This window comes from Hylobates moloch, unplaced genomic scaffold (genome assembly GCF_009828535.3).
Source record: "Hylobates moloch isolate HMO894 unplaced genomic scaffold, HMol_V3 SCAFFOLD_2, whole genome shotgun sequence".
Taxonomy (NCBI): domain Eukaryota; kingdom Metazoa; phylum Chordata; class Mammalia; order Primates; family Hylobatidae; genus Hylobates; species Hylobates moloch.
This window is the reverse complement of record NW_026652277.1, coordinates 2639095-2711183: the sequence shown is the minus strand read 5'-3', so window position 1 is coordinate 2711183 and position 72089 is coordinate 2639095. Positions and strand designations below refer to the sequence as shown.

At 40.7% G+C, this 72089-nt stretch overlaps 1 protein-coding gene across 1 annotated transcript; it reads right to left on the bottom strand.

Moving 5' to 3' along the window:
• Positions 1-48381: 48381 nt before the first annotated feature.
• LOC116474554 (large ribosomal subunit protein uL22-like) lies at positions 48382-48999 on the bottom strand. Its single transcript, XM_032754365.2, has one exon. The coding sequence runs from the start codon at positions 48968-48970 to the stop codon at positions 48416-48418; it is 555 nt and encodes a 184-aa protein (XP_032610256.1). The 5' UTR covers positions 48971-48999; the 3' UTR covers positions 48382-48415.
• Between the last annotated feature and the right edge of the window lie 23090 nt (positions 49000-72089).

Here is a 72089-nt window from a genome sequence, read left to right as displayed (position 1 = left end):
AAAGAAGATAGGAAGATAAAGAGAAATTAGCCATGGTAAAATCAGTATCCTATAGGTATATACTTAGAGGGGAAGATATGTAGGAACAGAAAGACCCTGCTGGACACATCAGGGCCTTCTGTCTCTTCTACCAGTTCTCTTTAACTTTCAAAAGTAGCATCTCAAAGGCAAAACCCAGGCTTTCTAAAACAAAGCCCTCTTCTACACAGCATATACACATAAAACAATCTTTTGCTCCTTTAGTGGTCACTGGTTAGAGGAGATCATCCTGGGAATATTTTGCAGAGAATCTCTTAACCCGTCATTGATTAATTGCTCCGATGTGTGTATAAATCTGAAGAATGATATGAGCAGAAGTACCGAAGTTTTCTTGACTTTTTGATTTCCTCTCTTCCAGGCTATCAGATTGGTCTCTTCTTTGCTTACCTAAGTTTGTCCTTTAGAGGTAATTCTAGGGCCTAATTTTTCTTAGTTCTTGATTTAAGGAATTGGGGAGAAGAGATTGTCATAACTGGCTATGTAACAATTTTCTCAGAGACCTGTTTCTCCCCTGTGCAGTTCTGGATTTGGAGTAGAGATGGTAATAAGAATCCCATTTCAGAGTAGATCTAAGCTGTGTTCTTTAAAACATTTTTTAGTAGCAATAAAGCAACTATTTTTCTCTTCATGTCTATTTCTTAAATTTTTCAGAGTCTAAAATGGGTATGTGATTGCCAATCACAGAGACACTTAGCAGGAAACACATTAGAAATAATGCGTCCTTATACCAATAAATATGGATTAGATTAAATCTGAGTATAAAGTAAAGAGAAGTACACGGATTATTGTTCACGAGTTAATAATAGCTATCAGTTATTGGCCAACTGCTGTGTCTTAAAAACCTTAGATTCATCATATTTTGTCCAAATCTGCAAAATAGGGCTGACTACTGTTCTTATTTTATAGATGAAGATACCTCTTAGAGACATTAACTTCTCCAAAGTCCAGAGACTTGCAGAAATAGAATTCAAACCCAGACCAACTCAACTCCATGCCTGAGCTGGTATTTCCTGAGCTATTTCCTACGACATTGTGCTACTTCTTTATCTCGGTTTTTTTTCTCCTTTCCCCTCCCCTTACCTCTCCTCCTCCCTCCTCTCTCCTTTCCCTCCCCCCTCCCTCCCCCCTCCTTTCCTTCCTTCCTCCCTTCCTTTCTTCCTTCTTTCCTTCTCTCTCTTTCTTATTAAAGAAATCTCAGAAGCAAAATTTCATATATGGCTTATTCAGAACAACAGAAGGGCTATGTTTCTCTTCTCCACAGTAGTAAATGCAGTTATTAAGATAATAAAATTACTCATCTTTGTCACCATCGTCCAGATTAAAGAGCTGTCTGAACACTGTAACAGCACTTTTGTGATTAGGTTGATTGGTATTTATGATCCTTAATGAGACATAATACAGTCATTTGTGCAAGCTATGAGCATATCCTCAACCCAAGTTGTCACGTAGCCAAGTGGAAATTACACAGGGTGCAGACCGCATCACAGCGGTGCTATGTCCTGCAGGAGCAGGATTTCAATAGCTGCCAGGTAGCTAATGTATTCATTCGGAACTGCGTTTGTTTCAACTGGAGATGTTTAAATCTATCGAAATATACTTTTCAAATTGTTTTTTCAATTATATTTTATTTCAAGAGAACATAGATTTACATGATTATGTAAGAAATAATACAAAGATCCCATGTGTCCTTTACTGAGATTCTTTCAATGCCAACATTGAACAAAACCATAATATAATATCATCATAATATATCCACATTAAAACAATCCACCAATCTTGTTCAGATTTCTCCAGTTTTACTTGCACTTGTCCTCATTCATGTCTGTGTGTGTGTGTGTGTGTGTGTGTGTGTAATTTATCACAGGTGTAAGTTTGTGTACCCACCACCACGGTCAAGGTACAGGACATCCCTTCACCCTGGGAACCCTTTGAGTTGCTATTTTCTCCCCCACCCCAGAACCTCCTCCTGTCTTTAACCCTGTTTGATGCTAACATGTTTTCCGTTTCTATAATCATATTAATTGAAGAATGTTATATAAGTGGAATCAGACTGTATGTAACCTTTTGGAATTAGCCTTTTATTTCACTCAGCCTAATTATCTGAAGATTTACCTCAATTGTTGGATGTATTAAGATTTAGCACCTTTTTACTGCTGTAAAGTATTTCACAATATGCATGTAGCATATTTTATTTACCTGTTGAAGGATATTTGAGTTGTTTCTAGTTTTTGTTGTCAGGAATAAAGACGACATAAACATTTGTGTGGGTTTTCTTGGGAATATGTATTTAATTTTTAGGGATAAATGCCCGACAATGCAATTGCTGGGTTATATATTAATTACATGCTTATTTTTATGAGAAACTACTAAATTATTTTTTGGAGTGGCTGTACCATTTTACATTCCTACCACAATGTATGTGTGACCCGTTTCTTTCCACTCTTGCCAGTATTTTGTGCTGTCACTACTCCTAAAGCCATTCTGAAAAGTATGTAGTGTAGTGACATCTCATTTTGATTTTAGTATGCATTTTTTTTCTGATGGCTGATGAAGTTAAACATCTTTTCCTGTGATCGCTTGTCATCCATATGTCTTCAGTGAAATATGTGTTTAAATACTTTTGCTTATTTTCTTATTGGATTGTTTCTTACTTTTGAGTTTTGAGAGTTCATAGTACATTCTAGATACTTTTCCTTGACCTTTTTTATGTAGTTTGAAAATATTTTCTCCCAGGCTGTAGTTTGTCTTATCATCCCCTTAACAGGGTCTTTTGCAGAACAAAACTTTTAATTTTGATGAAATCTAAGTTACAAAATGCACCCTTTTGTGGATTATAATTTTGATGTTAAATCTAAGAACTCTTTGCCTCATCCTAGACTCCAAAGATTTTTTTCCCGTTTCTTTTACAAATTTTATACTTAATGTTTAACTCTGTGATCCACTGAATTGATTCTTGTATTAGATGTGAGACTTAGGTTGACACTTTTATTTTGCCTGTGAATGTTCAGTTGTTCCAGCACCATTTGTCAAAAAGGCTAGGCTTTGGCATCTTTGTGCAAAATATACCAATAAATGTGGTATATTTACGTAGATCTATTTGTGAATTCTCTCTTCGATTCCATTTATTTATATGTCTATCCCTTCACCAGTACCATACTTCCTGGATTATTGTCACTCTATAGTAATCCTTTATGTGGGGTGGAGGGTCCCCTCATTATTTTCTTCAAGGTTGTCTTAGCTATTCTAGTGCTTGTGACTATCCGTATAAATTTGAGAATATGTTTGTCCATGTCTACGAAAATATCTTGCTGAAGTTTTGATAAAATTTACATCAAACTCATATATGAATCTGGGGAAATTGGCACCATTACTATGCTGGGTCTTCCCGTAGAGGAACACAGCAGGTCTCTCCACTTGTTTATGTCTTCCTTGGTTCCTCTCTTGTATTTTGTAATGTTCAGCATACAGATTTTGGACATGTTCCATTTATACCTAAGGATTTCATTGTCTTTGGAGCAATTTTAAACAACGTTTTCAGTTTTAATTTTTACATGCTTATTGTGAATACATAGACATGAGATTGATTTTTATGTGCTGATCTTGTATTCTGTGACGTTGGTAAATTACTGGGTGGATTCTAGGAGGGTTTTTTAAATAGTTTTTCCTCTTTGAAGATTCCTTGGGATGCTCTGCATAAGCAGTCATGCCACTTGCAAACAGGAACACTTTATTTCTTCCTTTTTATAGGTACACATTTTATTTTTTTCTTCTTACTCTACTGTGGTAGCCAAACTTCCTGTATGATGTTGAATCACAAAGGGTGAACATGGACATCCTTGCCTTGCGCCTGGTATTAGGGGAAGGAGTTCGGTCTTGCAGTAACCATCGTGTTAGCTGTAGGTATTCTTAAATTGCTGTTTATGGAATTTCAGTAGTTCCCGTCGATTCCTAACTTCCTGGGAGTTATTTGTTGTCATGAATGGATGTTAGATTTTGCCATTTGTGTGTGTGCGTATTAACGGCTATGATCATGTGGTCTTTCTTCTTTTTGACCTGCTGACAAGGTGAATTACCTTAATGGACTTGAAATGCTGAGTGAGCCATGCATTCCTGGAATGCACCCTACTTGGTCATGGTGTGTAATTCTTGATGTACGTTTCTGGGGTTGATTTGTTAGTATTCTGTGGAGGAGTTTTGTGTCTCAGCTCATGAGTGATATTGGTCTGTAGGGGGATTTTTTTTTTTGGTACCATCTTTGCCTATTTTTATTATCAAGGAAGTGCTGATGTCATAAAATGAGCTGTGAAGAGGGCCCTTCTCTCAGATCTCAGCAATTTGAATACAAAAAAAAAAACAGAGTGCTGTCCTCTGTTTTTTCTGGAAGAGATTTTCTAAGAGTAGTGTAAACTCTTATTTAAATATTTGGTAAAAAATTGCAGTGATGCCATCTGGATCTGAGATTTACTAGGAGTGTTGTAATTACAAATAAAAGCTCGTTAATGGTTATAGGACTATTCAGGTGCTCTCTTTCAGGTTGAGTTTGGGGAGTCTGATGTTTTCAAGGAATTAACTTATTTCTCCTAAGTTGCCAAATTTGTAAGTGTAAAACTTTTTGTTACATCCCCTTCTTATCTTTTTAAGGGCCGGCTGCAGCGTCTGTGGGATATTTTATTTTTACTAATATTAGTGATTTGTATTTTCTCTCTTTTGGTCTTTGTCTTTCTACAGTTTTATCAGTTTTATTTTTTTTTTAAGAATAACCATCTGGTTTTAATGATTTTTCTCGATTATTTCGCTATTTTCAATTTCAGTGGTTTCCGCTCTTATTTTTATTATCTTCTTTCTGCTTGTTTTGAATTTTTTTCTTTCTTATATGTTTATGCTGTTGTTTCCAAACTTTTAAATTTGAATTAGGCTACAGAAAACCTTCCTTTTATATCTAAGTAAAAACACACCCAGTGTGTTCCCAGGGGGATAAGTAGAAGCTACTTTTCACACTAGAAATTTAACCATTTATCAATCAGGTATTTGTTGAGTAACAACTAATCGGCACAGTTCCTGATTCATTATGTGTTTTGGTCAATTGGGCCCAAAGCTATAGAATAAATAGGTCCTGTAGTGGCACTAATAATAATATTTTAATTAGTCATTTGAACATATAATTCTAATATGTAAAATTTAGTATTATGGGCTTATGGTTATTTTTCAACAAGTTAATTAAATTTAATATTTCATATTCAAACTCAAAGGACATTGGAAAATGTGTTAATTTTATCACTTGTTGGTTATTTCCTCCAGTACAGAACTAAACTGAGTTGAAAAACAGCATGAAGATGTGACTCAGCTATCTCAGTACTTTCTTTGACTTTTTATATGTCCCCAGATTATTTTGATGGAATTGATATGCAAATACAATGCACATATTCATTTTAAAGAGCCATATAATTGTTTGTTAATAGCAGTAACGTTTTTTCTTTTTTCCCTGTCTCATAGATTCTTACAATTAAAACAATCATAGCTACAAATAGCATATCCCAAAGAATATGGGGTTACTTCTTCAGTGAGGCATTTTTAATGATTTATCTAATAGCTTGACTTTAACAAACACTCAGTGTTTGTTGAAACATGTGATATTTAAAAGGTTTTGAGTATGTGGATTATTTTGCAGTGACACTGGGGAATGGGTGGATTTGATCAATTACAGGTTAATTCTCCCAACACAAAAATTACTTGTATAAAAAACTCACACGAAGATATGAATATTAGGTCTGCCTTATGAAAATATTTTTCTATTTAACAGATTGTATTCAATCTTTTATTAATTTACTTACTTATTTATTCCTTTATTTAATATATAGCCCTTATATACTAAAACTTATTCCTTTATTTAGTATTTTTTCAAGGAAAATGTAATTTACAAACAGAGAACTATCACAGCTTTTATAAAATTCTCAGTCTATTGAGGCAGGCAATAAAAGCAAACAGTCATTAAGTACTACTACGTACCAGGCACTGTTCTAATTTCCCAATGCATATTAACTCAGTTTTGATCTTATAATAACCATATAAAGTTGGTGCTGCTATTATTCCCTTTTTAAAGGTAAGAAAAACGGAGTGACAGAGTGCATTTATTAAGCATTTAATAGCTGTAGCTGTTAAGCTAAAGATTACACATTCTTTAATATTGGGTATTTTAAAAAATCACATTGTGATGGAATAGAAGAGCTTTCTTTCTTTTAAAATATCAGTATTATCATCATTGCCAATGCTTGACTAGCTTGTCTGTTTGTTTTGGTAAATTCACAGGGAACTTAATGAGCAGACTTTGCCAAACCTGCAGTTTGGCCTCAGAAGCAAATTACATCAACTGCTGCTTCGGAGCCAGAGCCCCTCAGGGTTCCACTCACAACCTGAATGGCATGCTTGATGGACTGCGCAGTCCTCCCCATTTGTCCTGCACAAAAATGCAAAAATGTACGTGTGTGTATGCAAATACAACTTGCACCAGTTTTAAAGCATTGCTAAATTTAATGGTAATCAGACAAAAGCTCAGGTATATGCTTTTAAAAAAATTTTTAAAAAGTTAAAAAAAATGAGGAAAAGAGAAAAATGACAGAAACACAATACATATTTATGATATCATTGTTGACAGAGATCCCATAAGATTAGTGCAAGACATACATAAGCAGGGGAAGGGTTTGCCTCTCATTAAGAACTAATTCTACCTTAATTGCTTGTTCAGTTATGTCGTTTTCAGAAAAAGACACATACAGTTGACTTTGGAGAATGATGATGACTCCGTGAAGGCAGAAATGAAAATCTTGATTTTATGGTGGGGCTGAGAAGAAGAGGAAGTTTTATGTAACCCGTAAGACAGGTTTTTATGCATAAGCAAACAGAGCATCATAAGAGTAATAATAAAAGTACAAAATTGCTTAAGGGACCTCATGAGATCATTGGGAAGTGATGAAATGTAATTCAGTTCCATACAACGATCATGTACTGATTATCTTTTAAGTGTAAGGCCCTACTTACTAGACCATGGGGGACATATAAGAACAGGAGATAGAATCAATCCATCAAATAGGCCCATCCTTTCCTTGGGGAAAGTCGAGCAATTATCAAGTAAGTGTTTCCCATCTGAAAATGGTCAGATGCCTGCTCCATCGTTGTTGATTCTCTGGTTCACAGATCCAGGGGGACTGCTATGGTCTGAATATTTGTGTCTCCCCAAATTCATACATTGAAACCCCACCCCCAATGTGATGGTTTTAGGAAGTGGGGACTTCAAAGGTGATTAGGTCATGAGCATGGAGCTTCCATTAGTGAGATTAGTGCCCTCAGTAAAGAGACCCTGGAGAGCTCCCTCACTCCTTCTGCCATGTGAGGACACAGTGAGTAGATGTCGTCTGTGAACCAGGAAGCAGGTCCTCACCAGACACCGAATCTGCCAGGACCTTGATCTTGAACTTCCAGCCTCCAGAACAGTGAGAAATAAATTTCTGTAGGTCATAAGCCTCCCAGCTTATGGTATTCTCTAATAGCAGCCAGAGTAGACTCAGATAAGGCCTGTCCTCTGCCTACAACTATCCCGTTGAGTTGGGAATTAGAGGCCCCTGCGCCGTGATGTTCTTGTGGAGTGTGGACCCTTCCCCATGGCACTCTCATGCCATTCCCCTTCCTGTATTGTATCAGTGCACAACACAGGCAACTGTGATGGTAGGGGCTGTGTGATGCATCTTTGATCTCACGTCACAGTTCTTCCTCTGGACTTGCCATGCCCTTTGGTCGTAGTGGGTGCTTTTCACCTGCCATGCACGTGGTTAGTGTTTGTGAACATTGAGTTCTAATGTTGTAGATGAGAAAGGTTGGGATTGTCAATAAAGAGGAGAGCAAATCATGCAGCCACAAATAAAATCATGCAACACCTCAAGAATCAGTGTTAGAAACCATGATATATATTTGTGCATATATGTATTTATACATATGTACATTTTTTCCAGGAAGCTTGTGAGTCCAGATACACATCAAATCCATATCTATGGTTTACAAGTGACAGAAGGCCAAGGTACTGGCAGTCCCAAAAAGAACTCCTACATTTTACCAGAAATTTGAGAATCTTAAAAAAAATTGAAACCAAATGAGTACATTGCATATTAGAATACAAATTTTCAAAAATTCTAAAGCTGGTATCATGAGACTTTAAATAGATGTAGGGTCTATGGTGGCTTTTAGGGTCTCCTTGGACACCAGCTACCAGGGATATTTCTTGGGGGGTCATGCTGCCTGGCTAAGTGGACCTTAATGAACAATCAACAATGAATGAATGAGCCACAGTGAATGAGCCACAATTGCCGCTCAGTGTCCCGGGATTCCACAGAAACCAAGGCCCTGAGGTTAAGTTGGAGCAAACAAGCAACGCGGCACTGTGATTAAGTAACACAGCAAGTTCCTCTTGACCCCTTAATTTCAGTTAATTACATACAAATCTTATCAGCTAAACAGTAGTTTTATGCCGGGCGTGGTGGCTCACCCCTGTAATCCCAGCACTTTGTGGGGGCCGAGGCAGGCAGATCACGAGGTCAGAAGATCGAGACCATCCTGGCTAACATGGTGAAACCCCGTCTCCACTAAAAAATACAAAAAAATTAGCCGGGTGTGGTGACTGGCACCTGTAGTCCCAGCTACTTGGGAGGCCGAGGCAGGAGAATTGCCTGAACCTCGGAGGCGGAGCTTACAGTGAGCAGAGATTGTGCCACTGCACTCCAGCCTGGGCGACAGAGTCAGACTCCATCTCAAAAAAAAAAAAAAAAGTAGTTTTAGAGGATGCTAAAATTTATTTAACGTATTTAGGTGCATTTTAAAAATTAAAATATAACTCACATACATAAAAGCACAAAAATCGTAAGTAGACAGCTTGCTAAATTCTCAGCAGGTAAGTTCACTTGTGAAGCCGAGTCCCAGATATAAAAGCAGGGTGTTACACGGAAACTTTGCTTCACCGGTCACCAGGCACTCAAGGAGATCTCTCTCCTGACTCCTACGATCATCAGCTCCTTGATCTTGTCTGTGACTTTTGCATACGTGGTATTGTAAAATGTGCACACTGGGTTTCTGAGAGTCATTGATACAGCCATGAGAGATGTACTTATGAAAAGGGTGTTGCCTCCTAAATAAGTAAAATAAATAACTTTATAGAAGGCAATATTTATTCATACAACTTTCTGCCTTCAGCATATTTTTAAACCATGGATGAAAAAAAAAAAAACAGAAAAGAAAAACCCCTCTCCCTCCCATCCGTGATTCCAGCAAGTTTTGCTGAGAAGGGTTTTTCCTTGTCAGGAATGACCTCCGGCTCACCTCCAAATTACTCCAAGTCTGTACTTGAGGAGGAGCTTAAAAGGGAAAGGGGAACGACATTTCCATTCTGCTTTAAAACGTAGAATAACTTCTGTTGGCGTGCTAGTTTGCTGAGGATAATGGCCTCCAGCTCCATCCATGCCCCTGTAGAAGACATGATCTTGTTCCTTTTTATGGCTGCATAGTATTCCACGGTGTGTATGTACTATATTTTCTTTATCCAGCTTATCATTCATGGGCACTTACGAGTAGGAGCTGAACAATGAGAACACATAGATACAGGGAGGGAAACCACACACACTGGGGCTGTAAGGGGGTTGGGGGTGGGGGAAGGGAGCGCATCAAGATAAATAGCTAACACATACTGGGCTTACTGCCTAGGTGATGGGTTGATAGGTGCAGCAAACCACCATGGCACACGTTTACCTATATAACAAACCTGCACATCGTGCACTTGTAGCCCAGAACTTAAAATAAAAACATAAATGAAGTAGAGGAACTTGCTGTGGAAGTTTTTATTGTCATGTGCTCTCCCCTTCAATAAAGGTAAGGATTAAATTGGTTTTGATATTTCACTCTGACCAAGTCATGGTCTTCTCTCACTGTTAGTGCTTATAGATTACTTCTGACATTCACATTTACTCAGCTTCTTATTAGCAGTTCCTATGTGGTGAATTTGTTTATAACTAAGTGAAATAGGCGAATTTCCTGAAAAATAAATACCCCATTATAAACTTTAACCCATTATTATAAATAGCCAATGCAAGTTGGGCTTAATACCTAGGTGGTGGGTTGATAGGTGCAGCAAACCATCATGGCACATGTTTACCTATATAACAAACCTGCACATCCTGCACATGTGCCCCGCAACTTAAAATAAGTCACATGTAATAATTGCTGATCTCTTGCACTACCTTATATTATATTTTCCTTCTTTATTTATTTTTATTTTTACTTTTGAGATGGAGTCTTGCTCTGTGGCGCAGGCTGGAGTGCAGTGGCACGATTTCGGCTCACTGTAACCTCCGCCTCCTGATTTCGGCTCACTGTAACCTCCGCCTCCCCAGCTCAAGCAATCCTCCTTCTTCAGCCTCCTGAGTAGCTGGGATGACAGGCGCTGGCCACCACGCTCAGCTAATTTTTCTTATTTGCAGTAAAGATGGGGTTACACCATGTTGGCCAGGCTGGTCTTGAACTCCTGACCTCAGGTGATCTGCCCACCTCAGCTTCCCAAAGTGCTGGGAGCGTGAGCCACCATGCCTGGCCTCTTATATTATCTTGTTCAACTTGATAAGCAAGATTATTTTAGTACCTAACTGAACATGGCTGCAATGAAGATGAAGCCATGGAGGCCATGGTGTCTGAAATACTAGTGCTGGTCCCATCTAGACCTGCTCATCTAGATATACGGAATTTACACGGAGTTATGTGGATAGTTGCCAACTCCGTTTTCTGTTTTCCCTTTTTGGTGAGCTTCGTGTATTAATATTTGGGACCTCTACCGAGTTTGTTGGCCTGCTGGGCTGGCTCTGCTTAATAAAATCCCTTTATACCTTGAAAGGATTAATCTTCATATAGAGAGTATCTGTTACAGTGCTTAAGAGAGAAATACATTTTAGGTTGGTTCAAAATGTTTGAGAAAGTCTTAGAATATGTATTTTACAGAGGTGAGTCATGAAGCCATTCACGTTGTGAAGCTTCATTCTTTTTTTATTGTGTATATTTCTCAACATAAATCTTCAGTCAGGACACACTGATGACCTGTGCATATTAATTTCCAACTATGGTAAGTGATTACAGTATCGCAGAATTTGAGGATATCTGTAAATCTTTTCTGAACTATTGGATCAAAACTTCCTGAGATTCATTATATTTTCCCTTGATAACACAGTCTGAGCAGGGAACATTCACTCACCAAGTACATATGTCTGTATGTGTGTCTGTTTGCTTCTCAGGGTTATGAAAAAGAAGGCAGAGATTGCATGCTAGAACAAAATACTGTGTTATATTCTGAAATCTTTCTGTGAAATGTTTAAAAATAAGTTAACATGTTTATATCTTTATTGTGTATTGTATGAAAATGTATTATACTATATATCTAAATACCCCGTTGAACTCAGAATTTTCATTGTCAGAATGCCATCAGTATTAATGTGGAATGCTTTACTGAACAGGATAGTTGGTCCAGGGTATTGTTAATTAAGCGTCATTTATTTCTCATTGCTCCAATACAGGTGTTTCTTTGGTGACTAATTTTGAAATTCCCTTGAGCCTATGTGGGTCCTCATCCCAAAATACTTCTGTTTTAATAACAGGTATTTCCATGTTTTGACTAAATATTATAGCAAACGAAGCAAATATTCTATGATTCCTTCCTGAAGTTATCTTATTTGAACTCTTATAATTTGAGTCTTTCATGTGGGAGTGAAATGGTTTCTTCTCTCTCTCTCTCTCCCTCTCTTTTTTTGTCCAGGCTACTAGAAGCAGGGAAATGGAGTGCGGAATAGTTAGAATTTATATCAGGTTGGTGATTTCGTTAAAATAAAAACTTCCATAGAGTTCGTCTTCAAAACTCTTTCAGTGGGTTTTTGTCTCCACTGGCCTCATTGTGTTATGACCTGGTGATCTGGCAAGAGCTTTGCTTTTCTTGACCACATTGAATTGGGATCATCCAGGTAATGTGGACCTGTTTTCGTGCCAGAGTCTGACTCTCAGCGGAGACTGGGGATGCGATAGAAAGAACCAATAGCAGACAACTGCATTTCCAGGGCAGAGGTGATTATCTCTGCATCAGATTGTTTATTTATGTATTTTGTTATTTATGTATTTTACTGATTATCTCTTAAGTGTAAGGCCCTACTTACTAGACCACGAGGGACACATAAGGACGGAAGATAGAATCAATCCTTCAAATAGGCCCATCCTTTCCTTGGGAAAAGTAGAGCAATTATCAAGTAAGTGTTTCCCATCTGAAAATGGTCAGCTGGGTTTCTCCATCATTACTGATTCTCTGGTCCACAAATCCAGGGGGACTGCTATGGTCTGAATATTTGTGTCCCCCTGAAACTTATATGTTGAAACCCAACCTCCAGTGTGATGGTGTTAGGAGGTGAGGACTTTGAAGGTGATTAGGTCACAAGCATGGAGCTCCCGTGAATGGGATTAATTAATGCCCTTATTCGAGAGACCTCGGAGAGCCCCCTCACCCCTTCCGCCATGTGAGGACACAATGAGTAGATGAGAGTGGGGAAGAGTCCGGGTTCCACAAGAGCATCAGTGCAGGGCCCTCTCATTCCCAGCCCATCAGGATAGCTGCAGGAAGAGGACTGTGACCACCTTAATCTGCTCTGGCTGCTATATACCATAAGCTGGAGGGCTATCAACTGCGGAAATTTTTTTGTCACTGTTTTGGAGGCTGGAAGTTCAACATCAAGGCCCTGGCAGATTCGATGTCTGGTGAGGACCTGCTTCCTGGTTCACAGATGGCATCTGGTTCACGCTTACTCTAAGCCAGGACTAGACCTAAGCTCTCTGGGTGTTAGTGCACTCATCCTTCATGGCAGCCCTGTGCAGCTGGTGCCTTTATTACCACGACTTGAAGATGAACTGGGGCACAGAGTGGTTAAGTAACTGTCCAAGGTCGCAGAGCTACTAATGGGTGAGAAAGATGAGAGCCTGGCCTGTCTGGCTTCAGAGTCCATGAGTTTAAACACCGCGCTGTGTTCCCTGACCTATCTTTACTGACGCGGAAATCGATCGTCTTAATTAGGTCAACAGACTTCACAATGGACAGATCTATGACCCTGATCTCTACCAAGAAAAAAAAAAAAAGAAAAATTAAATAAATCATAACTCAGAGTTATGGGAAAAAATGCTGCCTACGTGGCAGAGCATATTTACAAGGCAAGGAAAGGCATTATCAATGGAAACCTTTTTTTCTGATTTGTAACTGGAAAAGGTTTTCAAAGAAGTTCTCAACCTTTCAAAATACTTTCAATGCCTTTCAGCAGAGGCTAAGAGTATGAAAAATGAAAGTGATGAAATTATGTTGATTGCATTAATGCCGTCTCCAACAGCAGACAAGAGCTATCACTGGAAGTGGTGGGAAGGCATGAGTAGACCAGAATTCATTATTTGATAGGCTTCAGCTATTCCCAGTATTCTTTTTCTTTTAAAAAGATGCCATCTTTTCTCTTTCTTTGCGATGGAATTGATAGGAAAATATATTGAAATAGTGACATGTATCATTTCATTCTTTTTCTGTTAAAAGATTCAGCTAAAGTTACAGCTACCAAAAAGTTATAATTCTCACCCCGGTTCTGAGTTCAGAGGAACTTGGCTCAGATGTCACTGATTTGCTGCTAAGTGTGTGTGTGTGTAGGCTATTTCAGGTAACTAAATTAACTTCTTTTTGTTGTTGTTGTTGTATTGTTTTATTTGAGAAGGAGTTTTTGCTCTGTCGCCCAGGCTGGAATACAATGGCACCATCTCATCTCACTGCAACATCTGCCTGCACGGTTCAAGCGATTCTCCAGCCTCAGCCGCCTGAGTAGCTGGGATTACAGGCACCTGCCACCATGCCCAGCTAAGTTTTGTATTTTTAGTAGAGACGAGGTTTCACCATGTTGGCCAGGCTGGTCTTGAACTCTTGATTTCAGGTGATGCAGCACCTTGGCCTCCCAAAGTGCTGGGATTACAGGCATGAACCACCACACCTGACCTAAATTAACATCTGAAGTTGTGAAACGTTTGACCCTATGGAATTATGCTTACTTGATTTTCAGTCTAGGGATTGGCTTCGGGCTGAAAGTCATTTTCCAGTTGGTTTCGTAGAGGCTGAGAAGGGGACACAGGAAAACCGAACACTTTCCCATCATCAGGAATGTTTTTCTGTCACCAGGACTATTTCTGGTTACTACCACTCTTCATATTTTTAAGCACTGCTGTATGTTTACATGAAGACTTTTGAATTTTTTTTTATAACTTATAGCTCCAATGCATCCCCATAGCTTCAGTAATTTATGCCAGGATACCAAATCAGATGTGTGATTTATGTTCTTCTGTTTAAATAATTTGTTTTCTAATGTTAAGGGACATTCCAAGTGTTTCAGACTTCCAAATCTGTGACATTTCTGTCTCCCATGCACTGGAAGTTCTTCTGTATATGAGGAAGGGTGGGAGGAATGCACACACACCAGAATCATGGCCAAAGACCTTGAGGGCACATTAGAAGTCAGCAATGTGCAAGCTGGTGTACTTATCACATCTTGCACTGCCCTGGCTTACTTTGCACACCTGACTTTAAAAAGTATATTGTACATACTCCACTCACCTCATGGGGCTATTGTGTAAGGCAAAGGAAATGGTGTCTGTGAAGCTGCCATGTAACTGAAAGCCAAAATAATGGGCGTGTGCAGGCATTCATGTATAGTACAAGTGATTCTTTTGATGATCCCAGAAGGATGCAGAGAAACCTACAAGAATGATAAAATACGATGACTACTGAACAGGAGGATGACAGGAGCAGTGGTGGCTGCCAGGAGTGAGGATGAGGGATGAGGCTGGAAGAGCATCTTCCTTAGCCTCACACCTGCCTGAAGACATCAGTGGCCCGGGGGTGTGGTTGGCCTCCTTCAGTCCCATCATCCTTCCTTGCCTTGTAAAGCCTGGGCTTTGTTCTTGTGTCTCTCACTTGTAACTCAGGGAGGGCAAACCTTTTCCCTGGTTTTTGTGAACCAAGAAGGGTGACACCATGTCCCCCCCAGTAACTGGACAAGCAGCCCTGGGAAATGAAGGATCCTAAGATGAAAACCCTGGAAGGGACAGAGGACTTTCTCCCTGGATTTTGCATTGTCAATGTGTGACTCCCAGCGCTTCCTCAGCCATGTTGATACCAGCTTGATGGTGGAACCAAGAAATACAGGAAGAGAAGGAAGTGAGAGGCTGGCTGGCCGCATTTAGAGGCACCTTGACTCTTGGAGAAAAACGCTCATTGTCTGAGCTGATTTGAGCTGGGATGATCATTAACTTGTAGCAAAAAGAATATGTTCTGATGTAATAGTAGTCATCATGCTTTTGGTTGGATGGTTCAAACAGTCCATGAAATAAAATCTATAAACTAGTTAACCATTCATTCTGAAGAAGTACAACTATGGCTAGACATAAATTTCTCCTGTGGCTCCTAAGGAGAGCTCTGTGAGTGATGTCACAGAAATGCCGTGATGATGTCCAGGCAGGAGAGGCTGTGGGGCACAGAGGGCCCTTCTCACACCAAGCATCCTGTACACCACCGCGTCCACCACACCAAAGCCAAAGCCACCAGCCGCAGCTGCCAGGGCTCCACACAGCACTCTCCAGGCTGGACAGCAGGTGTGGGCCCTCATATCCTTTAATCCTTGTTACCAAAATACCAGAGGTTGGGTCTAGGTCCCGCAGCTCACAGTGGCACAGAAAGCCAACCACTGAGGCTACTACTGCCAGGGAAGAAGGCTTTATTGGGTGCTGCAGCCAAGGAGATAAGAGATCAGTCTCAAATCCATCTCCCCAGTGGACTAACATTAGGGTTTTTTCTAGCAGGGAAGAAATGTAACCATGTGTGGGAAAACGGGGATCAGGGAGGGGTGAGGAAGAGGAGTCGATCAACAGGCAGCAGGTGGGTGGTTAGGCAGTCATGGCGGGCGAGGGCTCTGGCCTCTCATTGCCAGATGTGGTGACCTGGTGAGTTTGAGCTCCTTGACACCATCTGGGAGGCCTGATGCCTGGTGTCCTGAGAGAGATTCAGGTAAGACAAATCTCCATTTCTCAAGTTTTGAGACTAGGAAGTCCATTTTTATGTTCATTGAAAAGAAAGCATACACCTCAGTTGTATGAGACAATTGGGCATGTTTTATGCTCAGCCAAGCAAGTGAGTGTCCATGCCCATTCCTGGGTGCCGAGGGCCTGAACTGGCCATGTGCATGAAGGAGAGGCTTGGATCTTATGAAATAAGAACAGAAGGTGACTCTCACCCACACAGAGGCAAGTGCAGAAAACACCTCAACCCGGTGGGTGCAGGATTCTCCCCAGAGAGTTCTTCGGCTCTTCCCCAGTGTGTAGACAGGAGCCCACGGCACACAGTGTGGGAAATGGAGCATGCTGTGTAACACCACATGCGATTCTGCCCCTGAGCCTACACGGGGTTATTTATCCACAGAGCCAACAAGAGAGACGGCCAGCAAAAGTCATCATGGCCCTGACCATTGGTGGTAGAGGTGGGAGTGGCGACATTTTCTCCCCGGTGATTTTTGATATGATTTGGATGGTTGTAATGAATGCACAGCACTTTTGTAAAACTAACAGCCTCCTTTCAAAAATGGATCAACTTATAAAGATAAAATTGTTTAGTTTTGTGGTTTTTATTTAGAGCTGTTCTTTCTGATAATAAATTTGGCAAAATAATCAGTAGGCTGTTCGGGATATTCATAGTTTGAAATAATGAAACTATATAATTTGGGAAAATGGGCACTCTTGTCTTTGTGTTCTGTATTGCAGGGAGAGGTGCATGGATCTAATTAAGTCCAAAGCAGCATCACATGAGAACAAGCTGGGATTTATTAATGATCAGGACACCATGTGAAATTCATCTCCCTGACCTTAAATACTGAGATGACTGGAAAGAAATCCAATTTATTTGCTAAATCAAGAGACTGATTGTCTTACAGCCATATCTCATCTATGTATCCTAAGCCTCACATTTATGATAATTTATTTTGAAAAATTAGCACATAAATATAATGTCAAGTTTTTTATGGAGAGCCTACTCATCTTGAAATATTCTCACTTGTGTCATGAACACAGGTGTGCTGTAAATTTAAATGACATCTTAGAAATTTTTTAATTATGATGAGATGTAACAAACCTTCACAGAAGGGGCTGTTCCTCTGTTCTGCTTGGCCCATGGATATTGGTAAAACTGCAAGCTTCAAGTTCCACCGTTTTCTGTTTCACTATGTCTACATTTGCCTGTATTTTGTTGGAAAACAATGACTTTGGGGACAGGCAGATCTGGTTTAAACCCAAATTCTTTACTTTCTGCCCCTGTAACCTTGGCCAACACATGTCATCTCTCTGAGCCTCCCTGTAAAATGTTGATAATGGCACCATTTTAAGATTGATGATAATGTATATGTTTTGTCTGCCACAGTGTATGTGATCAATGAATAGTGGCTATTATTCGATGATGGGATATTGGATTACAAATCACCGGACAAGAATGGAGTAAATAGCTCATTTTTAGACAACGAAGAAAATGTCATTTAGGGCACAGACACTCATCTTCTCTGAAGCAGGAGGTGATATCTCTGCCAACATTCCCAACGAAAGGGGAGCATGTGGGGACAAGTGAGATGGTGTTGGGAGAGGCACAGTCCCGTGCAACAGCAAATTGTCTTTCCACAGGGGTGAAAGATCGTCTAACAATACTTTAAAATAATTATCTATTGATAAGACCTGTGGGTTTTACAGTTTCAGAACCAATGGAACTTTGACTTGTATCTTGCAATTTTTGTAGCGGATTTCATGTTTGTTTATGTTTTGGTCAATTCTGTCATTCTTTTTATCTCTTTGAGAAAGTGGATTTTGCCCTCCAGCATATGATGAGGCAGGCTGGGCAGGAAGCTGGGGGGCATAGACCCCCTCGCTGGGGCTCTGTGATGCCCAGCAGTGTCATGGAAGAACCTCTGCCTGTCCAACCTCTTTTTGACGCACTTACTCTTATTTTCCTTCAACTTATCCATCACCAAATGGGATTCCTTTCAGCATGGTAAACCATGGACTCCATCTGTTGCTGTTCTATGAAGATACAGAACAGACCCAGGCCGTCACTTCCTCCATGTTTCTGTCTAGAGGCTGAAGGGCTGGAGCAATATCCCCAGCATTGCAATGTCCACTGCCAGCTCTTCCCAGCTGACCTGGAGTTATTTGCACAATCTGACTCCCACCTCTGGAGCCACCTCCTCTAAGATCTCTCTCTGTTGTCCTGATCCCAGCCCTCCTTTTCATCCCTGTCTTGTGCACAGCATCCCCGTGTCACTCCATCTTGGCTCTTCTATAGCACTTGTGCTGTGCTGTCCTCTGTTTACACCACCACTGGATCCTGGGCTCCTGGGGGGTAAAGAAGACGTGTGTCTCATTCGTCTTTGCATTTCCAGTGTCTAGAAGGTTGCCTGGCACATCAAAGGCAGCATGCGTATCATCTAGAGCAACATGGTCATCGTGTAGTAACTAAATGAATGCAGGGCTGGAATCCTGTTCACACTTCACTGCATTGGCTTCCAGTGGCCAAGATTATCCAGCCATGAGGACCCAACAGTTGTTGAAAGGAGACAGCTGGCTTCTGCTCACGCAGAGAACATAGAGTTTACTGTCAAACCTGAGAGGCTTTGAGACAGAAACCATACACAGGTGCCGCAGGTGCATCCAGGGACTATTCCAGGTAGACCGAGGTGTGTGGTCACCCTAATCACAGGGCATGAGAAAGACAGTGGAGGCAAATGACACCAGTGAATTGATCCAAGTCAAAGCAGTCATTTCCAATAAGGGAGGGGCTGGGGAAGAGCTGGGACAGCTCAGCAGAGGTCTGTTGGTTGAAAAATCCAGATCCCAACTCAGGATAACTTGAGCAAATGGGGGAGGAATCAGGGATGGAAAACGTGGTAGGAGATCAGCTATGACAGTGAGTAGAAAGCTTGTGGATGGTGCAGCAGTAGGGATGGTCTCCTCCAGGAGTCAATGAACTTCAAGTCAATGGACTTCAGGATGCAGAACAATGAACAATGAAGTGGACTTCAAAGGAACCACTACTAATTGTCCTTCTCCTTGTTTCTCTGCCCCCAAGAATCCTAGTGACAGGGAGAAGGCTTCCACTTGGCCTTGCTTGGGTCCATGAGCCTGCCTTCCCTAGGCTAGGTGAGGGTTGCCTGCCTGTTGAGTTTTCAATCAGACTTCACATAAGAGAAAGCAGTAATTCTCCCAAGCAGAAACCAGGGTATTTTCAACTCTCACTGTTACCTCTTTGGACTTCTTCTCTATCTAGAAATACACTAGCTCTAATTGTGAGCAATAGCAATGATGAGACACTCGCTTAACCCATTTTTGCTTGTTTGCTACTTCTTAATTATCATCATGATATCAATAATAACTACAAAACTACAAAAATATAAACAATCATGACATTAAACCCCAATATAAAACTTTTGGATATGACCTTCTTTAACGAAAGGACAAGGGCTTTCCTCATAAAAGCTTTCTGTTACCAAATTGAGGACATGATTGAAGAGTTCAGATGAACTATATTTATTTATTTTTGTTCCATAGATGATTGTGCTTTTTTTTTTGGTGTGGCATCAGCTGACTATATTTCAGAACAAATATGTTGATTAAGTTAAAATGCACAAATGGGAAATGAAAATTATGTAAATTCCCTTTGTTTTTCTCGTGCTTTTTTTGTTAAGGAAAACATGAGCAATGCATGAGTTGGCACTGTAGTCTAGTCACACTTTATCATGTAAATGCATATTTACCAAATTTTGAAAAGGTGGATTATGCAAACTATTGTAGGGACATAGGAAAAAATGTAGATTATTTACCAGCCAGAAAATTACGCATTTAAAAACATGTTGAAATGCTTACTCTTCACATGAAAAACCCTAAGTGCTCCTCCTCCCTGGAATGGTTGATCACACAAGCATGTGCTTTATTTAGACAAAATATGCAGGGGAAATTCTTAAGTGATGAGAATAAAAATGTGTGCAAGAGCCGTCAGTTTCCAATGTTAAATGTAATCGTTTTCAATTTCCTGCATGGCTTTCTTTAAAATAATCACCCCTATTCTTGGAGATATTTCTAGGATTCCTTCTCTAGAATAAGGAAGAATTGGTACTAATTTAGGGGAAAATATATATACGAATAAGCTTTCCCTGAACTCGTTCGTGTCAGGGTTTCCACTCTTGGAGCATTAGTTTTCCTTTACATTTTGTCCCCTGTCTCCTGATGCCTAAGTGCCCAGCAGGGAGAGCTGAGCAGGCAGGGTCAGGCTGCTGTGAGATGCGGTCTTCACATCATCCTCCCAGAACACTGGTGCTCACTGGCAGAATGGGTTGTGCTGCCTGGAGAATTCCCTGGCATGAGCTGGCCGGTGTGCTGGGAGCAGAGACCTGAGAGCTTGGAAGGAGAGCACCGCTCGCTGGCCTGTGGGATCCTTTGGAAAATGAGAGGACCTGTGATAGCTGGAGAGCCCCCACTTCCTGGCTTAGGGAGACACTGCCTGCCCGGGCACTCCAAGAACTGCCAAGGCTTTCCCAAGGCCTGTTCTTATCTTTGGGGGCAGTCACAGACAACTTCAGTTCCTGTTCCCTGCAGGAGGTGAGGCTGGGCGTGGGCACTGTCCTGGCCGAGCTGCCCTCAGGACTGCGGGTGCCGTGACAGCGCAGCCATGTGGCCCGAGGGGCGGCCGGGGGCCGGGGGTTGCTGTCTCACGGGTCTGAAGGCTCCAGTTAACAACAGCCCTCTTTTCTCTACCCTCATTTAAGAAACACTTGAGAAGCAGACAAGAGTCGGGAAGATACAGAGCAAAATATCATCTTTATACGGATAAAGCTGTGGGAAAATGATGTGGCTTGTTGGCCAAGTGGGTGTCTTCATACTTCACCTCCAAATTAAAAAGACTTACTTGTGGCCGGTCGCTGTGGCTCACGCCTGTCATCCCAGCACTTTGGGAGGCCGAGGCGGGCAGATCACGAGGTCAAGAGATTGAGAGCAGCCTGGCCAACATAGTGAAACCCCGTCTCTACTAAAAATACAAAAAATTAGCCGGGCGTGGTGACAGGTGCCTGTAGTCCCAGCTACTCAGAGAGGCTGAGGCAGGAGAATGGCGTGAACCCAGGAGGCGGAGCTTGCAGTGAGCCGAGATTGCGCCACTGCACTCCAGCCTGGGCGACAGAGCGAGACCCTGTCTTAAAAAAAAAAAAAAACACATGCACACATATGTTTATTGCGGCACTATTCACAATAGCAAAGACTTGGAACCAACCCAAATGTCCAACAACGATAGACTGGATTAAGAAAATGTGGCACATATACACCATGGAATACTATGCAGCCATAAAAAATGATGAGTTCGTGTCCTTTGTAGGGACATGGATGAAACTGGAAAACATCATTCTCAGTAAACTATCGCAAGGACAAAAAACCAAACACCGCATGTTCTCACTCATAGGTGGGAATTGAACAATGAGAACTCATGGACACAGGAAGGGGAACATCACACTCCGGGGACTGTTGTGGGGTGGGGGGAGGGGGGAGGGACAGCATTAGGAGATACACCTAATGCTAAATGACGAGTTAATGGGTGCAGGAAATCAACATGGCACATGGATACATATGTAACAAACCTGCACATTGTGCACATGTACCCTAAAACCCTAAAGTATAATAAAAAAAAAAAGAAAGAAAAAAAAAGACAGAAAGAAAAAAAGGATTTACTTGCGAAATCACAGTACATTGGCTGCAGTGACCAACTGCCCAGCAGGGTCTGCCTCTAAGAATCACTGCACAGAGAGGCACCGCTACACGCTTGCTTCCGGCAGGCAGCGGCTCCCAGAGTTAGAGAAAACCAGAGCTGATTCTCCCAACCTCTTCCAGATCTAGACCTGCCAGTCAGTGACCCAGGGAGGACGAAGGGCAGGAGACCCAGAAGAGCTCTTCTTAAGGAGGGTCTTCCCCTGGAAAAAGGGAAGAAAGAAAGCACGCTCCCTGCCCGATCCCAAGGCCAGACCTTCGGTGGTAGAAAATTGCCTGATCATAGTCACGTGTCTGTGTGGGGAGATTAAGCTCTGCTCATCGGCCTGTGCTCACAGCCAAGGTCTGTGCAGATACAAGCGCGATGCAAGGCGGAGCCTCTGATTTCAGGAGATTGCAGCCCAGCTGCAGTGATAAAACGCATGGGACAGCTTAGGGAACAATTCACAACGTATTATTAACCACTCAAATGAAAGAGATGGATGGCAGGAGGTTTATAAACTCAGAGAAAGGAAGCAGGGCAGACCGCAGCTGCAGAGCTGGGCTTCCCGAGCAGGCCCTCCAGGTAGAGCTGAACAGACGGGCAGTGCCGGGAGAGGAGGAAGTGAAGGGATTCTTGTGTGTGTGTGTGTGTGTGTGTGTGTGTGCAGGAATGAGCACAATATGCAGAAATGTGTGAAGCGTGTGTGTGTGTCCACACGTGCATGTGTGCACAAGTGAGCAGGAATGGACACGGTGTGCAGAGATGTGAGAAGGCCTGGCCGGGCCTCTCTGGAGGATTGCAGTGTTGGAGAAAGTGTCTGGCAAGGATATGGGCTGCCTGCCCCTCGGTGGGGATTCATTGCAGACACACCGCTGTGATGACTGGCTGACCACGTTCTTTCTGTAGCTTTGCCTCTGGGTTGGGGCATATCCCATAACCGTGATTACACATCTGCCAAGTAGGCACTTCTAGTTTTGATGACAGTTTTGCTGAAGGATCAGCCCTGACTGCATCAAAATGCCATGATGCTTGTGGTTTTGAAAAGAGAAGAAGCGAGCCGGGCCGTGTCTGGCTCCTGTGAGGAGTGGCTGGCTAGGCCTGGAGTCTGGGTGACTGGTAGTATCATTGTCCTGATGGACAGTCTGGTAGGACAAAGGGGGAGGTAGTTTGGCAAGGAATGGATAAGATTCCGCTGGGATAGAGGTACTGTTGGAAAATGCCAGCTGTCTAGGCGGTGTCAGGAGTTATCTGATGAAGGCTGGGATTGGGCGGGATTTTCTCACGTGTACTCCATATCTGAAGTTTATAGCTCTTTCTTAAACCTTAAACTTTTTACAGCCTTGTGTTGAGAGCTGTCATGTGTATACAGAGTTAGATATAGATAGATGGACCCACACAGACTCATCTGTATCCATGTCATTCTCTGTGACTCAGTGATCCACCCGTGAAATATTAATATGTTTCAGGAGAAATAAACACTAATACACAGGGAAGAATCAAAGAAAAAGAAAGTAGATTTTTAACTCAACCAAAATATTAGGTGATTTTATAACAAATCATGCATAGTAGCTTGATGACATGTAATGATGCCATTAAATTAATTTATACCCCAACTGTACAGTAAGTACCTGTTATTGCCAGGTTATTCCATGTTAAAATAACATGGAAATGCCTGTGCCATTATATTCTGTGAAAAATGAGACAAAGTGATATATGAAGCATGCTCATAAGTGTGACTATGCAAAAATTTCCCCCGAAATGTATGCTTTGGGTTAAGACTTGGAAGGAGTACTTTAAAGTTATGTTTATTTACTTCTCTTCCATAGTTTTTACATTTTTCAAATTCCTTTCATGAGGAAAACCTATTAAATGCGCTTCTGCTCTGGACGCAGGGCTACCAGCAATCCAGGGAAATTTTCAATTATTCTAAATCAACTCGTCTATCTATCCCAGGCCTTTTACTCAAGGATTGAAGTGAGATGAGGGTTTCAGGTGAATTTTCCACTTGCTTTATTCTTATTCCCGCTGATGTGAAGGGCTGTGTGTGTTCAACCTATTTGTCTTAAGCACAGGCTGACCTCAGCAAGCTTTGTCGCACCCAACATCACTCGGACTCAGACAGCCGGGCTGGGCTCCAGGGTCCCGTACTGGGCAGTTCTCCTCAGCGTTCGATGTGAAATTTGTCCTGTAGATGATGGTGAAGCTATGGCTTTAGAGGCTGAAATTGTTCTCTGAGCCAGGTCCAATGCTTAGGACTGAAAAAAGAATGATTGCATTTGGATGTAGTGCATTTTTCTACAGTGTGTAACAACTTTTTGCCTAGCTTCACTCTGAGCCTCTTGTTCCTGTAGTTACTGCATCCAATCCACATTCTGAACCCCACCCAGGCCATATGCCACCCCCTGCAAATGGCTGTGCAGAGCTGAGTTGGGCCAAGTTAAACTTGGACATTCAGCACATGTTTGGAAGCGGAGCAGGAAGTGAGGGACAGGGTGTATGCAAAAGGAAGGGTCTGCCACTTTTCCTGTGACAGTTTAGGCTCCTTGAAGGTTGAAGGCATATCAAAATGAGTGTTCCTTGTGTGTGAATAATCTACGGTGTCAAGGAATATAAAAATAATGAAATTGTAGAGGACAGCGCCCTGATGATCGTAAGCGTAGGGTCGGCATTTGTTCTCCTATCTCATCCCAAGTAAGAAGGCCCCGTTCCCTCAAGTGACAAGCTTCTGTCATTGAGGGGTTCCCAGGCTCCCAGCATCACCCTGAGACCAACACATGCGGCGGCCCACAAGCTAATCTCAATCCTTACTTTCCACACTTTGAATTTTCAGTGGTGAAGGACAGACAAGAAACAATTACGCAGGCAAACAAGCAATGGAGAGCAGAAGTCTGTGTGCTAGAACGTGACTGTGGGCTCTGTAGACGGGTGGTTCAGAAATGGCCTCTGCTAGAAAGTGATGTTTAAGGGGAGACGTGAATGAGAACCAGTCAGTTACACAGAGATGAGAGCTTTCCAGCCAGATGGAATCATTACTGGAAAAGCTGCAAGGCAAGAATAAATAGGAGATGTTTAAGAACTGTGCCTGATGCATAAAGAAGAATCACGGATGCTGAGGTTGACTAAGGTTAGAACCAGGTGGCACTATGTGGACCAGCGTAGTCAGTGGGGCCTTTTACAGAGGGCGGTGCTGTGCCGTGGGAAGGTTGGACGCAGGATAGTAGCCCGATGTAATTTTCATTTAAAGCATCCTCCCTCCCTGTGGAGCGTGGATTGTCAGGACAGGAGAGAAGCAGGGGGTTCAACCCGGAGTCTTGTTAGGGGTATGGTGAGAAGTCACCAGATACTGATGTTTTTAAGCAGAGAAAAGAAGAAGCCCTGGCTCACTGGGTGGGGTGTGAATCAGAGAGGGAATACAGCCTGGGCAGGATGGAGAAACCCCATCTCTATAAAAATACAAAAATTAGCACAGACCTGTGGTCCCAGCTACTAGGGAGGCTGAGGTAGGGGGATCGCTTGAGCCCAGGAGGTCGAGGCTGCAGTGAATTTTGATTGTGCCACCGCACTCCAGCCTGGGCAACAGAGCAGCACCCTATCTCTAAAATTATACATAGAGAGAATTGATGGTGACTCCAAGGTTTGGATCTGAGCACTGGGACAGATGGAGTTAGTGTTTTACTGAGTTGAGAGGTTGGGAGAAGTCGTGGGTGCGGGGAGGCAGGACAGAAACTCCTTTGGTGAAGTTAGCTTGAGCTTCTCCCGAGGCCTCTCCCTGTGGCTTGTAGACAGAGTCTTCTTCCTGTGTCCTTACAGGGTCTTTCCTGAACACCCCTGGCGTCTCCTCTGTGTCTGCATTTTCTCTTCTTATAAAGACACCAGCCAGGTAAGATTTGTCCCCAGCTCTCAACCAACGACTCCATTTTACATGAATTCCCGCTGTGAAGGGCCTGTCACCAAACACAGTTCTATTTTGACACAGCAGGGCTCAGACTTCAACATAGGAATTTGCGGGGTATGCAGTTCAAACCATAACAATAGCAAATGTTATTGAGTGGTCAAATCCAAGGCTGCTGTAACTTAAATTTTGTCCCCCCCAAATAGATGTGGAAGTCCTCACCGCCAGCACCTGCAAATGAAGACGTTTGGAAATAGGGGCCTGCAGGTATAACATAGTTAAGATGAGCTCATGTTGGACTAACGTGGTTCCTAAATCTATTGACTGATGTCTTTATAAGACATAGGAGAGGGAGATTTGGAAACGGAGACTTACAGGAAAAGACCATGGGAAGATGGAGGCAGAGACTGGGGAGACGCACCCATGAGCTAAGGACCACCTGGGGCTATGAGAGGCTGGAAGAGGCAAGGAAGTCTTCTCCTCCCATGGAGGCTTCAGAGGAAGCATGGCCTTGCCCATGCCTTGATTTCATAGTCCAGTCCCCAGACTGTGAGAGGATAAATGTCTACAGTTTCAAGCCGCCCAGTCTGTGTTAATTTGTTACAGCAGCCACAGGAATTAATGCAGATGCTAACACCAAATGTCCACTGGATTTGCAACATGGCTGCAATGGGCAGCCTGATAACAGCATTTTCTCTGGACTTGGGGTGAACTCTGAGGAGAACGAGAGAAGTGAGTCAGTGAGCATGGACAACTCTTTCAAGAAATTGTTCCATAAAAGGAGACAGAGAAATCAGGTGTGAGATGGAAAGGGGTGCAGGATCAAAGTCTCTTTAGAGATGACTGATATAATCTGTCTGCATAGTGATGGGAAAGTCCAGTAGAAAGGAAAGAACGGGTTCTGTAGTGGACGGGGACCAGCCAGAGCTACAGAGCTGAGGAGGCTGAGAGGCGATGATGAGATTCTACACACACAGGGGAGTGTGGCGGCTGTGGGAGGAGGATGGGCCTTGCACTCTTCTGGGACACCAGGATCTCCAGGGGCCAGAATAGCAGGGACAGGGTCCCTGATTAGCCCCTACAGGGTCACTGCAGAATATAGACATTCAACTACTTCAGTTTTCTTGGTGAAATAATAGATGGGTGAGATGGAAAGATTGGAGGTGGCTAGAGATTAGGCGATTTGATTTTCTTTAGCAATGTTCTAAGCAGAGGCAGAAAACGTACTAGAAGAGCCTCCCAGGCTCAGAGAAACCCCCTTTTCCTGGGTCTCTACAGGTGCGGCATCTGAGTGGGGGACACCAGGCCACACGAGGTCTGGGATTTGATTTTATTTGATTATTTTAGTGCAGCTGTTTGTTTCGCACTGGGAGAAGGCTGTGTTGGAAGCTGCCCATGCTTTAGAGCAGGGCTCCCCAACCTCCGGACTGCACATCGGCACCAGTCAGCAGTCTGCAGGGAACCAGGCCACACAGCAGAAGGTGCCTAGCAGGCCAGCAAGCGAGTGAGTGAAGCTCCATCTTCGTTTACAGGAACTCCCCATCGCTTGCATTACCACTGAGCTCCAACTCCTGTCAGATCAGCAGCAGCATTAGATTCTCACAGGAGCACAAACCCTACTGTGAACGGTGCATGTGAGGGATCCACGTCACAGGCTCCTTATGAAAATCTAACTAATGCCTGATGATCTGAGGTGAACAGTTCCATCCTGAAACCACCCCCCTACCCAAAACCAACTCCATGGAAAAATTGTCTTCCATGACACTGGTCCCCGGTACCAAAACGGTTGGGGACCACCACTTTAGAGCGAATTATTCAATCCTATCCCTGTTGGACCCCTATTTGGGTCACCTCAGAAGCAGACTTTGCATCTTCCAAGTATAAAGCAGTTATTAGGTTGAACAGCATGAAACTGCTTCTATTCTGTTTTTGAGAAAAATGGCAATGCGTATGACTCAACCTTGTACTTAGAACTGAGATTTCATCTCAGTGAGATAGAGGCAGGAAACACAATCGCAGTGCCCTCCCTTTATGTTTTGTAGTTCAGAATTGCATGAAGGTTGTTATCTGTGAGAACTCTAACAGGGAAGACAAATGGGTACAAATGTAAATACACTGATGTGAAACAGACCCTTCCTGGCCAACTGATGCACTGGCATCTCGTGTTTGTTGCCCATCAGGCGTCTACCAGGGCCCTCAGAGCTAGACTGAGTATCTCAGGCAGGCAGCTTGCCCACCGTCCTTCCTGCCCTGCTAGTACATCCTAGGACCCTCAGAGCTGGACTCTGATTCTCAGGCAAGTAGCTTGCCCACCATCCTGCCTGCCCTGCGAGTATATCCTAGGACTCTCAGAGCTGGACTCTCAGGGAGGCAGCTTGTTCACCATCCTTCCTGCCCTGCCAGTACAACCTAGGGCCCTCAGAGCTGGACTGAATATCTCAGGCAGGCAGCTTCCCCATTGTGCCTCCTGCCCTGACGGTACATCCTAGGACCCTCAGAGCTGGTCTCTCATGCAGGCAGCTTGCCCACCATCCTCTCTGCCCTGGAAGTACATCCTAGGACCCTCGGAGCTGGACTGAGCATCCCAGGCAAGCAGCTTGTTCCCCGTCTTTCCCACCCTGTAAGTACATCCTAGGTCCCTCAGAGCTGGATTCTCAGGCAGGCAGCTTGCCCATTGTCCTACTGCCCTGCGAGTGTGTCCTAGGACTCTTTGAGCTGGACTGAGCATCTCAGGCAGGCAGCTTGTCCCCCATCCTCCCTGCCCTGCGAGTACATTCTAGGACCACTTGCCTTCTGAATTATATCTTGACCAGCTAAAATAAAATTTAAGCTCAAATTAAAAGGCACTTCCAGAAATCTTTTTACCACTTTCTCTAGCAGACCAATACCTAGCATACAGACCTGAGGAACAGACCATCTTTTAACATCTTACCCTCTACGTGACAAAATTGTTTTCAAAATTATCACATTAAATATAAAACAATATTAATGGACCAGAAAATATCAAAAGCAATTTTTTTTAAAATTCAGCTTCATATTTCTACATATAAAATCTTACTAATAAAAAGTTATGAAGAATATTACACCACAAATATTTCAAAAATACAATAGCTTTTAAAAACTTGGATGTTAATGTTTTGTTAACTGTCTGATATAATACTATAAAATGTAAATGATTGGTAGCCAAAAAATTATTGCTAAAGGCAAAATTTACAAAATTAAATCATATCACTTATTTAAGATTATATAGTTCTGGTTTTTAGTTTTAAATAATAATAATTTAAAAATGATTAATTTCAATTTTAGATATATGTTTCTTGTTTAGCATAATATTCCATATCTGAACTAAAATTCGCATTTGTCAAACAAAATAGTACCTCAAAATTTACGCAGTTTCACTGTTTTAAATTCAAAACACAGTACTGCGAGTGTTCTGGTAGAATGAGGGATCTGAGCTCACTCACTTTCTTGTCTTCCTCTTTGCAGTCATTGTGCTATTGCTGTTCATTTGGAATCAACTCTTTCAACTCAGGAGTGTGTAGGGCCCGAGGGCTGGAGATGGAAGCTATGCTTAAAGGGATCTGGAACCACTCAAAGCCACCTGGAACTCAGTCCTGAATCCACGATGTGTAGCGGGCCCATGTGTCGGGGCTGGGCTCATGGTCGTGGCGTCTGCAGTGCTAAGCAGAGGGTAAGGAATGGAAATATGCCAATCTGAAGCTTATATGTAGTAGCCATTTCAAACATCAACCAAGAAAAGGTCTGATCTCCCCGCCCCGTAGAGGAGTAACTCATTACCAGCAGTGACAGCATGACACGACGATAATGCAAAACAGACCAAGTTTTGATCAATTTCTTACTGGTTTTTAAAATCCTCCAAGACAAATGTACCTGCTTTTTGCCCATATCTGCAGAGTGTTCCCTTGCCTGCCCTTGTGTGCCATGCTGAGTCTTCCCAAAAGATTGTACAGTCTCTATGCCCATAGTCATTTAATTCCTTCTGAAGTGCTACCTGTTCCATGCATGGGGCAAGGAGGAAGTCAGGTGTGCATCCCAGTGAGTAAGTTAGAGTTCTAGGTAATGCACATGGACACTGCAGGCTCGTCAGTATGAGCAGCACAGAGTTCTCCTTCTTCATGTCACTGGGACATGGGATCACTTTACAATCAGCATGCAGCCCATATCCCCTTACATGAGGGATGCTCTGTATTTGCACCTCATGGGGGTAGCCTATTGACAATAGCAGAATACAGCTGTCAAGCAAATTGATGGGGAAAAATAAAATAATTTGAAAGCAAATTACCCATTAACTCCATTTCTCCCACAAACTTATCTGGAATACCAAATAACAGCTGTAGATTAATTACTACTGACTGACAGAAACTCAGTTTTCAAGCCTTTATTGTATTTCTGAAGACATGAAGAGTACTGAATCCCCTACCTGAACTCCTTGGAGCCAAGGATCTTTTAGAATTCTAAACCTTCAGACTTCAGAAAGGCAGAGCTGTGCCTGTGTTTTATAACAGTTGTATAGAGAGTGTCCAGGCAGTGCTCAGGAATGAAATTCAGTTGGTCCTCATTATTTGCAGATTTTGTATTTCTAAATTTCCTACCTGATAAAATATATTTGTAACCACAAAATCAGCGCTCACAGTACTTTCACAGTTGTTCACAGACATGCAGTGCATCAAAAAACTAATATAAAATTTGCACCACCTGCTGTGCTCACATTCCCAGCCAAGGCAAAGCCAGGCCACCTCTGCCTTCTTGTTTCACGCCATGAACAAGTTTCCTTTATGCTACCTATTCAAAGCCACATTTTTAATTTTTATTTATTTTATTCATTTATTATTATTATTAATATTATTATTTGAGATGGAGCCTCGCTCTGTCACCCAGGCTGGAGTGCAATGGTGTGATCTCAGCTCACTGCAACCTCTGCCTCCCAAGTCCAAGTGATTCTCCTGCCTCTGCCTCCCAAGTAGCTGGGATTACAGGCACACGCCACCACGCCCAGCTAATTTTTTTATTTTTAGTAGAGATGGGGTTTCACCATGTCAGTCAGGCTGGTCTCTAACTCCTGACCTCAAGTGATCCACCCGCCTCAGCCTCCCAAAGTGCTGGGATTACAGGTGTGAGTCACCACGCCCAACCCCAAGAGCCACATTTTAAAAAATGTTTCATTTCTATGCTTTTGTTGATGATGATCCTGTTCAGGATGGCCCAGAGTATACTGCAGATGTGCTGTCTCCTGTCTTTGTGTCTCTGAGCACAGAGGCTGTGATGTGCCTTGTGGAGAAAATACCTGAGTTCCAGAAGCTTCACTCAGGCACATGTCCCAGTACTGCTGGCTGTGAGTTCAACGTTCATGAATCCACTGTGTGTATTAAATGAGGTGTCTTTAAACAGAAACACACTTAAAATAGGGCTGTGCATTGATTTCTTGATGAAAATGTTGAGACCAGAGGCTTTCAGGAACCGAACCCTGTATTTCCCCTAGGAACAGATGTTCAGTGCTCACCAATTCGGTGTTCACAGAGACTTTATTGAACAGAATTACCAGGAATAAACAGAATTAACTGTCTGTTGAGATCTGTGCTGAGAAAAACATGAATATTCACACAACAGGAGAGATAAAGGCTTTAAGTAGCCTTATCTTGGTTTAGGTCAGGTTTTGCCATTATAGTCACGAGTCGATTAAGAAGGAGGATACATCCTGAGAAATGCATTGCCAGGCAGTTTCATCATGATGTTAGCATCACAGTGTGAATTTACACAAATCTAGATGGTGCTGTCCCCCACAAACCAAGTCTGTATGATATGGCCTATTGCTTCCAGGCTCTAAACCTATATAGGATTCACTGGACTGAACACTGTAGCTAGCTGTAATGCAGTGGTATTTGTGTATCTAAACATACTTAAACATAAGAAAGTAAAACTGTGTCACTATAATCTGAAGGAACCACTGTCATGTATGTAGTCCATAGTGGACAGAAATGTTACACAGCATGTGACTGTAATTTATTTCAGGTTAAACAAGGTGCCAAATGAATTAAGAAAAAAAAAGTTGGTTTCAAACTTCCTGGAGTTTGGAATTGTACCTAGGGGCCGTGATACTCTAGTAGCTGGTGTAACACCCTCATAGTCTCTACTTCATAAAATAATGTGATTAATTTGCTTAGCATGTTGACAGTATATCTATATATATAAAGGCTTTGTTTCTTAAAGTTTTTAATTATTGAAAACATATTCTTACAATGGTTTATATTTTTATTTGGTTTAACAAACCTTTTTTTTTTTCTAAGTCATGAGAAACTAAGTTTCGATTGGGCACTGTTGACTTACCACAGATCCCAAGATAGTAAGGTACAAATTACAGGAGATTTACTAAAGCCACTTCTTGCTGTCCTGGGTTGACAGGGCATAGGCAATGCGCAGAGAAATGAAATCAACAGACACCATTCAGATCTCACCTAAATTAATAGTTACAGCTTCCCACTCCATCAGCTCTTTCATCAGAGCTGCTAATGAGGATTAAATTGGTTGATTTGAGCTGTACCTCCTCTCTCTCTCTCCTGACTCTCCCCTGGGGACAGTGCTAATGAGAAGTGAAATGACCAGAACCAGGCAGCAGAGCAGGAGAGAATCCGCAGCTGACCAGCCCCTGCTTACCTGGCTCTGAACAATGAAGGGCTGCCATAAAACAGAGGGAAAAATAGGAAATTATGTAGAGATGAATGACAAAATTTTACTTGTCTTTTTCCACGTTAGGTTTACTTTATCAATAAATATGTGGACATTTTCAAATTAGAAATAAAATCAAGAGACGTTTCTGTAATTGACGTTTATTTGAAAATTAAGATCTAACACTGTAAATTTAAAAGGCATAAGATCTGCTTTTGTGTCTCGGTGGTTTGCTCTAAGTATCTTTAGTTGCGTAATATAATATAATGTGTATTATATCATACGTATTTTATCTACATATTAGTTTAATTTGAGGCATACATATATAAAATAAACATATTATATATAAATAATATATAAATAGACTAAATATATTATATAATAATATATATTAAATTAATGTATATTATATATAAATATAAAATGTTATTATAGAGCAAATATAGAGCAAATAATTTAAAAATTTATATATAGAGAAAGCATACAACCAAGAAGCAAAGGCAGACCTTATGCCTTTTAAATGTACAAGTGTTAGATCTTAATTTCCAAATAAACATTGGTTACAGAAATTTCTCTTCATTTTATTTTTAATTTGAAAATGTTCACATATTTAAAATGTCCACATATTATATAAATATATACATTATTAATATATATCTGTTAATTAATAGGCACATGTACATATCACATATATATGCATCCACATATTTATTAATAATACTGATAAATATGAGGATATGTGGATATTTATTAATACATAATATAGATATTAATTTAAGGCATACACACATATGTATCCACATATTTAGTAAAACTAAAATGTAATAAGAAAAATAAACTAAAATATTATGCATGCAGCCTTATATTAATTTAAGACATGACCACCTCTTTGGCTACTTGAGATCATAGAAAAATTTAGAGAGAATTAAGATGCTTTCTCTTTTTTTGATGAATTTCATTATTTCTAGCTTTAAACACATAGTATGGCAATTACTTGAAAAATCATATATGAATTAAATTATTTGTTTTTTTAAATTTTGGAAGTCTTAAGTAAGTATTTAAGTACACCTCTGCTATCCTGATTAGTTTTCAGTAATTCATATCATCAGTTACAGTTCAGTCCTAAATCTGCAAAGGAGTAATAGCTACAACTTCTTTGTTGCATGAGTACCCAAATATAAGAATTGTGACATATACTTTTATATATACATATGTGTGTGTGTGTGTATATATATATATATATGTGTGTGTAGTATTTTAAAATAAGTATTATTCCTGTTAACCTGCAGGAAATCAGTATGACTGTCAATAGTATATGAAATGACTACTTTGATTTGGAATGCAATTCAGTATTTATTCAAACATTGATGGATAAGAGCCAAATTTAGTCGTAGACATAGTGTAAATAGGCTGAGAAGACTGGGAGAAACAGTGGAAAATGTAAAATTTGTCATTATGTGCCTACAAATCATCTCTGTTTCTTCAATATAGGGAAAGTTCTAAATATAAGAGTGGTCTTCTGTGCACGACATCACTGTCAGTCTCTGGCTTTCCATGGCAACACTGCCGCGATTCCTAGGCACCTGCTCTCTCTCTACTTTCATGAGGGCGTCTGAGCCCTGACGAGACCCACGGTAAGAAGAGAACATCAGCGCTTCTGTGTGCCTGGGTTCCTGCCACTTAAAAAGCTCCTTTACAGTCAATGTCTCTTACTCGGTTTCCTTGACTTATTGGAAACAAGAGTGATATTTCTTGGACTTTGGAAAACAATACTGCTTTTGAGTAGCCAGTAGCCAATACTGGAATAGAGCAGAAATGCTTGGACCAAGATCCAGGTCATAGATGGCAGCGTTTCTGTGAGTCCATATCTATGATTCCCACTAACATTAAGGTAGTAAAGAATTCAGAACAGCTGAGGAGAACAGCAAACAAACAACTACCTAATTACTAAGTAGTGAGCTGAAAAAAAGGAGGCATTTTCTGCATGGGGAGTGAAGGATTTGGGCCATGAAACTTCATTGACGTGAAGGAGGCTCAGGCACAAGGAGTGGGGAGGAAAGGTCTGCAGCCACCTGGGGTTGGAGGCCACAGCCACTGAGCAATGACAGCTTTTCTTTTCTTTTTTTCTTGTATTTTGGAGTGTAAATTTCTCAGTCATGTTCCTTTTCAAAGAGAATTGTTTGCATTAAACTCACATGCACAAGGGCCCTAGGTACTCACATTCTGTTAGAAAGAGTGGACTTCCACTTCCGGGGTCCTCTGGGAGGTGCAGCTTCCTGGGAGCCTGCTTTCCAGGTGTCCTGGATGACAGACAATGCTATAGTGATCACTTTTCCCCTGCTATTTCCCTAAGGCTTCATAATTTATTGGCTATCTTTCAACTCAAGTTGTCCTGTACTACTACTGCATTCAGCTTATCAGAGGAAACTCAAAGATTTTTCTCACTGCTTGGGAGATTTGTATCGCCAGACTCGATGAAAACACACACTGATGGACTTGAGTATTATTTATAATTTGTTGTTCCCTTCCCTAGATTATCTGTCCCCATCCTTGCCACAGATCCCGACAGAAGGAGGGTCCTCACTCACTGGATGTTGGGCTTGGCTGAGTGACTTGCTTTGAACACTAGAATGTGAGCGAATGTGCCCCTAGGAGCAGGAGGCTTCAATGCAACTTCGAAGTCTGGAGCAGCTTCTGTGCTCCCCCCGTCTCTCACGAGGACATCACATCCTCATTGTGGGTCCTAAAACAAGAAGGTCCACGATGCAGGCAACCTGCAGTGGCTCCACAGCCCAGAACAGAGGCCCAGCCAACCCTCAGCCCTTAATTACATAAGAAACAAATGTTTGTTGTTGTGAGCCACTGAGATTTGGGGGCTGTTTGTTACGTGGTGGGTTATATATGACTGATACACTAAAGGGAAGGTGAGAGAATAGCATCCTAGGCAAGAAACGGAAGAGAGTAGAACCAAACAGCCAAACCAAGAGTCTTAGTTATCTACTGCCACAACGATGTTAGGCAGCAAACCATGCTGAAACTCAGTGTTTTACAACAAGCGGCCTCAGTTAGCTCATGAGTCTGCGTGTCCAGGCAACTGTGGCTGTTCTCAATGGGTGATTTTTTGGTCTCAGCTAGATTTGCCCACTAATCTGGCAGTAGGTTGGATATTGATAGAACAATGAAGACCACTAAGGTCTCATTCTTCACAGGCTCCCCTGGGCAGGCTCCGAGGGCAGCCACAGAGTGCAGGAGCAGAAGGGGGACATACACACGGGCTTTGCCAAGGCTTTGCTTGAATCACATCTGGTGACCGCCCACCCAAGCCCTTCACAGGGCTGAGTCTGGCATGAAAGGATGCATGGAACACCCCAACCAGATGGGAGGACGCTACAGAGCCATGTGATGAAGTGTGGGGACACTGGAAAGGGTGAAGACTTGGGGATGCTTGGCAATTTGCCACGTCAAGTTTAGACACATGACATAGGAGGAGGTCAAATTCAGGTGAAGGGAAGGAAACACGTTGGATGTGACGTAAGAGGACATGTGAGGCTTTAACTCCTGGGGCCCATCTGATGATTTAGTTTTATGTTAACCTTGCTACTGCTTTCTTGCAGATGCCAGTAACAACCCTTCTTCACAGGATCTAACCAAAATGCACATTTGAGTTCATACTCAAACTGGTTACTTTTAGGTAAGACCAAGGGTTGATGTATTCTCTGACCTGTCTTCTTTCCAACTGTTCAGCTAAGCACACAAGCTCAGAGACTACAGGAAAGTTAAGACAAGGCTAAGCGTAGTCTATGAACATGATTTGAAAGTTTGTTACTTAGGTGTCTGAGTTTGCTTTTTGATAAACTATGATTTTGCATGGGATGAGGAGCCTAGAGGCACAGCTACCAAGAATATATTTTGTGATAGATGGCGATTTCCCAGTATTTGAGAGCCAATGAACAAAAGCTAAGAACGTTTCACACAACGAGGGACTCTCATTACAGGTGTTGTCGAGTTTTGACAGTTGATAGTTCATATCAGTAATCCAAAAATGAATGGAATCTCTATGGGTACATTCTGTATAATTTAGTACCCAAATTCTGCAAAGCATATTACCCCTGATAAATTGATAATTTTGTTTTGTTAGAAAAACCATGAACATTTGTGTGGGGGAAGGTGCTTTGTTCTTAATTGATTCATCCTTGTTACTTATAAAAGTATTTCTTTGAATTTGCTTATAATTGAATAAGATTTTTTTTATTTTACTAGACTGATTGCTTTATTCCTAATACTGTTATGTTCATTGAATTGAGTGACAAGATCATTAGAAAGGAATAAACAATAGCAAAATACTTTTCCTTGGTTGGTTCATTGTTATTGCTGTTGTTTGAAATGGTCTTGTTCTGTCACCCAGACTGGAGTGCAGTGGCATGATCTTAGCTCACTGCAGCCTCGAACTCCTGGGTGCAAACGATCCTACCACCCTGGTCACCTGAGTAGCTGGGGCTACAGTCATGTGCCACCAGGCCCAGCTAATTTCTTTAAAATTTTTGTAGAGATGGGGTCTTGCTTTGTTGCCCAGGCTGGTCTCAAACTCCTGGGCTCAAGTGATTCTCCTGTGTTGGCCTCCTAAAGGGCCGAAATTACAGGTGTGAGCCACCTCGCCTGGCTGCAGAATACTTTTGGATCTTCAAAAATTGTTAAGGGCTTGGAAATAGTCCCATTCCCAGGGCTTTCTTACCTCAGCAGGATGTCCTAGTCTGTGTGGTACGATGCAGAGTGTTCATGAGCCACTCTGCCTTCAGTACATGTAGCTGAGGCCAGAGGGAAGGTGCTAGGAAAATCCAGGACCACTGAGCAATCTCAGGGAAGGGGTCCCTGTAGGGTTTCAGCATGGCCCATCCTTTTCTCGGCTGTGACCAGTTATAGATGAGCCCATCGAAAATGTGCATTTCTGTTAAAATGTTTTGGTTTCTAATATCTCCTTTTGACTCTTATTGTTTCCATCTTTCTGCTTACCTTACCCTTCTTGCACAGCACCCACCTTTTTCCATTCTAGCCCTTAGCATATCAATCCAAGTTCTTTTGCATTTCCTTGTCTGAGAACTCCAACCCGTCTGCCATGTGTGGTTCTGGTTCTGATGCTCACCTGTGTGTTTTGTCTCTTAGTATATCTTGTAGTTCTTTGTTGAAAGCAGGATGTGATGTACTGAGATACTGCTTCTTGTGGAAGTTTCTGCTCATAAGTGAATTTCTACTCTGGGAAGTTGTGATTCTCTGTGTCTACCTAGCTCTCCAATCTAGGGGACAGGGATTTGCACTGTGACCTCAGTTCTCTCTGACTCTAAGAAGTTGTTGATTTTCAGTTTGTTGAGCTTTTCGTTGTTTGTTGTTTTAGAATCGAGTGACAACTTCCAAGCTTCTTACACATCATGCCAGAAACTGAAGTGTGCATGGCCATCCTTTATCCAGCAAGTCTTGGTTACTCCTTAAATGAGGTATAAATGGCACCTGCCATTAAATGAAGCAGCAGCTGATAAAGACACATTTTGGGAGACAGGTTGAACAGAGAGTATCCACATCAATGTGTGAACTCATTCATGTTAGTTTCTCTCCCCAACAGTGCCGTATATGCTTCCTAAATAAAGCTTCTGTTGGCAATGTGGAATTTGCTTAATGTTAGTGGAAGAAAAAGTTGTGTGATCATAGCTAAGTAGAACATTTTATTTGGCCCTGTCGACATTTAGAGGAGCATTGAGGAAACAGAGACAAGTACCCGGGACTCATGCTAAGTGGAATAAGCCTGGCGCAGAAAAACAGGTACTGCATGACCTCAGTCACATGCGGAATCGAAAAATCCAGTCTCACACAAACAAGAAGTAGAAAGGCATTATCAGAAGCTAGGGAGCAGGAGGGGCAGTGAAAGGGCGGACATTGATTAAAGGGTACAAATTAAGACCAGAAGAATAGGTTTTGGTGATCGATTTCACTGCGTGGTGACCACAATTTATAATAATGTACTGTGTATTTCAAAATTGCTAAAAGAACAGATTTTTGACATTTTTGCTACACACACACACACACACACAATGATGAGTTAGTGAAGTCACAAGTATGTTAATTATCTCAGTTTAATCTTTCTACAATTTATACGTATATACACATCAAAATATCACATTGTACCCTACTGATATATACAATTATTGGTTGTCAATTAAAAGAATAAATTAAAAACCTTAAAGAAATAAAGTCTTGGAGGCAACAAAGTGTTGTTCAGTCTAGAAGAGATAAGACTTACTCTCTGTGACTATATTATCAAATTATGTGCCCCTCCAGGGAAGAGTAAACATCATAGTGCAAAATGCACAGTGCTTTGTCTGGTGTTTGCTGTTACCAATAAATATTAGCAATGATGGTGAGAGTTGTATCCTGTTCTCTTTGCTTATGGCACAGTGCCTGGTATACGATGGGTTTGCTGAAGGAAAAAAAAAAACGAATGAACTTCATTATGTAAAGTGGACTGACCTGATATTCTTTCTTCTCTCCAGAAAATAGAACTTGAGAACATGGGCTTACATTTGTACAGTTAGCTGAAGTTAATTATAAGAACTAACCCTTCTGGTATTTCTGGGAGAATTTGCTTGGAAAAGTCAAGCACTTTATTTCTCATCAAATATTTAAGATTGAGAAGATTTAATTTTAATCCTACTTGATCGTTCTTGGGTCAACTATAAAATTATAACCTTTAAAAATCACTTCAAAGGGTTTTTCTTTTATAAAGATTATCCTACTTGGCTTAAAAAAGAAACAGATCATTATTTGAGGAATCATTCTATTGTTATATTCGCTCCATAGCTTTGCTGAAGACATTAACCTTGTCCCAGAGATGATCCACTTGTAATATTCACTGTTTCCTCTGGATCTCAGAGCAAAAGATTAGCAAATTCCTTCTTAGGGTTCTTTTTCTCCCTTAGTGGTTTCTTTTAAAAACGAAAACCTATTTAGAAGTGGAAATGTCTTTTTCTTTAAATTCAAAAATTGTAATAACATGCAAAAAATGAGAGCTGAAAAACTGAAGTTGGGCATTGGAACGCACCCTGAATATCTGATGAGGTGGCCCCAAATTGCCAAGGGATAGAGTTCTCGTAATTAACCAGCAGACTTCCAGGTCCAGCTCCTACCCAAGTTCAAGTGCAGACAAGTGGTTAATCAAGTGCAAACCAGCTTACGTTAGTGCTTTTAAAGTCGAGTGACAGACACAGCAAAGAGTCCTGTGGTGGAGCACTCGGACCGTCCCCACACCCCATCCCCTCCCTCCCTCTCAGTCTTGGTGAGAGCTGCTTGGGCGAGAATTGCCCTGGAAGAACCTGACTCCTGGGGAGCTTCATGCTCCCCTGCCCCACCTCCCACGCACAGGGTGCTGCTGATGACAGAGGCCAGCCCTGGGAGGAGGCCATTCCGCACAGACCTTTCCACCGAAATGGGTTATTTCAGCCTCGGTGGTCACAGATTCTGTGGTTTTCCAGTGATTCATCTTACTATTAATAATGTCAGAGAATTTTAGGCCCTTGAATTAAATAATGATAAATAGGAACCATGGAGTGCGCCGGGCGAGGCCGTGCTGTTTATTTCAGCGTGCAGCACTGTCAGGCCTGATAAATCGGCTCCCTGAAATAGTTTATAAAGTATTGAATTGATGTGGCTGTTGGAGAGGGAGAGAATTAATGTTACGAAATAGGCCTGCAACCTAGATTGGATGAAAGCGGAGGAAAGCCTTTCATAGAAATGCTGTGTCTGCGGAGGAAATGGTTACCACCAGAGGTGAGTGAGCTCCCAGGGGAATAATGAGCTTCTGTGATCTCGGGGGCGGCAGGTCAGGGAAGTGGAGCTGGGGGGCCGGGAGGACCCAGGGCTGGCAGCGCGAAGGGGGGTTGCAGGCTGTTCTTTTATAGTCCCGAGCAGGAGGGATGAAGGATGCAGGAGAGAAATGAAAGGCTGTTTAAAGAGGGAGTGGAGGCTTTGGCTCTGCATGGCCATATTTACAAGCTTCATGTCAAAGAAAGGCGACCCAGGCTCCATCAACACTGAGAGCCCCTTCTCACCTCCCTGTTCCAGGCCAGACTCAGCACAACCAGCCCATACCAGCAGGTGTCTTAAAATCCTGTTATCCTGAGATTGAGGCTACCTATAGTAATTATCTCATTAGGTCTTTACAGAGAAAATAAGGCTGATTTTATTTTTAACATTTCTGTAACCAATAATATTTTTTGGAAATGCTTAGGCCACATGAGGGAACAGAAGGCGCTGGAAATGTGGTAATTTATAAATACTATGAAAATATTCATTCCATCATTAGTGGCGTTTTCCTAAAATTGAAGCTTGGATTCCAATTTGTTTGATGACGGAAAGGGTGAATTTTTCGATGTGTCTCTGAGGAGTGCACCTCGGACTTACTGACTCACTCGGCCTCTGAGAATCATCTGAAGATGGCAATAAAGGGCTTTCGGAGATCGCCCTCCATGTCCTTATTCATTTAAGATATGTGTATTAATGTTCCCTCTAGGGAAGAGTAAAGAAGATCAACAACCCCTCCAAATCCCTCAAGTTTTAATAACTTCTCATGTTGCATATATAGATATATATATATAATTATTATTATTTTTGAGACAGAGTCTTACTCTGTTGCTTAGGCTAGAGTGCAGTGGCACCATCTCAGCTCACCGCAACCTCCACCTCCTGGTTTAAGCAATTCTCTGCCTCAGCCTCCCAGAGTAGCTGGGTTTATAGGCACGCACCACCATGCCCAGCTAATTGTTGTATTTTTAGTAAAGATGGGGTTTCACCATCTTGGCCAGGCTGGTCTTGAACTCCTGACCTGGTGATTCACTCGCCTCGGCCTCCCAAAGTGCTGGGATTGCAGGCGTGAGCCACCGCGCTTGGCCAATATTTTTTAAAAGTGAACAATGTTACACTTTTATCAAAATGGGTTAACCCAAAGGCAGCAGCACCTGGAAGTCAAGCCCCAAAATGACACCTCGTTGGCCGTGTTTCTCCTTCATTAGGACTTTTATGAACGCCCATGGAAAACACAGAAGACAGGCCTGCCACTGATCGTGACTTCTGAAAACATGAGCTAGAAACGTCCCTACACAAAATAGCTAGAAAAAGGGCTGGGCGCAGTGGCTCACACCTGTAATCCCAGCACTTTGGGAGGCCGAGGCGGGCAGATCACCTGAGGTCAGGGGTTCAAGACCAGCCACCCCAACATGGTGAAATCCCGTCTCTCCTAAAAATACAAAAATTAGCTGGGCGTGGTGGTGGGTGCCTGTAATCCCAGCTACTGGGGAGGCTGAGGCAGGAGAATCACTTGAACCCAGGAGGCGGAGGTTGCAGTGAGCAGAGATCATGCCACTGCATTCCAGCCTGGGCAACAGAGCAAGACTCTGTCTCCAAACTAAACAAAACAAACAAAACACAAAGTGGCTAGGAAACATAAGTAGCATAAAATCCAATCTGAGTGTACATGATTTGGCACCATGACAGGGTGGGACTTAGAGTTTCATGCAAGATTTGCTTTTAAAAAATTTTTTTTAGTGGAGCAATTGGGAGTTTTTTTAGGGAAGAAAGGATCTGACGTGGCTGTTCCCTGGTGCCTCATTTCTCTTAGGGTTACACAGAACACAAAGGTGAAGCGCTCGGTAGATGCCCAGGAGAGTCTTTGCACATGCAGCTGTGTCTAACCTCGACAGTGATGATTAAACTTCTATTCAGAGGTAAGGAACCAGAAGACCAATATGCCACGAGGCAAAAAGTTCCCATTGGATGCATCAACTTGTAGGATTGTGGGTCAGATTCTTCATTTACATGAATTTCATTAGGTCTGATAAAGGGTCCACACAGAGCTGCCATGACTGACCGGTGATTGAAATAGGGGGGTGAGGAAGGATTTCAAGATACTCTAGGGAAGAAAGCGAAGGTAAAACTAACAGGAACTTGGCTCTGTCAAGGTTCTGCAATGGCAAGGCAGGATTCCCGTCTCACTTCCCCACATTAGACTCATGACTTCAGCACTGTGCCCTCCTTCCCACCTCCCCAGTTTTCACAGGAGGGACCAGCCTGTCAGGACCAAGACACGTTCCTTCACACTTGAGCCAAAGTTCTCTTTAGGACTCACTCTTCCCCATGCTGTCTTCTCACAGGACGACTGCTTTCTGAAAACTAAAAGATGGTTTTCCGGCCGGGCGCGGTGGCTCAAGCCTATAATCCCAGCACTTTGGGAGATCGAGGCGGGCGGATCACGAGGTCAGGAGATCGAGACCAGCCTGGCTAACACGGTGAAATCCCGTCTCTACTAAAAATACAAAAAATTAGCCGGGGGTGGTGGTGGGCGCCTGTAGTCCCAGCTACTCGGGAGACTGAGGCAGGAGAATGGCGCGAACCTGGGAGGCGGAGCTTGCAGTGAGCCGAGATCGCGCCACTGCACTCCAGCCTGGGGTACAGAGTGAGACTCCGTCTCAAAAAAAAAAAAAAAAGATGGTTTTCCTCGTGGCCCCCGTTCACGATTAGAACTTGGATTAGAGATCAAATTGGAGCTCCATTGCTCACCAGGTAACTAAGAGAGATGTATTTCCTCATGGCCCCCGTTCACCTGCTTGGATTAGAGATCAAATCGGACTCCACTTTCTTACCAGAAATGACCTGTGAAGCCCAGCCTGTGTGTCTCAGGTCTTTTCCAGCCCTAATGAGCACCCCCTTCCACAGCTCGTTTCATCACAGTAGCTAGGATGACCCTGGTGTTACAGCGGGAAGGCTTTGCCTCCCAGGGACCTCCCCTGTCCTGGCACACTGGGACAGATTTTTGCCCTAGTGATATAAAACTCTCCATCACGCACGCCTCGCTTGGAGTGTGGAGCACCAGCACGGGCTCAGCTTTTTGTTATTTTAACCAGCTTTTGCATTTTTGCAGATATTGCCTTTTTAAGTCAGACTGCCACATCCAAAGGTGCAAACTGTTCCCTCCCTAGAATGACAGAGTCAGGGTAGTTTAGCTTTTCCGTGATGAGAGGGGACTGGCCACATCCAAAGGTGTGAACTGTTCCCTCCCTAGAATGACAGAGTCAGGGTAGTTTAGCTTTTCCGTGATGAGAGGGGACTGGCCACATCTAAAGGTGTGAACTGTTCCCTCCCTAGAATGACAGAGTTAGGGTAGTTTAGCTTTTCCGTGATGAGAGGGCACTGGCACAAAGAAGTCACTGCTCAGGGGTCACTCTGAGGCCTTTCCCCTGTGAAACTGAGACGTTTCACCCCAAAGCTGCAACAGTCTTGGTTTCTCCAGTTCTCTTCTCCGGTTGGTGTGGCTCCTTGGGGTGACCTATCTCAGCCATTCACCTTGGAGCTGTTGACATCCTCCGTAGCTGATTTTCTGCCTTACTTAGTGGGCAATTTTAATTGAATAGGACAAAAGTAGAAATGTCAGCTTCTCCTCCAGAGGCCGAACCTGCCATTTTGGGGGCAGGTTTTTCATTCTCGGAGAGTCTCTTTATTTACAGTCAAGCTGATGGCCACGTTCAAGATGACTGGTGCTGCTGAGAGTCTGATTTTCAGATTGGCTTGGTGCTAATCGGCTGTGACTGATCTGCAGGCAGAGGTAAACAAGGTGATCTGGGATTTAAACTCTTAGAAAGATAGGGTTTGGGCAATTTTTCTGACCTGAGTTAATTTGGCTTGTCTGGATTAGGTCACTATGGAGTCAGCTTTTCTTACTCAAAAATAATTGCCTCCTTGGTGGTAAGCTCATGGGCTGTATGGCAGGCTAGAGAGAGAAAAAAAGAGCTGAACAAAAGAGAGATGCAATCACATATAATTTTCTTACCTAGATATGTTATTTATGATAGAAAAGCAAGGGATGTTTGCATTCAGCTTGTCGATCGACATAGGTTTCCCCTGTCTCTGAGAGAAGGCATTGATTTCGAGAGCCATTGTGAGTGAAGGATGGAACACTCTAGATTAACTCTCTCTGTCTGAACTGATTGCTCTTACAGGGCTGACCAACCTGAGCCATGTTTTACATATTCAATTTAAAGCACATAGTTAGTTTAATCAGAAGGGTCCACCCTGACGTTTAAGAATGTAGAACTCCTGGAACTTTCTTGCTCTTTTTTCCTGATGGTTGCAGAGCTCTCTAAATTGGGAGTAATCTTGCATAGCCTGTGGGCTCCTTTATGTGGTCCAACAAGAAAAAATGTGGCAGCAAGTAAGGGGCTGTTAAATGTAACGGGCAAGCCATGTCAAGAGCCATAAAGCAGTCGGATGCATGGGCCCTGACCTAGGCTTTTATGAACACGTTGAGAGCCCTGTCTCACAGCCATCCAAGCACTGACACCTGGGAGAAGGGGTGGCAGCCTGCTCACTGGATCCAACAAAGTCAATACCAGCTATGCTTTCTGCATCGTGGAATGGATAGCAAAGAAAAATGAGACACACCTCATGCTTAGGAGAGAGCGAGTTAATAATTTAGAAGGGCTGGGCGTGGTGGCTCATGCCTGTAATCCTAGCACTCTGGGGGGCTGAGGCAGGTGAATCACTTGAGGTCAGGAGTTTGAGAGCAGCTTGGCCAACATAGTGAAACTTGTCTCTACTAAAAATACAAAAAATTTTTAGCTGGGTGTGGTGGTGTGCATCTGTAATCCCGGGTACTCGGGAGGCTGAGGCAGGAGAATTGCTTGAACCCGGGAGGCTAAGAGTGTGCCACTGCAGTCCAGCCCGGGTGACAGAGCAAAACTCTGTCTCAAAATAATAATAAAATTAATAATAATTAATAATTTAGAGGAGAGTCAAGATTTACAGCTATCCGATGACCACAGATCTAGAAAAATAACAGCATATGATGTGGGTAGGATTTGTTACACAGGAGAGTTAAGAAGCTCAGAGGAAGTCCTCTGCTCCTCCGATCTATTTTCTATCTATTCTCTGTGCTAAATAAGAATAAAGTGTACACAGTGCCTTACAGCCCAGGAGGACTGATGTGATGTGGGCCTTGCTGTGTTTCTTGCACGTCCTCTCACCAGCCTGTGCCACACACTCATCATGCTGCTGTCACGTCAATTTTCTCTGTGTTGCTCAGATGGGCTGAGACATTTTCTACCCCAGGACCTTTGCACATGCTTTCATTCATGTGCCTGCAGCATTTTTTTTTTGCTTCCATTTTTTTTTTTGAGGGCTTACTTCCTCTTATCTTAGAAACATCATATTAATACTGTCTCCCAGGGAAGGTATTCTCTGTCCTCCACTAGAGTATAAGTCTCATGTCATCCAGAGAACACCATTATTTATCTATCTATCATTATTTTAATCCTCTTTACCTATGGGAGAATGTATCTGTAATTATTGTATTCCCTTTATCTGCTTTTTGTTTCTAGCAACAATGTATTGTCACTGAAGAACCTTCTTTTTAAATTTTGTTTTCATCCCTATAAAACTAAGACTGAATACAGTGCCTGAAACATAGTAGCCATACAGTAAATATCCGTGGAATGACTGAAACTGTTATTTTCACTTTATTTTTCTTGCATGATGTTATACCATTTAGAGATTTGACTGGCTGCAGAAACATGATTTTAAATATTACATCCCATGAGAACTGCCAAATGCTGTTAGTGCTTTATTATGATTTGGTCCAGTCACATTTGTTTTCTTCTAAATGTGTGTTAGGATATGAAAATGAAATGAAGCCATGCAGGGAAGAAGAATAGAATTGGGCACTTCCTATAAAGGCTTGAATGGAACACAAAAGTAAGACAGCTTGAGGCCGTCAGAGAGCTCAGGGTGAAAGAGTGAGAACAGAAATGAAGACAGAGACGCCAGAGGCTAGCGGTGCCTCCCCAACACTCTGCCGAGGCACAAGGTGCTCCTGTTATTCCTTCTCTCTCCTCTCATTCCATCTTCTTGACAATTTTTTTCAGAACATGAAAACCATATTTTCATACTTATTTTTACATTAAAATAAATATAATTTTATTATGTAAATGGCAATTTGATATTTGCATTTATACATCTCTCTGTCTCAAAATAAAGAAGGGGAAAAAATTCTTCTTATAGCTTATCACCACACCCTGACTTCAATTTCACTCTTCTCTCCTCAGAGAGGTAACTGCTGTTAACAGTGTGCAATACACACTTTCAGGCAATTTTCTATCCATTTGTAAGTTTCTATTGTATCTTGTATCTTTGTATTACTATCTTATTGATTTCTGCACTTCTCTTGATTATTTTTTATTACCTATTTTCTTTGGGTCTATCTTCTTGTTTTTTGGATACATTCTGAATTTGAATGTTTAAGTCATCAATTTCTGCCTTTCTTACTTTTTTGGGTCTAATTTTTTCCTAAGTAGGGTTTCAGCAGCATATCACAATTTTTAATGTTTTTCATTGCAACTTATTCCAAAGTATTTCCCATTTACTTTATGATTTCTTCTTTGAGTAATAAAATATTTATGTGAGTTTTAAATTTATGAATTGTTTTGGTGTGTTTTTAGGCATTTAGTTAGGGAAGTGCTGCTAACCCTCGAACAACATGAGTTTGAACTTCAAGGGGCCCCTTCCAGGGAGATTCTATTCCACCTCTGCTACTCCTGAGACAGCAAGACCAACCTCTCCTCTTCCTCCTCCACTTCAGCTCATTCGATATGAAAACAAGGAGAAAGAAGACCTTTATGATGATCCACTTCTACTTAATGAATAGTATACATTCTCTTCCTTATGATTTCAATACCATTTCTTATGTCTAGCTTTCTTCATTGTAAAAATACCACATATAAAACTTAACATAGAAATTATGTGTTAATTCACTATATTATTGGTAAGGTTTTTGGTCAACAGTAGGCTATCAGTGGTTAAGCTGTTGGAGAATTGAAAATTAGTCCAGGCACGGTGGCTCACACCTGTAATCCCAGCACTTTGGGAGGCTGAGTTGGGTGGATCTTGTGAGGTCAGGAGTTTGAGACCAGCCTGGCCAACATGGTGAAACCCCGTCTCTACTAAAAATACAAAAGTTAGCCAGGCTTGGTGGCCTGTGCCTGTACTCCCAGCTACTTGGGAGGCTGAGGCGGGAGAATCACTTGAACCCAGGAGGTGGAGGTTGCAGTGAGCCGAGATGGCTCCACAGCACTCCAGCCAGGGCAGCAGAATAAGAATCTGTCTCAAAAAACAAAACAATACAACTTTCTCTCTCTCTCTCCTCTCTCTCCTCTCTCTCTCTCTCTCTCTCTATATATATATATATATGAAACAATTTAATCTTTTCTCCATATGTATTTGTTTCCAGTTTTCTCTTACTAGGAATAAGGCTGTTATGAACCTTCTTCTCTAAGTCTTTTTGCGGGCACGTGTTTTAGCTTTTCTTGGGTAAACACCTTATGGTGGAACTTCTGATTAATTTGGTGCATGTATGTTTAACTGCTTAACAAACTGCCAAACTGTTTTTCCGAGCATCATTTTACACGACCGCCAGCAGGATACGACACTTCTAGTTGCTTCAGCTCCTTGCCAAGTTTGAAGTTTCTAACTTTTTAATTTTAGCCATTCTAGGGCTGTGTTTTTGATATCTCACTGTAGTTTTAATTTGCATTTTCCTAATGATTAGTAATGTCAAACATCTGTGCTTGCACTTATTTACCAACGAAATATCATCTGTATCATCTTTTGTGAAGTATCTATCTGCTGACGTCTTTCGCTCATCAAAAACTTGGATGATCTACTTTCTTTGACATTTAAGAGTTTATTATATATTCTGGATCCAAGTCTTTTATGCTATGTAGGTATTGGAAATATTTTCTCCTCATCTGTAAGTTGCCAATTTATTTTTATTCTTTTATTTTTTTTTCCTTTTAATTACATTTATTTTAATGCTGAACTTACTCCCGTGCCATAAGTTTTTGTTTCTTCAGTTTCTTCTGGGATATCTTTTTCTTCTGGGCAACCTCCTCTTCTGGTTTAGGAACAATCTGTTCCTTTTCCGTAAGGATCATCTCAATGTGGCAGGGAGAGCTCACGGATGGGTTAATCCCACCATGAGCTCTGTAGGTCCCGCGGCGCATCTTAGGTGCTCTGTTCACTTGGATATGCTCAATGACCAGAGAATCTACGTCTAAACCCTTAAGTTCAGCATTACTCTCTGCGTTTTTAAGCATGTGCAGCAAAAATTCAGCACTCTTTTTGAGCCACCGACCTTGTGTCCAGCCCCACCGCTTGGCCTGCGCACACCTGCCAACTCCACCATTGTAACGTCGGAATGGTACGCACTGTTTCTGTAAAGTGACATCTTTCAGATACTTCGTGGCTTTTCGTATATGCATACCCTTGATGGCCTGAGCAGGTTCACGAGTGTTCTTAAAGTGAACACGAAGATTGGAACCTCTTGATTTGCACGATTTCGTGGGGTTCTCCGGGTCAAGTGAATAGCGAACCATTTTCACAGATTACCTCAGGCTGCTTAGGGAAAGAGTGCCAATTTATTTTTTAATGTTGTCTTCTGAAGGAAGAAGACTGACTCTTGAAAAAAACTGAAATACACGTACCATGAAATTCACCTTTTAAAAAAGTACAAGCAATTACTTATGTTATAGTTAATGCTTTACAACAGGAAAAAGAGGTGGGGGGAGGACTAGAGAAAGGACCAAATAAAACGAAGGAACATGAGCTTCAGACAGGGATTCAAGCAGAAGAAATGAAAAGAAAGTAGTCCCAAATCTTCACATGTGAGAGATGGATCCCAGTAACGCAGGGAGATTAACTGAAGCCATCTTTGGTTTTGAGCGCTGTCTGAATAGAGTTGGTTTGAGTAGCAAATGATGTGAACGACTCACCACAAACTTTCTTAGCAACACTAGAGAGTGAGGGATGACACATTTTGTCGTCATTTTTAAAACATTTGCTATTTTTATATCGGTATGTGTATTGCACTATAATATACAGACCATGAAATTCACCTTCTAAAAACATACAATTTGGTATTTATCAGCAGACTTAGGAGAAAAAGAAACCCTGGACAAATTAGCAGTCATTATCCATTCCCTCCCCACTTCAGTGTCTTGTAATCACTGATTTGCCTCGTATTAGTCTGTTCTTACACTGCCATAAAGAGCTACCTGAGAGGGGTAATTTATGAAGAAAAGAGGTTTAATTGACTGACAGTTCCGCAGGCTTAACAGGAGGCATGGCTGGGAGACCTCAGGAAACTTATAATCATGCAATCATGGTGGAAGGCAAAGGGGAAGAATTCACATCTTACCATGGCAGAGTGAGAGTGAGAACGAGAGAGAGAGAGAGAGAGCACAAGCAGAGAAGTGCCACACTCCTTTTTTTTTGAGATGGAGTCTCACTCTGTCACTCAGGCTGGAGAGCAGTGGTGTAATCTCAGGCTCACTGAAACCTCTGCCTCCCGGGTTCAAGCGATTCTCCTGCCTCAGCCTCCCAAGTAACTGGGATTACAGGCACCTGCCACCACGTCTGGCTAATTTTTGTATTTTTAGTAGACATGGGGCTTCACCATGTTGGCCAGGTTGGTCTCGAACTCCTGACCTCAGGTGATCCAATGGCCTCGACCTCCAAAATTGCTGGGATTACAGGCATGAGCCACTGTGCCCGGCCAGTGCCACTCCCTTTTAAACCATTAGATCTCATGAGAACTCACTCACTGTGACTAGAACAGCATGGGGACACCACCCCCATCATCCAATCACCTCCCAGCAGGGCCCTCTTCCAATTCGAAATGAGATTTGGGTGGGGACACAAATCTATAGCACATCATGCCTATTCTGGAGGTTTCATATACACAGAATTATAAAATGTAGGGTTTTTGTGTTTCATTTCTTTCACTTAGCATAATTTTTCAAGGTGTGTCTATGCTGTAACTTTATTCTTTTTTTCTGACTAAATAACATTCCATGGTATAGACTTACCACATTTTGTTCATGTATTCATCAATTTATGACTATTTGGGTTTTTTCCAGTTTTTTGTTATTGTCACTAATACTGTCAATAATACAAATAGTCACAAGTTTTTGTGTGGGTAAAACTTCTAATTATTTTCAGTACATAACTAGGAGTGGAATTGCTGGGTAAGATAGTCACTCTATATTTAACTCTTTGAGAACTGCCAAGCTCTTTTTCAGAATGGCTACTCTATTCTATATTCCCACCAACAATGTGTGAGGGCTCCAGTTTCTCCACATCTTTGTAAACACTTGTTATTGTCTCTCTTTATTACAGCCATCCTTATGGGTATGAGTTGGTATCTCAAGATTTTCATTTGCATCCTCTTCATGACCAATGATGTTAAGATTCTTTTCCTGTGTAGTGGTCATTTATGTACCTTCTTTGGGGAAATAGCCAGTGAATATTTTGTCCATTGTTTAACTGGCTTATTTGTCTTTTAGAGCTCCAAAATTATTATTCTTGCATACTGAGACTTTGCAACCCTCCACCTAGGCCCTGGTAACTGCCATTCTAATCACTGGTTCATTAAATTTGACTATTTTAGATTTCACATAGAAGTGAGATCATGCAGTATTTCAGTTTCTGTGCGTGGCTTTTCTCACTTAGCGTGTCCTAGTACATTCATGTTGTCTCAAATCACAGAAAGTATTTCTTTTTTAAAGGTGACATACATTTCTTTAATATAAATAAATATATATGTGTGTATATAATGAATAAAGAAAATGTGGTTTATATATATATATTAACCACACACACATATGTGTATATATTAAATATATGTATTTTTGTGTGTGTGTATATATATATATTACACTTTAATTAATTTCTCTTTGGACAAGCATTTAGATTGTTTGCATATCTCATCTATTGTGAATAATGCTGAAATGAACATAGAAGTGCAGATATCTTTTTGACATACTGATTTTATTTCCTTTGGATGTATGCCAGGAAAGAGATAGCTAATTATATAAGCTAACTTTATTTTTAACTTGTTGAGCAATCTCCATACTGTTTTTCATAATGGCTGTACCAATTTACATTCAATCCAGCAATGTACAGGGTTTTAATTTTCCGCATCCTCTCCAACACATACTATCTTCCATCTTTCTAATTACAGCCATTCTAACAGGTGGGAGGCAATATTTCATTTTGGTTTTGATTTGCATTTTCCTGAGGAGAATGAGTTTCAGAAACTTTTCATACACGTGATGGCTATTTGTATGTCTTCTTTTGAAAATCTCTGTTCAGATCCTTTGCCCATTTAAAAATTTTGTTATTATTGTTATTTCTCTATTGGGTTGCATGTGTTTCTTATTTATATATTGGATATTAATTCCCAGATAAATGGTTTGCAAATTTTTTTCCACTCTGTAGTTTGCCTTTTGACTCAGTCGGTTGATTGTTCTCTCTGATGTTCAAAAGCCTTTTATTTTGATGCAATCCCATTTATTTATTTGTGCTTTTCTTGGTGTCATATGCAAAAAAATAATGACCAATATCAAAAAGCTTTTTCTCTATGTGTTCTTCTAGTAGTTTTATGATACTAGGTCTTACATTTAAGTCTTTAATTCATTTTTAGTTAATTTTTGTATATGTTAGAGATAAAGGTTCAATTTCACTTTTCTACACATAGATATCCAGTTTTCCCAGCATTTGTTGAAGAGATGATCCTTTCTTTTCTTTCTTGTTCATTTTTTTCCCCTCTGACTGGGTAGTTTTAAGTGATCTGTCTATGAATTCACACTGATTCTTCCTTCCCCTTATTCAGTGTGCTGTTAAAGTCTCTATTAATTTTTCTTCAGTCACTGTATTTATCATCTCCAGAATTTGTTTGTTTCTTTTTTGTAATTTCAATCTCTTTGTTGAACTTTAAATTTTGTAAATGTACTGTTTTCCTGATTTTTTTTTTTTTTAGTTGTCTATCTGCGTTCTCTGGTAGCCCACTGATATTCTTTAAGGCAATTATTTTGAATTGTTTGTCTAGCAATTCCTAGATCTCAATTTCTTTGGAGTCAGTTGCTGGAAAATTATTGTGTTCCTTTGGTGGTATTATGTTTCCTTAAATTTAGGGGTTTCATGTAGTTTTGCGTCAATGTCTACATTTGATAGAACAGTCACCTCTTCTAGAGTTTACAAATTAGTTTCAGTGAGGAAGAACCTTCACTTGTAGGTCAGTACAGAAGCACTGGGTGTGTGATACAATTCCGTCTCCAGCGAGAGTACTGCAGTGTACTCTCTGTATGGTTCTGTCGGTTGAAGTTAGCATCAATAAAGACAGTACGGTTTTTGGGAGCTAGGGCTGCTGGGATCAAACTATTCTCTTTTTCACCCTCATAGGGAAATCATCTTAGAAGAGATTTCTCTTTGTTCTAGGTCTACCATACAGTGGAGGGTGGCAGTGTCAGATGTGTGAGTGATTGTGGAGTAACCATGAAACCTGGGTCCAGAATGCACCAATACCTGGAGTAACCATGGCTCCAGGGTTTGCGATAAGGGGATGCAGAGTAAGGCAGTGGAACTGGTTTCCGAGCAGCCATGGAGCTGGACTCTGGTGCTTCACAATTGTGTGCAGATGGGTTGTGTGTGTGTGTATCAGGGTGGCTTTGGCCAGCAGTGTTATAGCACCAGCTCCTTCTCCAAGGGTATTGAAGCAGTTTCAGTGGTTGTTGAGATCCTCAGTGGTGAAGGTTGCTCGGGTCCTTTGGAGACAGGCCACTGGGAATCATGGTGGATCTTGTCACACGGCTGATACTGATCACTCTCATCCTTCTGTTCCTAGCCATCTCTAAATGTTTCATCTATGTCAGTCTCCCCAGCAATCTAGGTGGGGTGAAACTGGAATGAGTCCTTTGGGCAGTGTCCTGAAAAGTTAGGAAAGTTGATCACTCACTCTAATCTCTTTTCCCCCGGGAGGTGAACTCATGAGCTGGAGAGTTTGCTTAGAGCTGAGCTGTGTTGGCTTGGTCGATGGGATGATGCATAAAAAAACAAGCTGTTCTTTTTTTATCCTTTCTGTGCTGTTATTCTCCTTTCGTTTTCCACTGTGTTGCTGCAACTGCTTAACTGTACTCCCTAACTCTCCAATAACTATTTTCATTAGTAATGATTTCCATCGTTGTTTTCTTTGGGGGAGACAAAGGATGAGATTTCTTATTCTACCACCTTGTGCATTTCACTTCTACATTTATTTTTATATGTTGAAACAACCTTGTGTTTCTTGGACCAATTAGACTTGGTCATGGTGTGCCAAGTTTTATACACCTTTTATATGCTGCCAGATTCAGTTTGCTAGTATTTTTTTGAGAATTTTTGTTTCTATATTTATCTGGTATATAAGATCTGTAGGTTATTTTTATTTTTATATATTTATTAGGATAACTTTGACTGTTTTGTTGTGTCAGGGTATTAATGACCTTATAAAATAAATTGGAAAGTATTCCCAATGCTTTTTGTTTTGTAAGAGTTTGCAAAGGAATTATGTTATTTTTTAATAAATTATTTGATCAAATTCACCAGTGAAGCCGTCTGGTACTGATTTTGTTTTTGTAAGATTTTTAAAAATTGTGATTATGTATTCATTGTATTTACAGGTAATAGGTCTATTCAGCTTTTCTATTTCTACTTTAGTCAGCTTTGGCAGTGTGTTTCTCTTCTATTTCACTAGACCATCTAACTGATTGCCATACCGTTGTCTGAATCATTGTGTTAGATTATTTTTGTTTTTATACGCTGACAGTAGTGGGGCTTTTTTAATACCTGATTTTGGCAGGATTTTTATTGTTGTTGTTATTCTAGCTAAAGTTTTATCAATTTTGTTGACCTTTTTGAAGAAACAGTTTTTAAGTTTTTTCTAATTTTGTTTTTTATTTTATTAATTTTTAAATCTAATCATTAGTATTTCCTTTCTTATGCTGGCTTTGAGTTCATTTTACTGTTCTTTTTTTAGTTTAAGAATACTTAGGTTTTTATTTGTGTTCTTTCTTCTGTTCTTATACAGATCTTTAATACTATAAATTTCCTTCTAAGCACTGCTTTCACTACATTCCAGAAGTTTTGTATGCTGTCATTTTATTATCATCTTCTCAAAGCATTTTATTTTCCCTTTTCATTTCTTCTTGATTCATTAGTTGTTTTGAAGTAAGTTAATTTCCACATATTTGTGTATGTCCCAAGTTTTCTTTTGTTATGATTTCTAATTTTATTCCATTGTAATCAGAGAACATACATTATATAACTTAGCTCATTTGAAATATATTAAGACTTATTTATGACCTACTTTGTGGTCTATTCTGTAGAATGGTCCAGGTGCACTTGAAAAGAATATTCTTCTGTTCTTCAGTGAAGTGTTTTATAAATATCTCTTAGGTCAAGTTGGTTTATAGTGTTGTTCAAGTCATCTTTTTCTCTATTCCGTCTAGTTGTTTTATCCATTATTAAAAGTATAGTATGGAAGCCTCCAACTATGATTATTAAATTACCTATTTCTCTTCTCAAATAATTAAATTGGGGCTCTGTTGTTAGGTGCATATAGGGGGTAAAGCCCTTTATAAAGCCATCAGCTCTTATGAGAACTAACTCACTATCATGAAAACAGGATGAGGAAAACCACCCCCATAATTCAATTATCTCCACCTGGTCCCTCCCACGACCTGTGGGGATTATGGGAACTACAATTCGAGATGAGATTTTGGTGGGGACGCAGCCGAACTTTATCACACCCTCTCTCCTCTTTAGGTGACAACTCTCCTGGCATTAATATTAATTATTCCTTTGATTTCTTTATATTTTCACCATCCATTCATATCCTTCTGCCATAGATAACTTAGTTTTGCATGGTTTGGAACTGTGTGGAAATAGGATATTCTGTACATATTCCTCTGCGATTGTCTCTTTTCTGCAATATTTTCCTGTTGAGATGCATCTGTGTTCATTACATCACACAGTTCATACTTTACTGCTCTACTATTCTATTCTACTATTATACTACAATTAATTTGCCCAGTCTACTATCAATGGTTATTTACCATTTTCTCAATTGGGGGAAATCTATGTTGAATAATGCTATTTGTGAACATATTTGTTGTGTATGTTTCCTGGGGTGTATATCCTGGAAGGAAATGCAAAATAGTGTTCATCAGAGAATGAAAAGTAGATTTACACTGCTGGAGCCTTCAAGGTGCATATATATGTGTGTGCATTTGTGTGCATGTGTGCGTATGTGTGTGCATGTGTGTACATGTGTGTGTGTTGGACAGGGCTAGGGGAATTGATGTTGATAGAGAAGACAGAGGCAGTGACCAGTTCCTAGAGGGTTTTTTAGGCCAATCTGAGAAATTTGATCTTTTAGTTTGAAGTAGCCTGACACTCACGAAAGTGACCGAGGCCAGGTATATGGACTTACACGTCATCCGTTCACAGATAGCACTGAACTGTGAACTGCAGATGATCTCCCAGGGACAGTGTAGGTAGATAGCAGGAAGCTAATCAAGAGGAGAGTCCTGGAACGGAAAGAAGCATGAGGCAGACACAAGAAGGGCATTTCTTCCACATCTCCCTTTGCCCTTTTTGAAATTTGAGATGACTGAGCATCTCTTGTAAAGACTCAAGGCCACTATACTTCCGATGTGCACAGGCACGGATAATGGAATAGCTATTTTACATTTTCAAATAGTTTTTCTCATTGTAAATACAATTATAAAAATAACATTAGTAAGTCCTAACCAATCACTCACAGATAAAGTAGGAACCAAACTTTGTCTTTAAAATGTAGAAGTACATCTGGAGAAAATAAAAATAAAACCTTAATAGTTATTATTTCTGATTTTCAAACTGCTATTTTGACCTTAAAACATTTAATGAGAATTTCTTGTAACATCAATTAGTATTAAACAATTTCGTTTTGAAAGGCTATATATATATTTCAGTGGATGAATGAGCCCTCATTTATTTAACTAATTTTCCTAAGTTAAACAAATTTTATAAATGATTTTACAGGGTTGTTTTCAATTTTTATCAGAAAATAATATATATTTTGTTCGTTTTTAAAGATTCTTTTTCTATTTTAAGTTCTGGGATACATGTGAAGGATGGGTAGATTTGTTACGTAGGTAAATATGTGCCATGGTGGTTTTCTGCACCTATCAACCCATCACCTAGGTATTAAGTCCAGCATGCATTAACTATATTTCTAATGCTCTCCCACCCCCAACCCTACCCCTAACAGGCCCCAGGGTGTCTTATTCCCCTCGGGAACACAGAACACTGTGTCTATGTGTTCTCATTGTTAAGCTCCAACTTATAAGTGAGAACATGTGGTGTTTGGTTTTCTGTTCTTGCATTAGTCTGCTGAGGATGATGGCTTCCAGCTCCATCCATGTCCCTGCAAAGGACATGATCTCATTCCTTTTTATGGCTGCATAGTATTTCATGGTGTATATGTACCACATTCTCTTTATCCAGTCTATCATTGATGGGCATTTGGGTTGATTCTATGTCTTTGATATTGTGAACAGTGCTGCAGTGAACGTACATGTTCATGTATCTTTGTAATAGAATGATTTATATTCCTTTGGGTATATATCCAGTAATGAGATTGCTAGGTCAAATAGTATTTCTTATTCTAGATCTTTGATGATCTCCACACCATCTTCCACAATGGTTGAATGAATTTACATTCCCATCAACAGTGTAAAAGAGTTTTTATTTCTCTGCAACCATATATTCTGTTTTATTTATCGATTTTTTTTTTAAATCTTTTGCTTTTTCTTAAAGAAAGATTCTAGAAGTGGAATTTCTGGCCCACGGATGCAATTGCTGTGAGGACACTTGTGAAGCTCTTGTCCAATGCCAGTCCAGAAGGCTGGTCCTAAGAAGGCTCCCTGAGCAAGAGGGGGTCTGCTGCACAGCCCCTGGCAGGCACCTGTGGCATTGACCTGGCCTGGCAGGATGCCCAGCTCCACAGGTAGCCTCATAGCCTGGACCTGGGTGTCCTAGAGCAGCCTTGAGGTTGTTCCTCCTGCCATTGTTCCTTCTTCCCTGACAACATTCTGCTTCTGGGAGGACTTCCTTTTAGTTCCTGTGACCTGGTCTTCTGTTTGATTCATTCTTTCATTCATTTACTGAGCTGTCTTAGTTCATTCGGGCTGCTATGACAAAGTGCCATAGACTGGGCGGTTTATGTACAACAGATATTGATTTCTCACAGTTCTGGAGGCTGCAAGTCCAAGGTCAAGGGAGTGGCAGATTTGGCGTCTGGTGAGAGCTGCTTTCTGGTTCATTGAAGGAACCACCTCACACCATCCTCCCACGGTTAAAGGAGCAAGGCAGCTCTCTGGGGTCCCTTTTACTAATCTCATTCTTGAGAGCTCCATCTCATGTCCCAATCACCTCCAAAAGTCTCCATTTCCTGATATTATTGCCTTGGGAGTTAAGATTTCACCATATGAATGTTGGGGGGACATGAGCATTCAGTCTATAGTGTTCCCCTTTCAACATGTAATTACCACGTTTTCATTTCTGGTCAGTCACTGCAGAAGGTAATGAGGACACAGTGGTACGAAATGCAGACAAAGAGTAGGAGAAAAATGGACATTTAACCAAGTGTTTCATAAGCAAGTGTCTAATTGCCACTGCTGACAGCCATCTCCAAAGAATGCACAGGTAGATCTTGAGTATCCTGCAGAGGTGAGCCTCTGCTCCCCAGACTTGGGTAGCTTAAAGCCGGAACTGTGGCTTATTCGTCTCTACACAGTGGATACTCGACCAACATTTGTTGAGTTAAGCTCCCAGTGACTTAGTGGAGAAAGAAGCCCTAGCCTGGTGGTGGAGGAAAGAATCTCAAATGGGAGGAGAGGAGATGCACCAGAGGAACTGCTCATGAGAAAACGTTCACCAGCCTTTTGATATTCTGTGCTATTTCTTCTGCTATTTAAACAAATTAAAGAATTTTAAAATTGTAGAGCGATAGGCAATCTTTGTAAAAAAAAAAAAACTAGGATATGGTGGAAATGAAAATAAAAATATGCTTTGAGCACTCCACATAATGGAAGAGACGTGAACCCTGAAATGACTTACAAGTATCTATTGGTCTCCTTGAAATTTTCATGGCTGCCTGGATGTTTTCAAAATATTTTAAATTCTATTAGCACGCTTTTCTTCCTCTAGAGAATGGTATTTCCTGGAGATATTTTAAAATTATTTTTCTAGGAATACCTGGTCTAAGTGGCTCTCAAAATATGTTATTCAATGGTGACTTGAGCTTCAATATAATTGTTACAAGGACACTTACAACTTCAGACTCTTTATCCTGAATGCTTGCTGTTTGAATGAAAAGTTTGATCAATGTGTGGCTTGAGTTTGCTGCCCTGTCCATCACATAAACCAAAGAGGTGATGTTGAAAAGAAACAAGGCAAATCTTACTAAGAAAAGCTATGTTTTTGGGGCTAGACGTTAAAATAAAATAAAAAGAATGAAATAGAAATAACTGTTTGCCTAAACTTGGCAGTAAAGTTTGCCAGGAATGGTGCTGAACAGGAAGCTTTCTAAAGGAATCAGGAGAGCCGGCCTTTGTGATTTACAAATCACTCTGCTTAACCTTAAGAGCCATCACTCCCCCTCTTCATTAGAATAGCAAATTAAAAGGTTCACAGAAACAGCTCAGTTTGGCTTAGTTTAAGTCCCTTCTCAGAAAATGTGAAGATGAATATGATACAGAAATCAATATTTCCCAGCTACAGGTAATCTAATGTGTGGCACATTTTCTTCCACCCTCCTCTTTGCTCTGGCTGTCCAGATGCTATTCCCATAATCCTTAAATCCCCAGCTTATTCCCATCACCATAGAAACACCTGCTGGCCTGATCAGTTTTGACCATTTGCCAGCCCTGCTCTTCACAGCTTTAGCTCCTGCTACTGCATGGCGGAAGAGCAGAGGTGGGGAGTGGCTCTGGGAACCTTTCTCCTCTTCCATTATCTGACTGTCTCCTTAGGGAGAAATGCACCCTGAGGTTTTATTCTTTCTTGCATTAGCAAGTGCTTAAATGCTATGTGGCATGATCACTTTTGAAATACTGTATACAAATTTGGACAGATCTAATTATTTACCTGCCTACTTTCTCTCCCTTCAAAGTGAGAGTGTCCTCATTATCTTTTTTTCTATTTTATTATGGTGAAATACACATCACATAAAATTTTCTATCTTAACCATTTTTAAGTTTACAGTACTGTTAATTATATATTCACATTGTTGTGAAACAGATCTACAGACCTTTTTCATCTTGCAAAACTGAAAATCTGTATCCATTAAACAATCATTCTCCTTCCCCCCGCTCCCCTGAACTCCTGGAAGCAACCATTCCATCCTGTGTCTATGATTTTAACTACTCTAGAAACCTCGATTGGAAACACATAGTATTTGTTTTGTTGTGAAAGGCTTATTGCACTTAGCATAATGGTCTCAGGTTCATCTGTGTTGTAGTGTACGTCAGAATTTCCCTCCTTCTTAAGGCTTAATAAAACCCCATTGCATGTGTACACCACACCTACGCACTCATTTGTCTGCTGACGGACACTTGGGTTGCTGCAACACTTCGCTCATTGTGAATAACGTTGTTATGAATGTGGTTGTACAAATGCTTTTTTCAATCCCTGCTTTCTGTTATTTTGCATATACATTCAGAAGTTGAATTGCTGAATCATAACATAAGTTTTTAAATTTTTGATGAATCTCGGTACTGTTTTCCACAACAGCTACACCATTTTACATTCACGCCAACAGTGCACAAGGGTTTCAGATGTATGCTCTGAAATATTTTCTTCTGTGGATTGTCTTTTTACTCTGTTCATACTGTTTTTTTGATGCATAAAAATTTTGTTTTCAAGTTACATTCATCTATTTTTGCTTTTGTTGCCTGTGCTTTTGGTGTTATATTCATAGAATTATTGCCAAATCCAATGTCATGAAGGTTTTGCCCTACGTTTTCTTCTAAGAGTTTTATAGTTTTAGGTCTTACCTCTAGGTCGTTGGTCCATTTTTGATTTAATTTTTGCATGTGGTGTTAGGGATGGATCCAACTTCATTCATTTCCCTGTGGATCTCCAGTTTTCCCAGCATCATTTGTTGAAAAGGCTTTCCTTTCTTTCCTTTTTGAATAGTCTTGGCACACTGTCAAAAATAATTTAACCACACGTGTGAAGATTTATTTCTGAGCTCTTTATTCTATTAGTCCCTATGTCTGTGTTTATGCCAATACCACAATGTTTTCATTATTGTTGGTTTGTAGTAAGTTTTGAAATCAGGAAGTAAGTCCTCCAGCTGAATTCTTTTTCAAAATTGTGTTGTCTAATTAGGGCTCCTTGTGATTCAATATGAATTCAAGGATTTTTTTCTGTAAAACATTTTATTGAGATTTTCATAGGAATTGCGTTAAATCTGTAGATTGCTTTGGGTAGTATTGACTGCTTAACAATATTAAATCTTCCAATCCATGAACATGGAATTAATTTCTGTTTATTTATGTCTTTTAAATTTTATTTCAGCAATGCTCTATAGTTTTTAATGCTCTCTAGTTTTTATAGAGTGTTGCTGAAATAAATTTTAAAAGTCTTTCATATCCTAGTTAATTTCTAAGTATTTTTTTTTTTTTTTTTTTTTGAGACGGAGTCTGGCTCTGTCACCCAGGCTGGAGTGCGGTGGCGCGATCTCGGCTCACTGCAAGCTCTGCCTCCTGGGTTCACGCCATTCTCCTGCCTCAGCCTCTCCGAGTAGCTGGGACTACAGGTGCCCGCCACCACGCCCGGCTAATTTTTTGTATGATTTTAGTAGAGACGGGGTTTCACCGTGGTCTCGATCTCCTGACCTCATGATCCGCCCGCCTCGGCCTCCCAAAGTGCTGGGATTACAAGCGTGAGCCACCGCGCCCGGCCAAGTATTTTTGATACTATTGTAAATATTGTTTTTGTAATTTCTTTCTTAGATTGTTCATTGTCAGTGGATAGAAATTAAACTGATTTTTGTTTCTTGACTTTGTATTCTTCTACTTTGATGAATTCATTTATTATTTCTAAAAATTTATTTCTTTGGTGGACTCTTTAGGGTTTCCTATATATAACTTCATATCATTTGCAAAAGAAATTATTTTACTTTTTTGTTTCCAATTTGTATGCCTGTCATTTCTTTTTCCTGCCTAATTGCTCTGGCTAGAGCTTCCAGTTCTACATTGAATAGAAGTGATGAAAGTAGGCATCCTTGTCTTATTCTTGATCATAGAAGTAAAATTTTTTTTTAAATTTTTCATCATTAAGTATGATGTTTGCTATGGGTTTTTCATAGATGGCTTTTATTATACTGAGGTAATTTCTTTCTACCCCTAATTTGTTGCGTGTTTTTAGTATAAATGGGTGTTAAATTTTGCCAATAATTTTCCAGTATCAATAATCATATGGTTTTTTCTTCATTCTGTGTGCTGTATTATATTGACTGATTTTCATATGATGAACTATCCTTGCATTCCAGGATTAAATTCTACTTGATCATGATGTAAAATCCTTTGACTATATTACTGGATCCAGTTAGTATTTTGTTGAGGATTTTGGCATCAATGTTTACTTTCTGTAGTTTTCTTTCCTTGTTGTGTCTTTGCCTGGCTTTGGTATAAGAGTAAAGCTGGTTTTCTAGAAGGAGTGAGAAAGTATTCTCTCCTTTTCAATTTTTAAAAATACTTCAAAAGGATTGGTATTAGTTCTTGAAGTGTTTCATAGAATTTACCAATGAAGCCATCAGGTCTAAGGTATTTTTTCATCAGAAGATTTTTGACTACTGATTTAATTTTCTTAATGGTTTTATGTCTTTTCAGATTTTTTATTTATTTGTAATTTAGTCTTGGTGGGTTTTGTGTTTCCAGGAGTTTGTCTTTTTTCTCTAGGTGATCCAATTTCTTTGTATACAATTGTTTAGGTACTATTTTATAATTCTATCTTATTTCTGTAGTATCAATAGTAATGCCCACTTTCATTTCTGACTATTAATTTGAGTCTTCTCTCTTTTGTTCTTACTCCATCTAGCTAAAGCTTTGTCAATTTTGTTAATCATTTAACAAATCAACTTTTGGTTTTATCAATTTTTCTATTGTTTTTCTATGCTTGCATCATTTATCTCCCCTCTAATCTCTATTATTTTCTTTGTTCCACTAGTTTTGGGTTTAGTTCGTTCCTATTTTTCTAGTTGTAAAGTTAAGTCATTATTTTTTAATTTGTGTTTATAGTTATAAATTTCCTCCTTAGCACTGTTTTCTTAAGTTTTGGCATGTTGTGTTTTTGTTTTCATTAGTTTTTAATAATTTCTATTTCTTCTTTGATCCATTTGTGTGTAAGAGCATGTTGTTTAATTCTAAAATTTGTGAATGTTTCTATTTTACTTCTGTTATTTATTTCAAAAAAAAATTTATCCGGTTGTAATCAGAGAAGATACTTTGAATAATAGCTATTTTAAAAAATTAATTGAAATCTAATCATGGCCTCACACATCATCTATTCTGGAAAATGTTTTATATATACTTGGGAAGAATGTATATGCTGTTTTGGGGTATCGTGTTCTGTATATAACTATTAGATGTAATTGATTTATTGTGTCATATAAGTTCTCTGGTTTCTTACTTATGTATGGGTTTTCCATCTATTATTGGGAGTGAGATACTGAAGTCTCCAATTATGATTTTAGAACTGTCTTCAATTCTGCCAGTTTTTGCTTCACATATTTTGATAGTCTGTCATTAGGTATGTGAATGATTATAAATATTATATCTTCTTGTTGTATTGCACCTTTTCTTAATATATATTGTCCTTTGTTTTATATAAAATTTTAATTTACAAGTTGATTTTGTCTGATATTCATATAGCCACCTCTGCTGTCTTTTGGTTACTATTTTCAGAAAACATTTAAAAAAATCCTATTACTTTTAATTTATTTGTTCCTTTGGATCTGATGTGAGTCTTTTATAGATAGCATACAGTTAGATCATGTGTTCTTAAATTCTGCCAATCTCAGTCTTTGATTGGAGAATTTAATCCATTTATATTTAAAGTAGTGCTGATAAGAAGGGACTAACTTCTGTCATTTTATTGTTTTCTACATGCTGTATAGCTTTTTTGTCCCTCTCCCTCATTTTTACATTACTATCTTATTTTGTATTTAGTTGATTTTTTTATAGTGAAATGTTTAAATTTGTTGTTTATATTCATGTTTTTTATCAAATATGGAAAATGTTAGCCATTATTTTATTGAATATTCTCTCTCCCCCTTTATTCTTCTTTTTCTGAGACTTTAGCAATCCATATGCTCGTGTTGGTGGTGTCCCAAATGTCCCTTAGGCTCTGTTTACTTTTCTACAATCTTTTACTTTCTGTTCCTCAGATTCAATAATTTAAACTGTCCTATCTTCAAGTTTACTGATTCTTTCTTCTACTTACTAAAATCTGTCCTTGAATGTCTTTAGTGAATTTTAAACTTCAGTTATGACAGTTTTCACATCCAGAAATTCTTGTTGTATTTGTAGGTTTTCTGTCTGTTTATTGATATTTCCATTTCATTCATACATCGTTTTCTCAATATTTTCGTTTGTATTTTTTTTGTTGGAAAATACATACTTGATTCTAATCATCGAATTTCCTCCTTCACCAAGGTTTGCTGTTTCTTTGTTGTTGTTGTTGTTTTTGTTGTTGTTTTATTGCTGTTTTAACTGGTTTAGGCTGTCTCAGTGCCAAGAATAAGCCTGAGTTATAAACTTCAGGTCTTTTCAGTTTTTTTTCTGAGCCTTTCCCTGGGCATGTATGGTTAATTTCTAATTTTCCTCATAGATACATTTGTTTTGAATGTTCTAGTCTTTAATGTCTGGCTCACAAAAGGAAAGAGAGAAAAAAATGGAGGGAGGGAAAAGGGGTACTAACCCTTTAAATCCCCTGAACGTACATTAGCCAGAGGGAAAAGGGCTTGAAAAAATGGAGGGAGTTGCAGTGACAATCGTCACAGACTCTTTCTCTGCACCTCTGTGATCAAAAGCAGCAATCAGAGCATGGATCCCTGATGTCTGGGATCAAGTCCTTATTTTCCACCATGGTGCTTGCAAGGAATGTGCAGGCTGATTCAGGGACATGCTAAGAGCTAAAATTGACCAATATTAACTACAACTCACCATCCAAGCTTTTTCCTGTTGGTTGTAAGCCTACAATAACCTCTAGAGTTCCCAAATAGTTACATCAGATGAATTCTGCCATTGCAATATTGTTTATATTAAGGGATGGATTTCTAGTGCCTCCTTCTCTGTCATCATTCTCTCCTTGTTCTTCTTACATCTTCTCTCACTTTTAAGTTTCCATTGTCCCCAGAATACCCTTTGGATAATGAGAAAATAATCAAAGTTGGAAAAGACTCTTCTGGGAGGAATGGTTTTAGCCTTAAGCCAAGACCTTCATACAAGTGAACATTTGTGCTCATTGCCTTAAGGGTTGTTGCAGGAGACAGAGACAGGGGAGGGTAGTGGTGGTCTACTAGGCTTAACTCCAGTTCCTAGTACAAGACATGGTATGAATTTCTGTAAATTCTGAAATATATGCAGAGAGTCTGAAATATGTACAGGTTAAATATAAATATTAAGGAAGAAAGGAAAACCACATAGAAGCAATGACCACATTAAACCATTAAATTGCTTTGGTCATTTCAGTTACTGCAACAGTTGATGAGGATTGTGCCAGAACTGATACAGCTACTGCAACTGGTATTGATCATTCCAATAGTGAAAGAGATTAGATCCTCATGTCACACTGCAAAATGAAGTGGAGATTTGCCAATTATTCTCTTAATTTGATCCATACACTGCTGTGATTGTTTTTCTTTATGTCAGTATTGCCAGTTCTCTTTATGGGATGAAGTATTTTCAGTGTTTACCCCAAAATGCTTATAAACTCAGCCCAATCTCTCTTCCAAAATGTATATCACATTTTGAGACCACTTTCAGCCAATTTGAATTAGACAACATAGTAAGGTGATAATGACAGACATATGATGACAAGGAAGTTTCACTATTATGCCCAAGAAGGGAAAAATATGGAAAACCACCTAAAAAGGCATAGAAAAAAATTCATGGGGATTGTTAAGTTACATGATCTTTTAAATAAAATGTGCTTTTTCTGAAAAACTATTTTGTTTCCATTAATTAAATTGAATTTATCATATCAAATAGCTTGATCAGATAGCTTTCAACTAAACAGTGTAAATAGGTTCTATTAATTGGAGGAGGAGAGAGGCATACAATTGTTTCAAGTCCTGTTTTCAGTTAAATTCAGCTTAGCTAATTGGATTGATCATGCAGTTACCCACCTGGCTGCTAATACGGCCAAACCACCAATTCAGCCACATCTCTACCCAGTGCTTTCTGCTCTGTGAAATAAGTGCTGATTTGACATAGCAAAAAACCCCTGACCAGAATTTCCAAGGAACAAGTGATGTTAAAGATGGTGAATTGCTTGTTTCCTCCTGTATAATTAAACATCACAGCTCAAGCTATTTGAAGGGTATAATAGCCTCAGTAAAATTTATATTTTAATGTAGTTCTATTCACATGCTAAAAAGAAAAAAATAAAATTGAAAGCAAAAAACAAAACAGAACAAAAAACCCACAGGGTTTTGTTGATGTTTCTACCATTAGCTCTTGGTTTTCAGACTGGATGGGACGGTGCTAAGAGCGCATGTCTAAAGTTCTGTGGTTAAATTTGAAAGTAAATACTGTTTGCTGCATCCCAACACTTTTGAAGATGGGTTTCATTTCTGGTCCAGTTTATACCTATTTGCGTAACTTGAAGAGCAAGCCACCTCTATTTCCATTTATTTATTCTGAAATGTCTTTTCAACCAAACTGCCTAAAATTTCTATCATTAGCATCGCTAGGGTGGACTACAATAATTTATGTAGTTGACAGACATTAAAATGCAAATATTATTCAAGATGGAATAGTCCACTTACTAGTTCAGTGGGATTTGATTCACTTGGCAGGTTAAAGATTAGTGAACAGGACTCAAAGAAATGAAAACTATCTTTTCTTCTCCAGGGAGGAGCAAAGAATAGAAGGTCAGGTCAGGGCACCAGAGAGCCCACAGCCAATGTGCTAGTGGGTGTAGGGTGTGTGTGCACTAGTGGATGCGGGGTGTGTGTGCATTAGTGAATGTGGGGTGCGTGTGCACTGGCAAATGCGGGGTGTGTATACACTAGCGGGTGTGGGGTGTCTGTGCCTTGGCGGGTGCAGGGTGGCACAGGCTCCAGTTTCCCCAGGTTGTTGTTTGTTTTGTTTTTTTCTTTTAAATCTGACCTTGTCCATTTCTTCTACTCTGCAGATGTTTGTAGCGCATGAGGGTGGGCTCTAATTTTTGCAACCTGATGTGTCTTGTATTCCTACCACTTCATTCACCCTCCGCTGGGAGCAGCCAAACATTTCCAGTAGTCCTAATTTTTTTTTTTCCTTCTGAGACAAGAATTGAACCTGATTTTTTGTAAGTCCCCGAAGGAAACCCAAAGGAAACCCCAAAGTCTCAGGTCTTTTGTAAGGTGCAAAACCAAGTTAGAGGTTACAAGCCAGACCTGCACTGGGGCTCGTTGTTGAAGACCGAGGCTGTCGCTGTACTAACCACAGAGGATTACTCCTGTTCTGTTCTCTGTGGGAATTGATGGCTGCTTACGCTTGACACTTCCTGGAGATTCTGTGGCTTCCCAGATGTTGTCCCCTCCCAAGCCCACTCAGCTAAATCGCTGCTAAATGAAAAGGCGGATGTTTGAAGTGAACGCTACAAACTGAATTTCAAACGCCTAATAAGGTACTGAAAATTACCTCAAGCTTTCCAATGTCACAAACTGTAAAAATACAAATTAGGCTGCAAGTGCAGCCCAGCCACAATGAACACTGCTATATGTTCAAATAATCAAGCTCTCCTTTGCGGAGTCTATTGAAGGAGATTATTATGAGCGATAGTTCGCTAATCATTATGTGACAACTATTGCTGTCGCATTGATCTCCTCTGCCTTGTCTGTTTTGTGGGTGATGCTCACATGTTCTAAGAAGGTGGTGTTTTCCCCCACAGAGACAGCTCTTCCTGGAGCTCCAATTGATATGAACCTTTGCTCTCAGCCATCATCTGCACACAGCCAGGATTCACAGTAAATCAGAGGAGCGGGGAGAAATAAAACTGGACCGCTTTCAGTTCCAATCACGTCTTGTTTTACCTCGCTCCGGCCACTAAGTTATCGGGAAATAATGGATTTTTATCTGTGAAAGTGAAAGAGCAGGTTTAAGATTTTCAAATTTAAAAATGTTCTCCTTCTGCATTTTATGTGATAAATGGAAGACTTTCTTTGAGAGAAAGAGGAAAGTTTCATTTTATTCGAATGTAAAAGAGTTCTTTCAAGATAGAAAATCCCGTTAGTTTTTATCCTGAGAAGAAGGCTCTTGTTTTGCATGGAAGGTTTGTAAGGAAGGTGGAATATGCATTCCTGAATGTGTGGTTTTGGAGGGATGGTGGTCATTGCACGTCTTCCCCCTGCAGAGCATTCAGGGGCACTTGTGTACACACCCCAGAACTTGCTGTATGACTTGCGCTGAGCAGGGGATGTGGTTTTCATGAGTCCAGCAACCTGCACCCCAGGCCTGAAGCTCTGCCAGTCTGTTACAGCCACACTTGCTGGGGTTCTCAAGGGGAAGCACAAACAGTTTTAAACATGGACATCCCTTTTCCCAGTTTGTTTAATAGTAACCATCCCCCAAGTTTAAACCTTTTTCTAAACCTCCTTCCAAGCAGGGTAATTGCTCTCTGGCTGGTAGCAGAAGCTAGTATGCCACACTTCTTCCATGCTTCTACGTAAAGACCCACTAGAGTGCTGGCAGTTGGGCTCAAATCTTTCAGGGTGTGCCCCCTGGGTCCCCCCTAAATAACCCATCTAACCCAAATGTAATAACTTGGCATTTGAAACCTTCCAGGTTCATGCTCAAGCCTCATCCATCTGGACATCTGGACAGGCCCATGTACCATGCATGCTGAACCCCTGACATTCTTGCCTTCCTGCTGCTGAAGTTCTAACCCTCTCTGGGGAAAGCTGTATGTGTACATTCCTAACATTTCAAAGTTTTCTGTCACTTGAGGCATAACAGATACCCCAGGCCTCCTGGCAATACCCCGATTTTGCTCCTCCAGGCAGCACATCTTACCTGTTACATCTTACCTGTTACCTTGCATCTTACCTGTTACCCCGGGAGTAGGTATTTACCTGTGCCTCCTGCCTCCTTTTCGGAATAGAGACCGTGGCTTGGGTTTCTCTGCATCCTGCAGGGCCTGTGGATTGCCTTGTGAGTAGTAACTGCCAAATGCTATTTTGAGTAAAATTTTATTATGGAAAATTTGGAGAATACAAAGAACTAAAGATGAAAATTCCATACCGACACTGATTGTCCCATTGCCCATATGGAACCATGGTGCCACTGTAAATTGCTTGGTTTACAGTCCTCCCACCTTTTTCATGAACGTACATGAATGCATTTTAATACGTTTGCAATGACTATTAGGTTGGTGAAAAAGTTACTGAGATTTTTGCTATTACTTTTAATGGCAAAAACTGCTATTACTTTTGCACCAACCTGATAAGTACAAGACGTAATGTCTTTTAGGGATTCTTTATCATTATGCTGGCTTCATAAAATTTGAAAAATACATTAAAACCTATGGAAGAAATTTCGGATGATCTAGAGCTGTATTTCTCAGAAAAAGAACTGCCTTAGTGCTTCAGTGTATCTCTTTCACATGTACTTAATATTGTGCAATATAGAGACCAATGTAAAAACTAATAGAGGAAGAGATAACCTGGAATGGCAGAGGTGTGAAAATGGGCTTGATGCTAGAAAATCTCTTCTACTACAAGACGTATTCAATTCTCCTTAATTGAAAATATGATTTCACTAGTTGAGTGTAAATTTTGAAGACACAGAACCATTACTCGATTTATTTGTGGATGAGAACAGCCATTACCATGCTGTGGATGTCCACTCTGCTGGAGGGAGACACTGTGAACAAGCTCTAGTGCCTTTTAGTCACTCATTTTCCCAGCGAAATGCCATGTTATGATTGATAACTGAGTCATGGTTATGAAACACTGGAGTGAAACAGCACCAGCCATTGTTTTAGGTGAGTTTCAAATTTGGCAACAGCTTCTGTGTGTACCCCCAGGAAATGAATGCTGCTCTGTCAACACGTTCTTGGAATTCAACAGGAGGGAGCAACAGAGAAGCAGGCATCTCAGGAGGCCATTCAGAACCTCAGATCACGAAGCCTCCTGAAAACATGCAGTATGCTGGGTTCCTGATGGCACGCCCTGTGCTAACACCGCCTTGTAAGGTCCAGCTGTAAAGTGTTGGCCAGTATTTGGTTGGTGTTATAGTTTCACTGTGTCCCCACCCAAATCTCACCTTGAATTGTAATCATCCCCATGTGTCAAGGGTGGGGCCAGGGGGAGGTAATCGAATCATCGGGGCGGTTTCCCCCATACTGTTCTTGTGGTAGTGAGTAAGTTTCATGAGATCTGATGGTTTTAAAAACAGGAGTTCCCCCTGCACATGCTCTCTTGCCTCCCGACATAGAAGACATCCCTTTACTCTTCCTTTGTCTTCTGCCATGATTGTGAGGCCTCCCCAGCCATGTGGAACTGTGAGTCCATTAAACCTCTTTCTTTTATAAATTACCAAGTCTCGGGTACCTCTTTATTAGCAGCATGAGAACAAACTAATACAGTTGGCTAACACATATTTTCACAAAGGGTATGCAGATGAACGATTCCCTCCATTTTACACATCTGGCAACAGTATTCTGTCTTGTTCTCATTGAAATATATCTTGATTGGATTATACAATTAGATCTCAGACTTTTCTTTCTGTTGATATGCTATTTCATTGCTTCTTGCATTTAGTATTGCAGAGAAAACTTGTTAGCTTTACTCCTTTTATTAAAAAAAGAATTTTTTCTAAGAATGCTTATGGGATTTGTCATACATATACATCTACATATACACATACAGACATGCAAGCATGCATATTACATATATATGTATGATTTCCTATATGCATTCAGTAGGCTAAACAGTTTTTTCTTAGTTCTTATAGGAAGTTGCTCTTATGCTTCTGTTATTCCTTTGAGTCTTCAACACCATATTCACTGTTATCTGTCTGCATGCAGTGGTTAGTTTTGTGTTTACTTCTCTTATAAAATGATGAGTCAGCTTGTTGGCTGAGAGGAAGTGTCCTGCCCATCAGAACCCATCTCTTGGACACACAGTTGTGTATCTAATCTCTTTCGTAGACGTCCATGTGTTTAACAATTTGATTGGTGTTGATCATAGCAGAACTCCTTTTTCTTATAGGACTTAATCTTTTGTGGGATGAAAATGGGAACCTCTTGCTTTAAAGTTCTCCCTAATGTTGGACATTTAAATCCAAAGACATGAAAACAAACAAGCCAAGAGCATTACACATGATTTTTAAAAATTGGAAGCGAGTGAAATAAAGGAAGATGAGACAGGAGAAGACCTAGTAGAAAGTGCAGTAAGCACAATACCAAGGAATGTGCAAGATCTGTGCTGAGTCCTTGGAGCTAACCCTGGCCATGAGAATGTCTCGCAGGAATGGCTTCTGCAAATCCTGCAGCTTGCAGTCCTTGAGGGAGCCACTGGTGGGAATACAGCGAGGGGTTTGAAAAAGCAGAGGCTGCAGCCTTTTGTGGAGTTCCCTCCCTGTAATCCAAGATATGAGAGGTGCATTTTCAGGTTTTAGAGTAATGTATGGAGCTCTGGCAAGCTCCAAAAGTGGCCTCTGATTTTTTGCTTCCATGTGTGTTTTTGGCATGAACATGAACTCAGGATATTGAATCTATCGGGATGGGTTCTCATCTGCTGTGGCCCTTGTCTTTTCAATGCACATGTGACTCTGCCTCTGCCCAGCTAGATGCCTTCCCGTGGACTTCTCTGTCATTGGACATGGCCTTCATGGTATTTGATAGGGTTATTGCTTTAAGTGTCACAAACTGCCTTAGCCTTATCTTCTCTCAGCCCTGAGAACATCCATTTCTCCGTGGAGCTCTGGTTTTTTGACAGCGGAAGATAGTGTTCCGTAACTACCATCCAGGCACAGAAAGAGCTATTGCTCTAGAGTGGTTGTTTATGGTTGTCAGAGCAAGATGCATGCATTTTTTAGAAAGACGAGTCATGGATAAGTCATGAGTTTATGCGGATATCGCCAACTCAAGCCAAGGAGTAGCAAGCTTTTCCCTAATGTCTTTGACTTTGTCTTGTAACTTTTTTTCTCTTCAAGTGAAAATTTTCTCCCAAAAGGCATGAACAGAATTATTCATTTGCTTATGCTAATAGTTTTTTTTTTTTTTTTTGAGACAGAGTCTTGTCCTGTCACCCAGGCTGGAGTGCAGTGGCGTGACCTTGGCTCACTACAAACTCTGCCTCCCAGGTTCAAGCAATTCTCCTGCCTCAGCCTCCCAAGTAGCTGGGATTTCAGGCATGCA

Bases quoted from the DNA above. Each gene is read 5' to 3' on its own strand.
- LOC116474554 (XM_032754365.2), bottom strand. From the start codon at position 48,970: ATGGTTCGCTATTCACTTGACCCGGAGAACCCCACGAAATCGTGCAAA.